The following is a 72,089-nucleotide window of genomic DNA, read 5'->3' on the forward strand; positions in this document are numbered from 1 at the left end:
GAATATATCAAGTACGTTTTAATTTTCTAATTTGCAAATACGACTCCAGACGCATACAGCTTGATTTTGTGCAGAAACCAGTTCCTATATATAGTAACAGTTAATGTAACGTTTGACCTTACCGATGAAAAAAGGAAGTATTAGTGCAATGTACATATGCTTGCATCACAAAATCGAAAAAAATCTAAATTTGCACTTGAGATATCAAGCTGAAACCGTTTTTTATTCTGGAACAGTGACTTCTACAGCATCCATCTCATAAACCATCCCTGGAAATAAGGAATATATAAATGCAATGCATTTCAATCGCTCAATTTGTTTTCAAATTATTGAGTACTAAGAGTTTATTCAATATATATACTTAACGTGAACTCCATCTATCCCCTCCCCATACAATCCCATGTTGCATTTGGATACGAGGTATTCGTGAACGAAGTTTCTATACAATAGCCCAATTACTTACCGAGTTATTGAGCGGATGAGACTTTGATCTATATTTACATATTGAGTGACCTTGACCAAATCTACAATCCCCAAATAAAGTTTTGATAGAACGTATGTATGTTTAAAAGTTGAATGACAACACAATTCAATTTTGAATTATTAAGCAGAATCCGTTTTCATATTCTATTTTAGTAACAGTGGCAATTGGAAAAAAACAACGTTTATGTAATTAATCCATCAGCTTCAAGATATGTGTTATTTGTTCAAGCATTTTTACATTATGTAAATTAAATGCAGAAACTTTTCATCTCGGAAAAAAACCCATCTGTGACACTCGGGTGTGTGTGTCTTGCATGTGATGACTGAGTAAGAAATACTGCCATTATCTTACAACCAGTTATTTTGTGGGCTGCTGTATGTTGGTAATCCGTGGGGACGAACGTCCACTTTTTCAGATGATTTATCCAGCGTTTTCTTCTCACGGCCTCTACAGCGTCTTATCCCCAGACTGCCACGGAGAAAAGTCTTGAACAGAGAGTCGTGCCTGGTGACAAGACCAAACCAAGCCAGCTTTCGTCGTATCACTGTCGCCAGGTTGCGCTATTGTTACGTATTGCAGTCGTATTGTTCCGGACGTACTCGTTTGCCCCTCTCAGTACACTTGTGTTCAAATGCCTGTATCCTGCGTTCTATGTCCGCGTGATCGGTCAAGGTATCACAGTCTAACAGCTAGATGGAGATCTAGAATAGCTTTAAGAGCGTGTTCTTGGTTGGGAAACTGAATGAACTTTTCAATCGATTTAGGATAATGAAAATCATGACTTTGCTGGGATGACTGATGGAGCTGTAAAATACGCACAGCTTAAGGATGTCATTCTTCGGTATAGGGATGACAAGAGACCACGTCCACTCCTTGGGTCACTTCTTCTCCTCTCAGATCTTTTGGCGTAAGGCCGTAAATGCTTCAGTCGCTACCTCTCCTCAGTGCTTCATTAGCTAGGAAGGAATTTTTCCTGCATTAGGGCTGCGCACTGCCAACTCCACCTCTAATTTAAGTATTGATGGACTTTCGTCGTCCGCTTCTAGTCTGGGATAGTTGTGAAGGAGACTGGAATCTGGTTGAGGAGGTTAGTTATTTAGGTCGCTGTAGTATTCAGTCAACATGTTCAGGACTGCGGCTCTCTGGGTCACGAGGTTCCCGTCTTCGTCTGCTTTAACACTGGCCTTGGGCTTACTAGTCTTCGTAAGGGTATTGAGGATGCTGTAGGCCTTCTGACTGCTGCCATCTCTTCATAAATGTTGATGCAAAGCTCCTAAATGTTCTACTCCTTGGCCTCTTTCATCTTCACCATCACCTCCTTGGTCGCTTGTTAGGTATTTCTGCTAAAGAGTCCATGCTGGTGTACTTCTCATGTCCCAGATCTCTTCTTTTGTCACATATGATAAAACGTTATATATGCTTTTATATGTAGTCTTTCTATTACAATCATTGTAATGTGGTAATGCGTTTTCAAGCGTAAAGCAATACTAATATGATAATGGCATTATATACAGTTTTATATTTACTTCAGACCACAAATAGAAATACAAATTTTATTTATTTAAACGTTTGGTTTTTAATATGTCATGTTGTAATATTATGCTTTATGGAAAGGTGATGATTGTTCGAAAAGTAAATGAATGTTCTTAAATTAGAATTGTACAAAGTAAATTAAGACAACCATCCAGTGATTACTTGGTAATACACGTTGATCATATAAACCATTAAACATTGCGATGAGCTTAAACAAAATTACTAAACGACTCTTTAAATCTCTACATGTACGACAATAACTTTCCATAAAAATCGACTTCTGGTAGCGGTCTCCATTGATTCGCCAATGGTCGCGTTTGTGATCGCGTACGCTGACCAGCTTCCTCCAGGCGTCTCGTTCTGGGCTAGTCTCTCCAGATGCCCCCAAGTATTGTCGCGCCGGGGTATGGCCTATTCATCGCCAACGTCTCTGAAGGATGTCTTCTTCCACGGGCTGCTGCTTTCTTCTTTTCCATAATTCTTCGTTGGGGATCTTGTCTGGCCAGCGGATCTTGAGGATCTTCCCAAGGTCGGTGTTGATGAAGACCTGTATTTTCTTAATGCTGGTGACGGTGGTTCTTCAGGTCCCTGCGCTTTAGAAAAGTATTGGCTTCACGATGGTATTGAAGAGCCTAATCTTTTTGGTGATGCAAATTGCACTGGTTCACCATCTATTCTTGAGCTGACGGGTGGCTGTTCGAGGCGTGTTCTGACATTTTCATCCGTTCCTAAATGGCTGTCCAGAATGCTGCAGAAAGCGCTGAAGCTGTCCACCTCCTTGAGCGCCTCGCCTTGGGCTAAGATGGGTGTGTCGTTGGATACGTTGGTCCTGACCACCTTACTTTTCCCTCTGTTGATGGTAAGGCCTAGTCTAGCTGAGTTATCCGTAACTATGTTTGTCATATCCTGCATCTGTTGTTGGGTATGGGAGATAAGAGCCAGATCGTCCGCAAAGTCGAGGTCGTCAAGCTGTTTCCAGAGTGTCCACCGGATTCCGTTCAGCTTCTGATCCGTGGAGGACTTCATGACCCAGTCTATGGCCAACAGGAACAGGAAAGGCTTTTCCTCGAGCTGGCCTGTTGAGTAGCTCATTTAAAAGTGCTAAACCCACCTCTTCTTTAGCCCTTCGTCATCTGTCATCTGTTATCACTCCTCCATTAAAAAAATATACTGACCTATCTGGCATGGGAAAATTTCCTGCTAATATCTTGTTCTGTTCAGATAGGCTGCCTCTTCCACCTCTGTTGCAAGCGTCTTGAGGTAGGTCCACTTGTCTAATACTTCGCTTGGCGGTACTATGCGCTACGTATTACTCTTCTTGCGCTTTCACTTCTGACTCGTGTTCTACTGCTGTTGACACTTGCCTTCTTTTCTCGTCTTTCTTCAACTTGCTTAAGTCTCCCTGCTGATACTAGTATCCGCTTTTTGTGAATGTACAACTGGAAGCCCAGTACTTCTTGACATGTTGAGGTCACTGCTACTTTCACGTTCTGCATCTTCTGCTCTATCGTATCTTCTTCAAGCAGCTCCTACATGACCTGGAACTTTTTGGAGAGAATGACCTTGAACTCATATTGCTTCCATGTGTCTTTCAGCGTAGGGTTGTAATGCTGGTGTTGGATGCCCACCGACCTCCTATTCTAGAGCTTCAGTTTCAACCGGGCGACAAAGCGATGGTCCGAAGCAACGTCTGCTCCTCGCTTGACACGAACGTCCTGCAGAGAGCGACGAAACTTCCTCGCGATGGTCAGTTGGTAGATCTGGTTCTCAGTTCACAGGTAGTGTGTGTCCTTCTGTGATGGAAAACACTTCCTTCGATGACGTGTGGCGCACAGGTCGGCGAATCTCTCACTGTTGTCGTTCATCTCGCTGTTTTGTAATGGGAGAGGCCATCATGATCCGAGGTCCTTGCGTCTCTCTTACAGAAAATATTGTGACTATCTATGTATGACGACGATGTACTGATGTACAAGTCTGCATAAAATGTCTGTTTGTATGTCTGTTTGTGTTGCTGCATCCTCTTGCTCATGCCCCGAGGTGTCAGTAGCTTCTGCCAAGGCAAGTTAATCTTGCTTTACTGATTCATAGGATGGTGAGGTTGAACTTCATCATCTCTGCGGCAACTTGTGCTGTCTCTCCGGTCTTGTACATGCTTTTGACATTCCATGTACCGATGGTGTTAGTGGTCCTTGTGGAGATGATGGACTACGTACTGACGGCTTCCAATTAACATTGGCTGTCACCTTCTGGCGTAATACGTCCAGCTGGAGGTCCACATTCTCCCAGATCCGTGATATATGTTGTTATTCTGTTTGTAGTTTTTCAAGCAGAAAGGTTTTGACAGGATAGGGTAGCTAGCCCTACGCCCAACCCTCCTTTTTAACGCGACCATGGGACCGTCCTTGGCGGACTTAATATCGACATACCATTTAAATATATAAACACATTTCTGCATTTTTATATATAAAATTAAGAGAATGAAATTGTATATAATTATTTGCAAATTGCACGGGAAAACAATGTTTTTAAAGGGGAGAAAGGTCGTAGAATGGATTTCAATACAGGTTATGTTGCCGGAAAGGAAATTGAACCCGCGGTCCTCGGCTCTGCATTCCAGCACTTTATCAACTGAGCTATGATTAATATGTGTTTTAAATGACAATCAATGTTTTTAGAACATGTATGACACTACCTGAAGTCAAGTCGTCATTGTAATTATTTTTTTAAAAATGCATATCCGTTATCCTTAACTTTGACACGAAAATCAATATACATGTTTCTTTTAGCCAAAGTAACCAGCATATGGGCCGTGCTCTGTGAAAATGGGGTTTAATGCATGTGCGTAAATTGTCGTCCCAGATAAGCCTGTGCAGTCCGCTCAGGCTAATCAGGAACGACACTTTCCGCTTTTATGATATTTTCTGTTCTCGTCTTAGCAAAAATCCATTTTTAGGCAGAACGTGTCGTCTCTGATTAGCCCGTGCGGGCTCCACAGGCTAATCTGGGACGACACTTACTAACATGCATTAACCCCCTTTTTCAGAGCACGGCTCAATCATTTATTCTGATGTCGATAGATATTGGCGTTCGCTGAAAATTGTGTGCAAATCATTGCAAAAAAGCAACAATATGCCCTTGACCTTTGACCCCGAATGGATATGCTTCTTCCTATTATTTCAAGTAACCATCTTACCATTTAGCATGATCGAAGGTCAAAGCATTGTTCACATTTAATGCGGATACTTACTGGTCTATGACCGACAATACTACCGACCGACGGACAGGTGCAAATAAGTATACACCCGCTCCGTCGATTAGAAAGTACCCCAACCATTCATGTTGTAGTACTATTTACGCTTACATAACGTAGACAGTTTACACCAAAATCCACACGAACATAAGGTATATAAATTTTATTGGCATAGTTAAACAATCGAATATTATGACACTTTCTTGTATATTTGGTGTACACAAAAATATAAACCATAGCTTTATAATATTATATAGTAAACATAACTATTTAATATATACAAAGTTGAAAATGGCAATTTGCGACCTCGTCATGTATATGGCTTTGGAAGTTTCCGACACATACTTATGAAAAGAACACACGCGCAATTTAAAGGCTTTAAGAAAATTAGTTCTGGCTACCATAACTTTAAATGTCGCTTTTTATGATTTTTGACTGGCGCGACTTTAAAGGTCTGTCAATACTATATAAACTGTACGCTGAAGATTCTTTAGCTATAAGAGAATATACTATATATAACTCATGTATTATTTAATTATTGATCACGTTAACATGATAATTGATCATTTATGGCGATACATTAACAAGCACTATTTTTGCAATAGATTTACGCTAGCAATACATTCATGTACAGCCTTTTCTTTTCCAAGCACCGTCTTACATGTAAATAAAACGTTTGCGGTCAGAAGTTAAGCATCACCAAACGAAACAGTGAAAACGAATTCACCTGCGATTACTCGAGCATCGAGGTCTGTCCCGTGCTACCACGAGTTATCGCAGTTTTACTGTATTTGTAAATATAAGATTGTAGCCCCCCCCCCCCCATACCCCAAAAAGATCCATAGCATCAATAGATTTGGTGCAAATTAGTATAAATAAAGTTAGGGTAGAAATCTTAATACTTACAGAATGCTCGAAGACATGAATACAAAACACAAATCAAGAAAACCCTTAATAAAGGGTTCGATAACCAATAACGGAATGCTCGATTCATCATAAACGTAAACAATTAAAAATAAATCATGACCATCAAGACCATATATATAATTAAAGCACAACATTGTTTTAAGAAAACATTTTACTATGTATACGGCCCTTGTGTAGGTAGGTACAATATATAAACAAAATATTGACTCTGTAGCCAGTAAATAGTAGAACAAACACTTTTTCAAAACTATATTACTTACAAAAAATGCTTCACCAAATATTTAAACAAGAAACCGTCGGAGACAGGTGATGCTCCCCAAAGTTTTTTTTTTCACAATATTGCACTATATATTCAGATAAAATGAAGCGTCTTGAGGGGCATAACTTTGGACAAAATAATACGATGGATGGTTTAGCAACTTAACAATTTCAAAGGGCCATAACTCTCTAAATAAATCATCTAACCAGATCCCACAAATAACATGCGCATCTCCTCAAGGTAGTTAAGCTTCCCATAAAGCTTCATTGGATTCCAGTCAGCAGTTGGGGAGAATAGTCCGGACAAGAATTGCACTATATGTACAGTTTATAGAAAATTTCAAAGGGTCATAACTCTGTGAAAAATCATCCGACCATAACCGGCTGATAATATGCACATCTCCTGTTGGTAGTGAAGCTTCCCATAAAGTTTCATTGAATTCCCGTAATAAGTTGCTGAGAAATAACTCGGACAATAATTGCACTATATGTACAATGCACAATTTCAAAAGGCCATAACTCTGTGAACAAGAAACCGTCGGAGACGGGTGATGCTCCCCAAAGTTTTTTTTGTCACAATATTGCGCCATATATTCAGATAAAAGGAAACGTCTTGAGGGCACAGTAGTTGGGGGGACAATAATTTTTGTTATAGAAAATTTCAAAGGGTCATAACTCTGTGAAAAATCATCCGACCAGAACCCGCTGATAATATGCACATCTCCTCTTGGCAGTGAAGCTTCCCATAAAGTTTCATTGAATCCCGGTCATTAGGTGCTGAGAAAAAGCCCGGACAAGAATTGCACTATATGTACAGTTAATGGAAAATTTCAAAGGGCCATAAGTCTGTGAAAAATCATCGGACCATAACTGGTTGATAATATACACATCTCCTTTTGGTAGTGAAGCTTCCCATACAGTTTAATTGAATTCCGGTCATTAGTTGCTGAGAAATAGCCCGGACAAGAATTTCACTATATGAACAGCTAATGAAAAATTTCAAAGGGTCATAACTCTGTTAAAAAAAATCATCTGACTATAACCCGCTGATAATATGCACATGTCCTCTTGGTAGTGAAGCTTCCCATAAAGTTTCATTGAATTCCGGTCATTAGTTGCTGAGAAATAGCCCGGACAAGAATTGAACTATATGTACAATTAATGGAAAATTTCAAAGGGCCATAACTCTGTGAAAAATCATCCGACCAGAACCGGCTGATAAAATGCACATCTCCTCTTGGTAGTGAAGCTTCCCATAAAGTTTAATTGAATTCCGGTCATTAATTGCTGAGAAATAGCCCGGACAAAAATTGTGCACGAACGGACAGACACACGGACAGACGAAGCGGTGACTATATGCTCCCCCCAAAAATTTTGGGGGAGCATAAAACAAGAGGGCCATGATGGCCCTGTATGGCTCCACTGTTTTTTTATGCGAAAAAACGCGCAATGCGCATGGGTTGAAATGTACTCAAGCATGTGACTTTCTCTGTCTATCCCTCGTCCCATTGGGCGCTTAAAGTTGGAAGGGTGAGCATTTTTATATATGGAAAAAGTTACTACCGTGTTAACTAAACAGACTCAAAAGCCCGGAAATTGTTCCTTTGAAGCACAGTCCCATTGCTTATAACGTAAGTACATTTATCACTCCAAAAGATATTGTCGTTCTTTCTATTTCACATATGTTTAGATGCTGAAGATCAAATATACGCATTTGATTTGAAACAGATTCACAAGACCCGTAGGAATCAAAATGCCTTAACCCTTTACCAAACGACACATTTTTGACTTTCCCAATTTGAAAAAGGTTGCAGACGACAATAAAATTGTAATGGAATATTAAGGAAACAGTCAGGTAGGGTAGAAATAATTGTGAGAAAAGGAGAAATTGCTCATCTTGAGCAATTTCTCATTTTATCATAATTGTTTATAAAGTCGTCAGCTATAAACCCGTAAAATACTGTTGGTGTTTGGTAAAGGGTTAATAATCTCTGGTTCCTTCTTAGAGCCTTTCACACATTTATAACAAATACAATAGTAGCATCTTTCTTTGAAAAGAATCATCTCAAACAAGGGCTGTTTGTGAAACATGCATGCCACCCATATGGGCTGTCAGTTGTAGTGGCAGCCATTGAGTGAATACATATTTTGGCACTGTGACCTTTACCTTTGACCTAGTGACCTGAAAATCAATAGGGGTCCATCTGTGAGTCATGATTAATGTACCTATGAAGTTTCATGATCCTAGGCGTAAGCTTTCTTTAGTTATCATCCGGAAACCATTTTTGTGTGTGAAGTCACCGTGACCTTGACCTTTGACCTAGTGACCTGAAAGTCAATAGGGGTCATCTGCGAGTCATGATAAATGTACCTATGAAGTTTCATGATCCTAGGCGTAAGTGTTCTTGATTTATAATCCGGAAACCATTTTCTAAGTTGAGTCACCGTGACCTTTGACCTAGTGACCTGAAAATCAATAGGGGTAATCTGCGAGTCATGATCCATGTACCTATGAAGTTTCATGATCCTAGGAATAAGCGTTCTTGAGTTATCATCCAGAAAACATTTTACTATTTCGGGTCACAGTGACCTTGACCTTTCACCTGAGAATCAATAGGGGTCATCTGCGAATCATGATCAATGCACTGAATGCAACTATGAAGTTTCATGATCCTAGGCATAAAACGTTCTTGAGTTATCATCCGGAAACCATTTTACTATTTCCGGTCACCGTGACCTTGACCTTTGACCTAGTGACCTGAAAATCAATAGGGTTCATCTGCGAGTCATGATCAATGTACCTCAAGTTTCATGATCATAGGCATAAGCGTTCTTGAGTTATCATCCGGAAAACATTTTACTATTTCGGGTCACCGTGACCTTGACCTTTGATCTAGTGACTTCAAAATCAGCAGGGGTCATCTGCGAGTCATGATCAATGTACCTTTGAAGTGTCATGATCCTAGGCCTAAGCGTTCTTGAGTTATCATCCAGAAACCATCTGGTGGACGGACATACGGATGACGGACGGACCGATATGTGCAAAACAATAAACACCCTCTTCTTCGAAGAGGGGCATACATATAATTAACAACCCACACATCCCTTAGACCAACAGGCCTGAGAATATTATGATAATCTAAAGATTATTTCTTATATTTATATATGTATTTAATTAAGTAATACATATGACTTCTAAGATCAATTCATAACTTATATTAAGAAAATTATAAAATGATCAGAAATTTATATAGATCGTTGAGCAATTGACAATCATATCTCCACAATTCATGAGTCAAAATTCACAAATGGAACAATGAATCATTAGTTATTAAAAAGCAGCATATAGACAGTTAAGAACATTGCACTTTATTAAAGGGGCCTTTTCACAGATTTTGGCATATTTTGAAGTTTGTCATTAAATGCTTTATATTGATAAATGTAAACATTGAATCTTTAAAGCTCCAGTAAAAAATCAAGAATAAAATTAAAACAAGAAAAAAAAGTAGCCGGTACCAGGGCTCGAACCAGTGACCCCCGGAGTCCTGGAGTAGTCTGAAGTAAAAACGCATTAGCCCTCTCGGCTATTCCGCCGAGTATACACAGAATAAGTATTTTATACCTTATATAAGCAATCTTCGTATTTTCGTAAATTTAAACGACAACAGAACTCTCCAAATTATTCAATCGTTTCGCGTTGCAACGCTTTATAATTTTTAGGTTTTCAAATCGTCAAAATATGCATATAATTGCTATATTGGACTATGGTAAATGTTCAGTAATACTGTTTCCTCACAAATATCATAACTAAATCGAAAATTTGCGAATCTGAAACAACTTTTTTCAATTTTGTCAATTTACCAAACCGTGAAAAGATCCCTTTAATTCCAACACCTTCTCTTGGATACAAAGTTTGAGTTAACAATCCAGAATCATATATTGACTTTTATGGAAATAATTATGTTCATGGAAGTTGTGTTTTAAAATCAATAAGATATTATTAAACTGGTTTAAACACTACAAAAAAGACGTTAAATAAACATGTCATCCGAAATTCTTTTATCCGGATATATGGTCACTTTCGACATATTTAAATAAATCCCGACTTTTTTCAGTTTATGAGAAAAACATTCAGAACACATGTTCTTACTTCAATTCCTTTGTAAGCAGTCACCATCTGATCTAAAATGGCACTAAATGACAGGGTTTTATCTCATGTTTACAAGATGTTGTTGTTGTTGTTGGTCACAGCCACACGGCCGCAGTAATCTCCCCTGGAAAACGTCATATGTTCAGTTTTGTGACCTTCCGGGACAGGGTCAAATTTGAGCGCTGGGGAATAATTTGAACAAATTTGGTAGAGAACTATTAGATATCACAACATACCAAATTTAGTAGCCCTAGGCTCTATAATTAAGAACAAGAAGATGTTTGAAGTTTGCACAAAATAGGCCTTATTTAAGCATATGTTCATTTTTGTGACCCTGGGGCAAGTTCAAATTTGTTCCCAGGGGCATAATTTGAAAAAACTAAGTAGAGAACTATTAGATGTCACAACCTACCAAATTTGATAGAAATAGGCCCAATGGTTATGGACAAGAAGATTTTTATAGTTTGCACAAAATGGGCCCAATATAAGCATATGTTCAATTTTGTGACCCCTGGGGAACGGTCAAATTTGATCCCAGGGGCTTAATTTTAACAAACTTGGTATGGACTATAAGATGTCACTACATACCAAATTTGGTAGCCCTATGCCATACGGTTATGGACTAGAAGATTTTTAAAGTTTGCACAAAATAGGACTTATATAAGCACATTTTCGAATTTTTGACCCCCCAGGGCGGGGTCAAATTTGACCCCAGGGGCATAATTTGAACAAACTTGGTAGAGGACTATTAGATGTCACTACATACAAAATTTGGTAGCCCTAGGCCTAATGGTTATGGACAGGAAGATTTTTAAAGTTTTCACAAAATAGGCCTTTTATAAGCAAATTTTCAATTTTTTGACCCCCCGGGGTAGGGTCAAATTTGATCCCAGGGGCTTAATTTGAACAAACTTGGTAGAGGACAATAAGATGTCACTACATACCAAATTTAGTAGCCCTTGGCCCAATGGTTATGGACAAGAAGTTTTTTTTAAATTTTCACAAAATAGGCCTTATATAAGCAAATGTTCAATTTTTTGACCCCCGGGGCAGGGTCAAATGTGACCCCAGGGGCATAATTTGAACAAACTTGGTAGAAGACTATAAGATGTCACTACATAGCAAATTTGGTAGCCCTAGGCCCAATGGTTATGGTTAAAAAGATTTTTAAAGTTTGCACAAAGTAGGCCCTATATAAGCAAATTTTCTATTTTTTAACCCCCCCCCCGGGGCAGGGTCAAATTTGACCCCAGAGGCATAATTTGAACAAACTTGGTAAAAGACTATAAGATGTCACTACATAGAAAATTTGGTAGCCCTAGGCCCAATGGTTATGGACAAGAAGATTTTTAAAGTTTGCACAAAATAGGCCTTATAAAAGCAAATTTTCTATTTTTTAACCCCCGGGGCAGGTTCAAATTTGACCCCAGGGGCATAGTTTGAACAAACTTGGTAGAAAACTATAAGATGTCACTACATAGCAAATTTGATAGCCCTAGGCCCAATGGTTATGGACAAGAAGATTTTTAAAGTTTGCACAAAATAGGCCTTATATAGCAAATTTTCAATTTTTTAATCCCCCGGGGCAGGGTCAAATTTGACCCCAGGGGCATAATTTGAACAAACTTGGTAGAGGACTATAAGATGTCACTACATACCAAATTTGGTAGCCCTACGCCATACGGTTATGGACAAGAAGATTTATAAAGTTTGCACAAAATAGGCCTTATATAAGCCAATTTTCAATTTTTTGACCCCCCGGAGCAGGGTCAAATTTGACCCCAGGGGCATAATTTGAACAAACTTGGTAGAGGACTATAAAATGTCACTACATACCAAGTTTGGTAGCCCTAGGCCCCATGGTTCTTGACAAGAAGATTTATAAAGTTTGCACAAAATAGGCCTTATATAAGCAAATTTTCAATTTTTTGACCCCCAGGGGCAAAGTCAAATTTGACCCCAGGAGCATCATTTGAACAAATTTGAAAGAGGTTCACCACAGGAACATTCCTGAGAAATTTCATCAGAATTGGACCAGTAGTTTAGGAGAAGAAGATGTTTTAAGAAAAAGTTAACGCACGCACGCACGCACGCACACACGACGGACACAGGACCATGACATAAGCCCCACTGGCCTTTGGCCAGTGGAGCTAAAAATAAGCGATTGTTTAAATCGACGGTCTTGTAATGTAGTATAATTCTGAAATAGTCGCATTTTCTCTAAAATGTTAATACATAAAGTTGTATCATAGCTTGAGGCTTAACTCATCAGGGGACATTAAAGTCCCTTATTGTAGATCAGCGTTTCCTCACTGGTTGCTGCTTGAATTTCCGGCTCTAAATCTTTTGTGGCAATCTGGAAAATCGGATGAAAAACGTGTTGTTATTAAGTGGCAGCTTGAGTTGTGCCGTATGAGAGACGAGGTATAACATGAACTGTGTTGTTTTATGTACCGAATGCAAAATAGACATTGTCATAGAAAAAGCACAGGTCCACTAGGTCATGCCATTTTTATGTTGTTGGGTTTCTAAAAAAAAAAACCTTTAAGTTTCGCTCTTCAATACGTGTTGAGTAAATATAGCGACTTAAAGTCAATACCTTCCAAGAAGAAAATCGCGGTAGAATATCGGTAGTTAAAACAAGGATCTTGAAATAAGCGCAGTTTTCTGATGGACTTGAGAATGAATGAATAATACTGCAACGTGTTCTCGTTTCGTGTTTTGCATTTGGAAATACGCTGAAAATAATAATAATAAATGAGACCACGAAAATGCGAACGTTTCTAAGCCGTCCGTATTTTACGCGTTGTTGCGCCTGGGAGACTTACCATTCCCCGGAACCCACTGTCTGATTACATGTCAATTAGCGGGGTTCTGTTTGCTATGATAAGCCTATTATGACTTCTTTATAGTTACATTAAACCTCGGGCCCTGACAAATTGCTTGTCAGTGGGTGGCTGCAACAGTATCTATCAACATTAACGATTTCGGGGATCGTAATGGCTGAAAAAACAGCACAAAAACACCGGCAATGCGAGGCAATCAGCGCGAAAACCGTCAGCGAAGCTTGTAAGAAAACGGCGCAAATGTGGAAACAATGTGTCAGGCATGGAACCCATACGCATTCCATGCGGCCATTACGCGGGCTGGCAATCTAGATTCGCCGCGATAAGGCCCGTAACTCCGTCATTTTACAAATTGGATGCGACACGAGCGTTTCAAGCATGAAGCGACCGAGTGTAATTCCGGAAATCTGTCGGCTACAATTATCAAGTATCGCTGCCAATGGGCAATAAACCCTAAATGGGGCCGTAAGTCCCTAAATTAGAGGACTATTCGGTACATAGAACTATGTGGATAGGTTTTTAACCGACGCACATTGTTTCTGTGTTTGTCTTTATTGTCAATTAAATACAAAACACATGTTTGGGTTCACTAACATCCGAATTGAAAGCTAAATTTATATCCACCATAATATTATACTGATATGTTAAAAGCGTACAACACAATTGCTAGGTGAAATACGAGCTCGAATGTGTTCATAGGTGTATAAAACTAAATATCTTTTTACAATTAACAACACAACATGTACAAGAGCAAGAGGCCAAGTATGCTTCGACAGTGTTTTTTTTTTAAAGAAAATGTAATCGCAACTTTATGCATAAGCAAACTCGAGATATATTCGTCGCTTTAAAATACTAAGACATTGTCATTAGGACGGAAGAGGTGGATTATCTTCACATTATTATAATTTCAGCCCCAATCTTTTTCCATTTAATAGCACGAGCATATTTGAAATATTTGGGATACATAACGGCCCAATAAAACAATTCAACGTAAAAAACAAGACACCAACATATCTTAATTATCATGGCGTTGTGTTGAATATATTGTCATTTAGTTTTTACGGTCCTTATGTTTGCAGATCAACATTCGATAATGATTAAGACCTCTTTTTGTTAGTCCTCGATGGCGACCACGTTGAAAAATAACACAATAAAATATCTTCTGTTTGGTTAAAAGAATACAATTTAATACACATCGACTTGCATGCCTTATAACATGAATTATTTTAATTAATTAAGTTTAAATAATTTTATGGAAACACCATAAATATTAGTTATTAGACAAGATCTAATGTACATTTTTATAACAGACACACTTATACAATACAGCGCAACCGCAGTTCAAATTTAAATTAACAACTGATCTAAAAATGTTTTAATCCACATCTATATGTTAACAGTTATTATAAAACATATAACCAGGGTTGTAGGATAATTTTAAATTAAATTATACAATTTCGCTTAATTGTACATGCTCTATAAGGCACCGAATTCAGCAGCTGAATATTTATCTCACTATATCTAGTGTAGATATATCACGTAGTGACGTCATTTTTGGCTAGAGCGTACAGTATACACTTATTTCATGGATGCGTGGTGAACAGTCAAAACTGTTTCCCAAGGTAACAGGGATGACTTTGGTACTGTTGCCCGGGGCCAATAGGCCGAGGGCAACAGTTCCAAATGTCAGCCCTGATACCGAGGGACAACATTTTTGACTGTTCACCAAGGATCTATGAAATAAGTGTTTTATTACCTGATCAAATTTCCAACATAGAAATAACAGCAAACTAAATTTTTATTTACACACAACAGTAATCGATAAAATAAATAATTTTGATTGTTTAACTGTAAAATGACGTCATTTGTTCGACGAAAAGACGTCATTATTCCAGCGGGCAACAGTTCAAACTGTTGACCGGTCAACAGTTCGAATTTCACAGGTAACAGTTTAAAACATTGCAAATTTCTTTTTCGACGAGGAAATAGCAAAAAATAATTAATTATCATTTATACTAGACATCAGGTAATAATAATATTTGTTTACAATTTAAACAATTGCATAATTAAATCATATGCCCTATCCGTTAGAGCTTTATTTGACAAAATAGAAGAAATAAAATTCTTACACAGCTTTCAAACTTTTCAGCGTAGCAACTTGTATCTCGCGCGCTAGCCAAAAAAATGACGTAACATATCACGTGGTATGCCCACACTGATATCGGGATCACAATCCATCTTAGAAGGCTACGCATCGCGATATCGCGTTATTAATTTCTCCTAACCCATTTATGCCTAACGTCTAGAAAAAAGGCCTTGGCAAACAGCGTAGACCCAGATGAGACGCCGCATCATCTCATCAGGGTCTGCGCGGTTTGCTTAAAGGAACTTCTCTAAGAAATATTCTAAATATAGAACTATATACTAGACATCCCTAGTTTTTGAAATAAATTGATCCAATTTTGAAGGATGGGAGAGTCCACTAGGCATAAATGAGTTAATCACATCTTCGCCCATACATCGCGGTACTCGACTTCGTGTCATCTTGTTGCCTTTTCGAACCAACGTATTTTGTTTGTTAAACGAACCGCATGAAACATCGCATGTGTCGCACTAAAATATGTAACTGGGGCACATTCGCCCAATTCTGGTAACCCCTGACATTATAGAACTCGGTAAAAGTGTGTATTTTGTACGACTTTTTCCAGCAGTAACTCGACCGCGGGGCGACTTATGTTACATAATCAGATTAGCTTAACGGAATACACATGGATTATCCGGTGAACAAAAAGTACAAACAAATGGGAACAAACAAATAATAATTACAATATTATGGGAAACAAAAGCGTCAATAATCACATCATTACGGTCAGCAAAAGCTACAAAGCTAAATCTTAGATTAATACCAAAACTCTTTATATTCTAGACAAGATTACAGAAGATCATTATTAACCTTTACCATAGATTTATACGTATGAACTACAAAAATGCAGAATTTTGCGCTCATTTATAATCTATCCAATCAAAACCTCATCAATCGTTTAAGAGTGCTAGTATCGTGACCGCCAGTTTTCGTTTCTTCACGAACCCGTGTACGACATGGTCGTTAGATTCCACGCAATTTTGCACAACGAGCGATTTTTGGTGAAACTAAATATATAGGGGTGGTTAGTTATCAAAGTAAAGACAAAGTAAAAATACCATTCTGACATAACTTTGTTTACATAAAGAGGAATATTATTCAATACCTGACTATTTTTGGGGGCCGTAATACCCAAAATGAAACAATTGTACTATAATATGCACACACTCATTTATTCTATCACAGTACCAATTATAACCAAGATTCTGGCTTTTGATAATGTGAAATTAACCAAACATTGATAGGCAACAAGGACTGTTTGTAAAACATGCATGCCCCCCATATGGGCTGTCAGTTGTAGTGGCAGCCATTGTGTGAATACGTTTTTTGTCACTGTGACCTTGACCTTTGACCTAATGTAAGTTATCATCCGGAAACCATTGTACTATTTCGAGTCACTGTGACCTTGACCTTTGACCTAGTGACCTTTTTTTTTTGGGGGGGGGGGGGCGGGGGGGGGGGTAGGGGGGTTGGGGGTGAGAGGGGGTATGATGTGGTGTGTGGTAATTTATTAGATGTTAAAAAAAAAAAATTTTTTTTTTGGGGGGGGGGTGGGGTATAATGTGGGGTGTGGTAATTTATAAGATGTTTAAAAAAAAAATTTGAGGGGGGTGGGGGGGGTGGGGGGGTAGGGGGGAGTGAGAGGGGGGTATAATGTGGTGTGTGGTAATTTATTAGATGTTTAAAAAATATATTTTTTTTTTTGGGGGGGGGGGGGGGGTAGGGGGGTGGGGGTGAGAGGGGGGTATAATGTGGGTGTGGTAATTTATAAGATGTTTAAAAAAAAATTGAGGGTGGGGGGTGGGGGGGGGGGGGGTAGGGGAGGTGGGGGTGAGAGGGGGTCTAATGGGGGGTGTGGTAATTTATTAGATGTTTAATTTTTTTTTATTTTTTTATTTTTTTTTTGGGGGGGGGGTGGTGGGGGGGTGGGGGGGGGGTAGGGGGGGTGGGGGTGAGACTGGGGGTATAATATGAGGTGTGGTAAGTTATAAGATGTTTAAAAAAAAATTGAGGGGGGTGGGGGGGTTTGGGGGGTGGGGGGTAGGGGGGGAGTGAGAGGGGGGTATAATGTGGTGTGTAGTAATTTATATGTTTAAAAAAAATAATTTTTATTTGGGGGGATGGGGGGGGTGGGGGGGGGGGTGAGAGGGGGTATAATGTGGGATGTGGTATTTTATAAGATGTTTAAAAAAAAAAATTGGGGGGGGTGGGGGGGTAGGGGGGGGGGTGAGAGGGGGTTATAATGTGGGGTGTGGTAATTTATTAGATGTTTAAAAAAAAAATTGGGGTGGGGGGTGGGGGGGGTGGGGGGTAGTGGGGAGTGAGAGGGGGGTATAATGTGATCATAAAAAATAACAAATGATCTCACACTGACATGAACAAATATCCTCTATTTATTAAACCTGAAAATTAAACTTATTGCATTTGTTTCCCCTGTATATAAGAAAGATATAATAGTGTATTACCTCCCCTGTCCTGCTTATATTTATATCAATCAACAAAATTAAACATTAACACAATATTTGTTATACAAAATATACAAACAAACTCATATTCTGATAATATTTTTACTGATCCACTTTATTTTACTCAAAGGATGATGTTTCATTGGACTGATAATTATAGATTTAGGATAACAGACCAGTTGCTTCAGTTATATTGTTCAGAGTTCGCTCTGTTTGCCGCGTATGCGTTCTTGAGTTATCATCCAAAAACCATTTTACTATTTCGGGTCACCGTTACCTTGACCTTTGACCTAGTGACCTCAAAATCAATAGGGGTCATCTGCGAGTCATGATCAATGTACCTATGAAGTTTCATGATCCAAGCCCAAGCGTTCTTGAGTTATCATCCGGAAACCACCTGGTGGACGGACCGACAGACCGACCGACATGAGCAAAGCAATATACCCCCTCTTCTTCGAAGGGGGGCATAATAACAATAACCGGTACTTTAAGATTTAGTAACATGTACATACATAACGTATAATACATGAATTTATTCTCTGACTTTGTAGGTTAATACTGTGTTACGCTAGTAAGTGGATCATTGTTTTCTCGTAAACGAATTATCTAAATATTTCCATTTGATAAATGTAGCACAGACTTTTATGCTTCCCCGGTAAGTTCTTTTTTCATTTTGCGCCTACTTGTGCAAGAGGCTCCACCACTCTGGGTGTACGTTTCCCTGCACCATAAAACGTATGACAAATTGCTAATCTGTCTTGTCGGACGACTTCGCCAAGGACGGTCCATAGCCCGATTGGCGCAGTGCTTGATAAGTCTACCCTGTGAAAAACGCGCTATTTTCAGAACGCCAAACAGCATTACAGAAATCTCTGACCTAAGGGAAGATGAGCCTACAGGTTGAGGTCGTATGAAGCCGGGCGGCGACAGCAAGAGTCAACTGAATGCCAGAGATTCTCTGACCTGTGCGCCACAAGTGACCGTGTAATAAGAAGAAGTATTTCCACCAAAGAAGGATACACACGGCAACTTGGGTATCAACAGACCTGTCAACGGAGAACCTGATCCACCACCAGTGCATCGTTGGAAAGAATGGTCGATGTCTTCCAGATGTACGAATTAAGCGAGGAGCAGAGGTTGCTTCGGGTTATCACCTCATTGTCGCCCGATATAAACTAAAACTGAATAAGAGTTGGGTAGAGGGGTCCAGCCAACGCTAGCATCACAGCATCGATACTCTGAAAGACAACTGGAAGCAAGAATAAAGCAAATTCACTCTTGCCAACAGGTAACTGAGTTCCAGGTCATTGAAGAAGAGACGATAGAGCAAAAGTGGCAGAAAGTGTACTAAGCAGTTAACTCAACATTCCAAAAGTACTGGACCCTACCTCAACGTCATTGACTAAGAGAAGGCCTTTGAAAGAATTGATTGGCAGTCGCTCTGGAGACTCCAGAAAAGATAAACAACATCAGCAGGAAGTTAAATGACGGGATGACCTGCAGATATGTTTACAGCAGAAACCCACAACTTTTAAGTTAGAACAGGATAGAGACAAGGCTGCATATTCTAACCTTTTCTGTTCCTGCTGGCCATAAAATGGGGAATGAAGATCTTGACGAGCATGAATCAAAACGGAATCCAATGAAGACTTTTGAAGAAGTTGGACAACCTCCACTTTGACGACGATCTGGCTCTTCTCTCTCACACCCAACAACAGATAAAGAAAAGACCAACACATCGGCATCCAGCTACACACCCATCTCAGTCCAATGCGAGGCACTAGAGCAGGTGGACAGCTTCACCTATCTCTGCAGCATTCTGGACAACCATTAGGGAACAGATGAACAAATTCAGATGTCAGAACATGTATCGGTTAAGCACGAGCAGCCTTCCATCAGCTGAAGAACATCTTGGGATCCAGCCCGATAAGCTTCAACATCAAGATCAGGCTCTTCAATACCATTCTGAAGCCAAAACATGAACTTCTCTATGGAGTAAAGACCGGGGAACCACTTACATGAACAAAAATTCAGGTCTCCATTATAACCTGCATCAAGAAGACCCTTATGATCTAATTGCCAGACAAGATTGCTAACCATGACTTAATAAGAAGAACAAAGCAGCAGGCGGTTGAAGAAGACATCCTTCAGCTATGTTGGTGATGGACAGGTCATGTCCTTGCAAGCCTTCATCCAATATCAATCTCTCATCTGAATAATCATGGGGAAGAGAAAGAGAGGGCGGCCTAGAAACAACTGGCGTTGAGACCTTGATGAAGATGCTAGGAAGATGGGCAAGTTGTTGGGATAGCTGGAGTGATTCACCCAGGAGGGAGCTGATTGGGGCCTATGTCCTAGACGAGACCACAGGCGAAGATGAGATGGTGATGAGTCTTGTACGTCTTCTGTCCATCATTTAATATTATTTTAGCATTTTAAAAAGAAAACAGGTTTTCATCTCAATTTGTTTAATTGTAAATAATAATGCAAAAGTGAAACACTACAATAGATTAAGACATCTCAAGCAGAGGTACTTCATGAGTATGAAGTTATGAACACAAGAATCCAAAATACAGGTGTTTTAATCTGGTTTTATATTCAGTTGCTATTTACAGAGGCATATACACAGAATTGGCATACTGTCCGAACATGAAAGCTGCTTAAAGTGTCATATTATGGAACATTGGTGTACTTATGGTTGCAATATGTGAGAACATTGCTATAATTATAGTGGCAAACAGAAAGGAACCTGGAATCTTCTTACCGTGGCATATTGTGGCAAAATGACTGTATTTTCTGCAGCATATAATAAATCTAGTAACATTGCAGTACTGGGTACTATAGCATTTTAATGGCAACATGGCAGTACTTACCAAAGATTTGTGTGGGAAGGACAAGGCTGTAAATTGGGAGGAATATTGTGTGAACAAGAGGTACCAAAAGAGGAATATCGTGAACATTCTACTTTACTTACATGAAGTAATATTTTGGCCGTACGTGTCCATATGTGGGATGGCATAGAATGGGAATATGGCATTATTTTAGGAAGCATACACACTGTGGGAACATGGCCGTACTTACAGTGGCATACTGCGGGAACATGGCTACTGTAGCAGGCAAGGCGAGGCCAAACGATATTGTACAGGCAAGGGCATTCAGAGGGAGGTGGAACCGAGGATTCCGTTGGAGAAATCGTGTTCTGAAAAAAAAATGTATTTGCATGTTTTAAAAATTGTATATAGTGCAGGGATGTTATTTTTTAGTATTTTGTTTAAGCATATTGTAACATGAGGATACAATGTCAATATTTGAAGAGCAAGATATAAGCACCTATTTAGTCTAAGCACTGAGATGAATGTGTATAAAGCTATTAACTTCTGATTTTCTGAGGTATTTGTTGAAATTATTTGTATAAGTAATAACTTACAACAATACTATTGTCAAGCTATATGGTCCCCTTCCAGTGAAACTCCACCATTTTCAGCAATATTTCTAGTCTATTTGTTGCCATAGCAACCATAATGCTTGAAGTAGGAACAAAATGAAATGATGTGCATAATCTCCATAATGCCATCTATCCATGTTTCAAGTTGCATGAAAAAATATTTAGAACTTAAGTTATTGCAGGATCCACCATTTTCAGCAATATTTCTAGTCTATTTGTTGTCATAGCAACCAGAATTCTTGACGTAGGAACAAAATGAAATGAAGTGCATACTCTCCATAATGTCATTTGTCCATGTATCAAGTTTCATGAAACAAGAGCTGTCACCATAGGATGACATATGCCCCCTAAAAACACTTTGATAGAAGTTATGCACATTTTTCGAAACCTAAACGCAGATTTCGAAACCTAAATGCGGACCATAAGTTCAAGGTTAAGGTCACAGGGGTAAAAATTTTTGTGCGTATGGAAAGGCCTTGTCCATATACACATGCATATCAAATATGAAGGTTATATCTCAAGGGACATAGTAGTTATGAGCATTTTTCGAAACCTAAATGCAGATTTCGAAACCTAAACGCGGACCCTAAGTTCAAGATAAAGGTCACAGGGGTAAATTGTTTTGTGCATATGGAAAGGCCTTGTCCATATACACATGCATACCAAATATGAAGGTTATATCTCAAGGGAAGTAGAAGTTATGAGCATTTTTCGAAACCTAAACGCAGATTACAAAACCTAAACGCCAACCCTAAGTTCAAGGACAAGGTCACAGGGGTAAAAATTTGTGTGCGTATGGAAAGGCCTTGTCTATATACACATGCATACCAAATATGAAGGTTACATCTCAAGGGACATAGAAGTTATGAGCAATTTTCGAAACCTAAATGCAGATTTCGAATTCTAAACCTAAGATCAAGGTCAAGGTCACAGGGGTACAATTTTTTCTGCTTATAGAAAGGCCTTGTCCATATACACATGCATAATAAATATGAAGTTTGTATCTCAAGGGACATAGAAGTTATGAGCATTTATAGAAACCTAAACGCGGACCCTTAGTTCAAGATCAAGGTCACAGGGGTAAAATTGTTTGTGCATATGGAAAGGCCTTGTCTATATACACATGCATACCAAATATGAAGGTTATATCTCAAGGGACATAGAAGTTATGAGCATTTTTTTGAAAACCTAAACGCAAAGTGTGACGGAAAGAAGGACAGACGGACGGACAGTCAGATCACTATATGCCCTCCTTCGGGGGCATAAAAATATAAATAAACTTTTAAAGTTATCGCAGGATCCAAACAAGAGCTGTCACCATAGGATGACTTATGCCCCCTATAAACGCTCGATAGAAGTTATGAGCTTTTTTCGAAACCTAAACGCAGATTTGGAAACCTAAACGCGGGTCCTTAGTTCAAGGTCAAGGTCACAGGGGTCAAAATTTGTGTGCGTATGGAAAGGCCTTGTCCATATACACATGCATACCAAATATGAAGGTTGTATCTCAAGGGACATAGAAGTTATGAGCATTTTTCAAACCTAAACACAGATTTTGAAACCTAAACCCAGACCCTAACTTCAAGGTCAAGGTCACAGGGGTCAAAATTTGTGTACGTATGGAAAGGCCTTTTCCATATACACATGCATGCTAAATATGAAGGTTATATCTCAAGGGACATAGAAGTTATGAGCATTTTTCGAAACCTAAACACAGATTTTGAAACCTTAACGCAGACCCTGACTTAAAGGTCAAGGTCACAGGGGTAAAATGTTTTGTCCATATACACATGCATACCAAATATGAAGGTTATATCTCAAGGGACATAGAAGTTATGAGCATTTTTGAAACCTTAACGAAAAGTGTGACGGAAGGACAGACGGTCCGATCACTATATATGGGGGGCATAAAAAGTGTGACAGACAGACTCACAGACAGACACACAGAGCGCAAACCATAAGTCCCCTCCTGTTTCACCGGTAGGGGAAAATAAAATAGCATTCAGGGAGGGGGGGGGGGGGGGGCTGACAGAAGGCATCCACAAACAAGAGATGCGTTTGTCAGAAACATAATGCCCCCTATTGCGCCGCTTTGAAATAATATTTCAATATATCATTTGGCAGGTTTAGAAATTATATCCCGTTTAAAGCTTATTACTTCCCTTGGATTGTATTTTGTGACTTTTGACCTTGAAGAATGACCTTGACCTTTCACCACTCAAAATGTGTAGCTTCATGAGATACACATGCATGTCAAATATTAAGTTGCTTCAATATTGCAAAAGTTATTGCAAAACTTTAACCAAGGTTAAAGTTTTGGGACAGAATGACAGACAGATAGGCCAAAAACAATATGCCCCAAATCATTTCATTCCGGGGCATAATAAAAAGATACAGATGTTGATATGAGTGCCTTTACTGGTCCTGTTGTGCTTTGTAATTACAAATTTACAGGACCAGTGGCATAGGAGTTTGTTGCAGAACTTTTTGTATTGCATTAGTACATTTTATAACATTTGTGTTGAAAATGATAAATATACACATTTACGATTGATAAACTTCATTTATCATTTTTAAATGAAAGCAAACTACATGGAATTTGAAGAGTTGTGGTTTAATTGCAATTCTGACTGAATCTTACTTAAGTCAAATATGGGCAAAAATCTATAGACACATACAAATGTACAACCTGATTCAACTAAGAGGCATCAACAGGTGTGGGGCAAAAAGATCATATCAACAATAAAATGTAAGGGAAAAAGACCATAACATGAACGTTCATGTATAAGGGCAAAAAACTTAATTATGAACTATAAAATATTTGAGAAAGGACCACATGAACTACCTTATAATAGGGAAAAGGACTGTATAAACTATCATGTATTAGGGAACAAAACATATGGATGAACTATCAAGTACAGGCCACTCTCGTTATCTCGACATCGGATATCTCCATATTCTCAATATGTCGAAGTAAGCGCAATGTCCCAACTTTTTTCCTTCATTATCTAAATAAATAAACATCGCATATCTCGATTTTCGTTATGTCGAATAATTCGATATGTCGATATAAAATTTTGTCCTGAGTCCCGATTTTACATGTATTTACTGTGGTTTATCTCGAAGTGCGAATAACTGTCCCAATGTCGGCAAAAGGTGAGAAAATTTTTCTTTCATACTTCACCGTCCCGCTTCGCCTGGCTGCTTCCGATACTGTGTGGGCGGTAGGAAATTGATCCGTTGATTGCATCAATGATCACACGTGTGTAATGTCGTTAGCCATTAACACTTGAGTAAGGCCTGTCACTTTAACTGTCACTTTAACATCAATTAACTGCAATTAATACACAGCCTGCCGAAAGGCCAACATACAATTGTTTTTACAAACAAGATTCCAAAATGCATTGAGTTATATTTGTTACATATATAAAGCCCTCGTCTTGATTGGACGTCAATTGCATCATAACTTTAAATAGCAACATTACCGGATGTTTACTCGACAGTTTAGAAAAATTATAACCGCATGTGTTCATGCAATTCTGTAATACTTAAAACGTCATTTTAAGAATTTAAATTGAAAAAATAATCGTGCCTTGTAAAAATGCTTTTATATCAGGTAGAGAGTATTATGCCACACGGTGACGGCTTTAGTTAGACCACTTAGAAGGTATTTAGATGTTAAAACAAGGTAAATTTTCGTCTCATTTTTCTTTAAACGTCTAATCGGATATCTCGAACTCTCGTTATCTCGATATTTTTTCTTGTTACCGCCGACTTCGAGATAACGAGAGTGGACTGTATAAGCGAAAAAGATTATATAAACTACCCGGTACTAAATGCAAGGAAAACATATCAAAAATTAAATCTTAGGGGAAAATATCATATGAAAATTCTACTGTAGGGAGAAGACCATATGAACCATATAAACAATCAAATGTTACTACAGTACCAATAGAAATGTAATGTTTTTCATTTACAAGAAATTCATTTTTTAATAAAATTATTAAAATCAAGTTATTTCAAAATAATATTTCTGTGCTGTTGCTTTATTGACACTTGCAGGAACCAACACTTATGGCTTGAGCTTTATCCTAAGTATATTGTGTTGGTCTCTATTAAAAACGGGCTTTATGCATGTTCATAAAGCATTGTCGCAGATTCCTCTGTGCAAACTTTACATGCTTATCTGGGACGATACTTTCTGACTAGTCTGGATTTCTGTTTGGAGGAGACTTTGTTTAACCCATGTATGCCTAGCGTCTAGAAAAAGGGCCTTGGCAAACAGCACAGACCCAGATGAGATGCCGCATGATGCAGCGTCTCATCTGGGTCTGCGCTGTTTGCTTAAAGAAATTTCTGTAAGAAATTTTCTAATTATAGAAATAAATATACTAGACATCCCTAATTTTGGAAAAAAAATTTGATCCAATTGAGAAGGATGGAGGAGTCCACTAGGCATAAATGGGTTAAACAAAAAATTCAATGAAAGCGTAAAGTGTCCTCCCTGATAAGCAGGCTGCACAGGTATGCAATAGGCGAGACTACATATCCAAAATAAGCTTGCTACTTAATTTTCTAGGAATGTCATCACAAAGGGGGGGGGGGGGGGGGGGGGAAATAATAAGCTTGCTACTTACTTTTCTAGGAATGTCATAACAATAGGGGGGATAATAAGCTTGCTACTTACTTTTCTAGGAATGTCATAACAATAGGGGGGGATAATAAGCTTGCTACTTACTTTTCTAGGAATTTTATCACAATAGGGAGGGGGAAATAAGCTTGCTACTTACTTTTCTAGGAATGTCATCACAATAGGGGGGATAATCAGGATAGGGGCTGGGAGGACAACTCTTGTTCCAGCAGTGGAGAAAACAGCCTGTGGATTATAAAACACAGTAAAGGGACTCACAGAACTACAAAGGTCCATTTTATTTTACCATTTCATAATTAGGACATGATTAGCTGGTGAGGTTGAAGTCTGTTGAAAGACAAATTAAAAGCTCTTTGTTTTCAATTTGTAAAAAATATAAATGACAAAGAGAAATTAAGATTTCATTAAAATGTGCGTGCAAAATTCACATTAATTGAAAAACAATGTTGGTATATTCATTTTAAAATGTGATTCTAGACTAATAAAATAATAAGAGGTTAAGGCCAATTATCCTCATTAAAGAAATCGGGACTGCAATTACGTATTTCTAACAAATAATTCGATTGGAAGCTAAAATAAACCTTATTGTATTATGATGAGTCTCAAGAGAACAGACATAATAGATGATATTCAATACATATACATATAAATGGGCCGTGCTCTGTGAAAGGGGGGTTAAATGCATGTGCATAAACTGTTGTCCCAGATTAGCCTGTGCAGTCCGCACAAGCTAATCAGGAACGACACTTTCCGCCTTAAGTGGATTTTTGCTAAGAAGACACTTTTTATAGACTGTGCGGACTGCACAGGCTAATCTAGGACGACACTTGATGCACATGCATTAAACCCCTTTTTCATATAGCAAGGCACAAAATTAATACTAATTTGAACTGCAATGATGATTTTAACAGGATCATACTCTCTTATAAACACAGGTACAGTTATTAAATAATGTTAATTATATTCCTATCTGTTAAATAACAACTGATTAGGTGTAAACATAAAAGTGAACAAATATATTCACCCAAAAGTGGAGGCAACAGAGACTTAAAAGATTTATGCAAAAATAAATTACACTTATACTACAAATCAAAAACATTATTTCTATAACTCATTTACAAGTTATTTTACTAATGAACAAACAAAACATGTAAAAAAATCCATTCCAAAAAAAGACATTTATGTGAATATATGAAATATTTTTTTATAATTATTGTTCGCTCTCGCAAAATAAGTATCAAACAAGAACACAAGTTATTTGAATAAGATTCAAATTACGCAGATTTTGCAGAGAAAATGATCAGAGAGTTGAATTAAGAACAAGTCATAAAGACAAAAACAAAACAATGAAGAACATTGCAAAGTTATATTTAAATATATAAGCTATATTTACACGCACCCGTTTAGCTGCGATCTTAGAGGAGCCGACGACATTATGGTCCTTGTCCATCACACTAATGCCTTCTGTCAGTTCAGTGTTTCTCATTAGCAACACGTTGCAGATATTGGCACAGGCTACAATGCACCAACACAAATGTCAGCACTGACATGAAAGTGATTAAAACTAACTTGTTTATTTATGTATCTTATGTGCATTATAGAGCAAAGAATAGATGAAAGATATTTAGAGAATAGTGCAGGTATTTACATCAGGAACATAATTAATTCAATTATAGAGCTGGTTATTTCTAGAAACAAAGAATTTAGATATGTAATACTCACTCAACCATTCCTGTCATTTGAAGAGCATTAGCATGTTTCTCATTGTAAATACCCAGTATTATTTCTAACAAATATTTTCCTGTTTGAGTATTTAATATTGAAAGACTTTATAAGGGTAAATTTCAAATGTGATTTAAGCAGGATGATAAATCAGTAAGTGATCACATTTCTGCAAATGCAATTTACATGTAAACACATATATTTACTCATATTTTCGTTGTCCAAGTATTTTAAAGGGGTTTGTTCACACTTTTGCAAAATAAAAATTAAAAAATTGTCATGGTTTTAAAAAGCAAAGAATTTATTTAAGCAATAAAATTTAAACTTCTTGCCATGACAAAATAAAAACAAGAGGGCAATTATTGCACTGAAGTAATCAACTAAATTCAATTTTAACTTATTGCAGAAACTAGACCTGATAACCTAGTCTTTGGACACACGTGACTTGGCCTCGGTAGTGTCAAAAATAACATTCTGTACAAGTTTCATCAAGATTGAGTTATCAATGTGGATTTCTCAGTAATAACAATGTGTTTTTTTTAAATTATCCAAAATTTGATCAGGTGACCTAGTTTTTGGACACACGTGACCCAGATAACAACTCGGCCCAGATATTGTTAAGATTTATATTTTAACAAAGTTTTGTCAAGATTGAGAACTAAATATGGCTTCTAGACGTAACACGATTTCTCTATTATTTGACCCGGATACCTAGATTTTGAGCACATATACCAAGAATTGTACTCAGTTTAGATATTGTCAAGATAAACATTCAGACCATGTTCATCTAGACATCTTCATAAATGTGAGAGGTCACAAGGTTTTTCTAAGATTTGACCTAGTGACCTAGTTGTGAGAGGTCACAAGGTTTTTTCAAAGATTTGACCTAGTGACCTAGTTGTTTTACGCTTTTTAGCCAGATGCAAACTCTGTCAAAACATTTCCATTGAGATTAGAGTCATAAATATGGCCTATCAAAAGATAACAAGGTCTTTCTCTGATTTGACCTGATTACATGTTTTGGGATGTACAGGGCCCAGATTGCAAATCTGCCTATATTAATTATAGTCAATATAAACATTTTGGCCCAGTTTGATCAAGATAGTCATAAAATTAAACCTCTAAAAAGATTACAATTTTTTTCTAAGATTTGACCCGATTACCTAGTTTTTGGACACAAGTAATTTTCAACATAAACATTTTGAGAAAGATTCATTAAAATTGGATGGAAAGTTGAGGTCTCTAATGAAATAACAAACTAAAAATTGACAAAACATGACAAGGAGTGTTCATTAATTAATATTCATCAATCAAAATAATGAATATAATACAGGTTTTTGAAACACTTAAAATCAATAATTTTGCCAAAAATGTTTTATCAACATAGTGTTTAAATTACTCTTTAAATAAACAAGAGGGCCATGATGGCCCTGAATCGCTCACCTGACTAACCAAATACAATTCCAACCCAGATTTCATTAAGATAAACATTCTGACCAAATTTCATAAAGATTGGATAAAAACTGTGACCTCTATTGTCTACACAAGGTTTTTCTAATATTTGACCTATTGACCTAGTTTTTGATCCGAGGTGACCCAAATACAATCCCAACCCAGATTTCACCAAGATATACATTCTGATAAACTTTTATAAAGATTGGAAGAAAACTGTGACCTCTATTGCCTACACAAGGTTTTTCTATTATTTGACCTAGTGACCTAGTTTTTGACCCCAGATGACCCAAATACAATCCCAATCCAGATTTCATCAAGATAAACATTCTGACCAAATTTCATAAAGATTGGATGAAAACTGCGACCTCTATTGTCTATACAAGGTTTTTCTATTATTTGACCTAGTGACCTAGTTTTTGACCTAGTTTTTGCCCCAGATGACCCAAATACAATCCCAACCCAGTTTATATCAAGATAAACATTCTGACCAAATTTCAGCGTTATAGATAATTTTTTACCCATGGGGGTAAATACCCCCACTTTTCAAAGCATGGGGGTAAATGGTCAAATTTTGCCTGGCTTGAAGGGTAATTTGCTAAAAGTAAAACAAGAATATAGCCGGGGTACAGACACGCTACTTTAATCATGTTAAACACAATAAACCATTAACTAAGTGTATTCCTTCATAGTAGTATGTTTCTTTTAAAGTGTTTTATGATTTTTTAACTTGTATTGTTGGCAGATTTTACATTTAACACAAACTTCGTCCTTATCGTCCCCCACCGTGAGCCATGGAAAACTGTTTTGCCAACTTTCAACAGTTGTTTTATTAACGTTTTAGTGTGTCCTTTTTGATTTGAAAACAGAGGAAATTAAATCAATCAGTATTGGCAGTACATGTTATTACTGGATACAACTTTTTCCTTATAAAATAATCAATTTTACTTTGAGAAGTGATTTGTTTTGGCTTCGAAAAAGCCATGCTGACCTCTTATGTAATTTTATAAACACAAGCGTTGACTATCTGTTATAAAATATCAATACAATGCATCTAGATGATACAGAATAAACTAACCGACTGCCTAACTATTTGTACAATCCAGAGCACAAATTAACTCTAATTTTTACGATAACCAGTCTCATATTTTGGCGAAAGACAATCGGCTGTTTATATTTTTTGTTTACGTTGTATGCAGAGAATTTACAGCATTTGCGTAAAGTCCAGATTGGCCTGCTTAAATGTACGCACGGAAATTATAAATTGAGCGTATTTTGATATTTCTTATGCGTATATTATGCTGATACGCAGCTTATCTAGAACGCTGAATTTCGTAAAGATTTGATGAAAACTGTGACCTCTACTGTCTACACAAACAAATTGTTGACGTTTTTTCTATTATTTGACCTAGTGACCTAGTTTTTGACCTCAGATGACCCAAATTCAATCCCAACCCAGATTTTATCAAGATAAACAATCTGACCAAATTTCATAAAGATTGGATGAAAACTACGACCTCTATTGTCTACACAAGGTTTTTCTATTATTTGACCTAGTTTTTGACCTAGTGACCTAGTTTTTGACCCCATATGACCCACATACAATCCCAACCCAGATTTCATCAAGATAAAGATTCTGACCAAATTTCATAAAGATTGGATAAAAAACTGCGTCCTCTATTGTCTATACAAGGTTTTTGTATAATTTGACCTAGTTTTTGACCCAGTGACCTAGTTTTTGACCACAGATGACCCAAATACAATCCCAACCCAGATTTCATCAAGATAAACATTCTGACCAAATTTCATAAAGATTGGATGAAAACTGCGACCTCTATTGTCTAAACAAAGTTTTTCTATTATTTGACCTAGTTTTTGACCTAGTGACCTAGTTTTTGACCTCAGATGACCCAAATACAATCCCAACCCAGATTTCATCAAGATAAACATTCTGACCAAATTTAATAAAGATTGGATGAAAACTGCGACCCCTATAGTCTACACAAGGTTTTTCAATTATTTGACCTAGTTTTTGACCTTGTGACCTAGTTTTTGACCCTAGATGACCCAAATACAATCCCAACTCAGATTTCATCAAGATAAACATTCTGACCAAATTTCATAAAGATTAAATGAAAACTGTGACCTCTACTGTCTACACAAGCAAATTGTTGACGGACGCACACACGCACGCACATACGGATGCCGGACATCACACGGTCACATAAGCTCACCATGTCACTTCGTGACAGGTGAGCTAAAAAGCCTGCATTTGGTAGTTACAGCACAGGCCTTTTCCGTCCTATGCCAAGGGACCGAATATCAGCCCCATTCCCAATGCAAATCTGGTTGTTTTTTTCCCAATTGAAAAAAAATTCCCAATTCCAAAAAAAATTTTTTTTATTTTTTTTTAACCATATAAGTTAACCCGATCCAGTGTAGAAAATAGAACAATATTGCATAATTAAATTATCTGTTGCCTTGAATTTGTTTTAAAAACAGTAAAATATGTTAAATTGATTATTTAAGATTTTCCTTATTTTCCCCAAAATCCGGCATTTCACGCGATTTTTTTCCCCTCAAAAAAGGCCAGGCCCTTTCCCTCAAAATCAGATACAAAACCCTGCACTTATCACACATGTTCATAATATTTTGTAAAATTTTAATAATATGTTATCAAAATAGTGGTTATTTACCAGTTAACGGCTTCTTTGAAATATAAGAAACACTGTTTATATGCGATTATTTTTACCAATTGAGCCAGTTTTGCGATTATTTTTTTTCCCAAAATGGGTTTTTTCACGATGTGAAATTCCCAAAATTCCAGTTTGGCGTTTTCCCAAAATGAAGTGGAAAAGGCCTGCAGCATGTTAGCTTATGCTTTTGGAGGTTTCAGGTTTGATCCAAAGGAAAGGTACAATTTTAAAATTATTGAAAACTACACTTCAACACCGTAATTTCGAACACCGATAATCCGAAGTCACCGTTATTTCGAAGTATTTTTCGGGTCCCGATTGTGGTTCTTCTTTATTCAATGTAAAATTTCATTGTTAATCGGAACTGCGTTAAACTGAAAAAATCGTTAATCCAAAGTGATTCTGTCGGTCCCAACACTATAATTCGCCCCTAATTATCAATCTTTAATCAGAAGTCAAAACTGCAAAACACTTAGACAACACAAGAATAAACATGATATCTAATCAACGTGTGACCGCATGCATCAACGACTTAAGGCAGTTCTGCGAGCAAAACATGGGCTGAAGCGAGTTCTTCAATGTCCTTGACAAATTGGAGAAATGTGTTACACGCGTCCAGTTTAGTGCTGCTAACACCGGTGTTCAGAGAGACGTCGCGTCGTATTTAAAAAAATGTTAATTCATTTCCGAAAATGTATTCATATGTATTTACATGTATGATGTGCTATTAATTATATTTTATATGTTCTGTAATTAGAGAAAAATAAAAAGAAGAAAAAGAATCGTTTTATTCCTCTGTTTGTTACAAGTAGAAATCTATTGCTATCCGACTAGTTTACGTTTTTAAGTAAAACAATTATTAAAAGTACCGTGTGACCAAACCATGTGAATTCCACAACGTTTTATTTTTACAGAATCAACGAAGTTGTCTGTCAAATGTTTATTTCGAATTATCGTTAATCCGAAGTTTTTTTAACGGTCCAGGCGACTTGGAAATAACGGTGTTTAAGTGTATTTGAAGGATAACTTTTAAAATAATAATTACAACTGCCTTCATAGTTTTCGCATGTTTGCATTATAAATGTATCTAAGGCCATTGTTTCTCTTGGTTTCCTAACCAGACAGTGGAAAAAATGTGGTTTTTAATAATTATGAAATGAGAAAATTGCCGTTGTTATTTCATTCAATGCCATTTGCTAACTTTCATAATAATAAATATAACTTTGGAGCCAATTTGCATTAACCAAGTAGCAACAGCCAAACTCCTCTGGCAAAATAAAACCAATGCTGTTGTAACATTTTGTTTAAGTTTGTAGGACACAATAAACAACTATAATTTGAGGAAAATTATGTATTGTTATTCAGAATGAATATTTTCATCTATTTGACGTTGCAGATATTGACACAGGCTACAATGCACCAAATATTGGGACATAACATAATCTGTTGGGGACTCAACCTGAGTCCAGTCCAAAGGACTCAGGGGCAGTTAAAGTATAAGCGAACTCTGCTTAGGATAATGTTATTAAATACAGCATACCTACTGCTGGGTATGGCACAAATCTTTGGATGAGAAGCTTGGTGGAGGCACTGAATCTGCTGGCCTTCTTGATCAGGTAACTTAGTCCCACCTGAATAGAGTCATATATGTAAACATTCATAAATCAAATACATACAGTAACAAGCAAATGCGCAGAATTGATATTTCTTACAAATTTTACAATTTTGTGATATATGGACAGACAGAATGACAGATGGACGGAATGACGTACAGACGGACGAACAAAACCAATTCTTTATCCCTCTGCCAATGGCGAGCAACAACAATGTAGCATGCAGATTTCAGGATAGAAAACTTAAGTTCGGGTACCTTGGCTTTGCATTCACACATATCACATATAATGTTTGTTAGGTGTACTGTTTTGCTCCCAATAAGAAAGAACTCAAAAGGTTAGGTCTAAATTCAATTCAACACATTTAAAAAGGAGCCAAGAAAACCTGAACAAATTTAGCAAATGAAAAATATTGTAAGTATTGACTAAAAACTGTATTTTCAACACCGTTATCAACAAAAACCTAAAACTAACATTCGTACAAAATAAAGAAATACAATTTTATTCACATAAAATTAAATAACATCACAAAACAGCATTAAATACATTTTCTTTCGTTTAAATTTTTTCGTAATGTGGTTGGAAAAAGTAAGATTTCAAGGTAAGGGAGACAAATCAAACATAACTTACTGCAATAGAGATTGCACTGGTTACTGCCCCTACATAGCCAGCTATAAATCTACTAGTTGGAGTGGGCTGAAAAACAACATTTTCAAGTATGTCATCATTCAACAGTAAACATGTCAATAGTTAAAATTAAAAACCTGATTGATTGAATTAGTTTCAGCACTTTTATTATAAAGAAATAAAAACGCATTCATTTGACTTGATGTTTTACTACATTTACCCGTACCCTTGCATTTTCAATAATACTTATAAATATGAACAGAACATGATTTTCAAACATCGCGTCAGGTGATTTATGCATGCTCAGTGGGAAAACCCCTGTTCCCATACGATTTCTTTTTCATAAAATCTTTAAATTGTAGCATATGCCAAAATGTATTTGATACTTCATAACAATGGCAAACATTTGTATTCATGGAATTCTTTAGCACTTTTATCGTAAATATTTACCATAATTCGCTTTTAAAAGTGGGAGTTGTGATAATATGGGATTATTTGGTAAGGGATAGAGATGGGAAAAGTTGTGCATATGCGGTAATTGATAAGGGTGGGGTTTATACCGATGCATTCGGCAATAGATCCAGTCAGGATTATACATATCCATGCTTGACTGGGTAAAATGGCATACACTAAGAAATGCCAGTTTATACTAAATCACATCATAACAATGAAGCAGTTAATTAGAATTTGATAAATAGGGCCTTCAAGTTTTTCCATAGCCCCTCCTCCAAACTGCGACTGATTGCTGACAAAAATTACAATCAAATCAGAATATGACCAAATTTATATATTTTTTAAATTCCAAAATCAGAAAATCAGATATTGGAGTACCAATCTTTTGGAAAAATTACTAAACTCCACTTTATCAAGATTCCTACATAGCATTGATATAGCATAGCAACATAAACATTCTGACCAGGTTTAATCAAGATAAAGTAATGAATGTGGCTTCTAGTGGAGCTAAAAGGTTTTTACAATATTAAACCTTCTTCTTGGGTGCATGTGACCCAAATTTACACTTGATAAGTTTGTAAAGTTTAATACCTCAAGAAACTATACATTTTGAATTATGCGCAGAACAAAAACCTGACAGTAGGCCAGATAGAAAGCGATTAATTGGCTCATTTATTAATGCATCGCAAAAAAGAGGTGGCGCCCGTGATTAACGGCCGTGGACAGACAAGGGTAAATCTTCATGCCCCTCTGAAATGGGGACGAAAAAGTGTCTAATTGGGTACCTTGCTGGCATTCCTGTTTGCGTAGTTAAAGCAGGCATTGTGACTCTGGTTGAGCCATTGCCAGAAAATCATCTGCGGGAACGTCAGGTTTGGCAGCAGCATTCCAACCACCTGTCAGGTAGACAGAACACTAGATAGAGAGGCATAGTCTTGAGCATGAAGTGGATATAGTGTCTACCCAGCGTTTGGTCGGTTCCCAGTTCGGTACCCACTTTTGAAGTGTTCTAAAGATCATCCCCAAACATTACAAGGCACTAGTTCTGCCCAGGAACCAGAATAAAGACTTTCTTAATAAGCCTTAGGCTCTTTATGTAATTAAACGTAAGAACATAGGTTTAAACTACAATAACATTCTTTGATCTCTGTAGAGATGAAGAAACATATAAATATTGCTAAACAACTCAATAAACAACAAAACATAGTCCATAAGCACGCTAATGGAATATATTTGACACTTAAATAGTTGAATAAGAACTAAGTCACATTAATGACCCTTGCACCGCTTTGTCCGCAATGCTCATGGAAAAATACGGCAATAGATAAGTGGATTGCTGAACATGAACAAAGTGACTTGAATATCTACTCTTTATGCTAATTACATATAAGAGGTTTTAATTTTATCACTTGTTAAACAAGTTCTTTCTACAAGCAGGTGGTATTATTATAAATATTTGTATGTTCAAGTAAAAAATCAAAACAATAATTTCAACGATAATGTTGTTTTTAGCAAAAGTATAACCCTAGATAGTATTTAAGCCACACGCTGTGAAAAGGGGGTTTAATGCATTTGTGTAGTGTCGTCCTAGATTAGAATGTTTAGTGCGGACTGCACAGGCTAATCAGGGATAACACTTTATGCACTTGCATTAAATGCCTTTTTCACAGAGCATGGCATATTTTTGTATGTCATAACAATCATAAATCTCCCTATACACAAAAAACAACAAAAAACATAGGCAGCATTCATTACAAAATGTAAGTTATCTTTATATGACAAGAAATAACTAACATTACTTTTTGTTTAGTTTTAGTTTTTGTTAATTGTTTTTATATATGTAAATAACACTTCATTATTTCAGATCCTAACTGTTTGTTCTAATTGCAAAAATATAATATTTACTGGTATTGATTTGAAATGCACATCATACAACATTGGAGTTAGCCCAGAGAAAACGGCACTTGATGCATGTACGTAAAGCGTTGTCCTTGATTATTCAGTGCAGTTGACACAGGCTAATTAAGGACGACTCCTTCCACTTTCATGGGATTTTATATTCAAACAAGCCCCTTTTTAGCAAATTTCCAATTGAAGCGGTAAGGGTCGCCCCTTATTAGCCTGTGGCAGACTTAACAGACTAATCTTGCACCAAACTTTACACAAACCCATAAAGCTGCGTTTTTACAGGGCTCATTTTTACTTACTATCGGAGTTCCAAATGGCACATAGCCTGACATTCGAAATGGCATGAAGACTTTCTTTCCAGTGTCAGGATGGATGATACTCTATTAAAACCAATGAACATTTAATTAATTAACTAAAAAAGAATGTAAACATCAACGCCGCTCCTGAAGTTACCAACACACAAAACAAAATTAATGAAAGGTAAAATGAACAACTATTTTTTAAAATTTGGGTCTGTTTGACCTTTACCACTAACAAGATGACCTAATTTAATGTACTTTGAGACAGAATCCAACTTGTTAAATACATTACAAAATCTACAAACTTAATATGCTGTTTCCAATAAAACATACCAAAATCTAAAAACTTATGCTGTTTCCAATAAAACATACCAAAATCTAAAAACTTATGCTGTTTCAAATAAAACATACCACAATCTACAAATTATGCTGTTTCGAATAAAAAATACCAAACTCTACAAACTTATGCTGTTTCCAATTAAACATACCAAAATCTACAAATTATGCTGTTTCCAATAAAACATACCATTATCTACAGACTTATGTTGTTTCCAATAAAACATACCAAAATCTACAAATTATGCTGTTTCCAATAAAACATACCAAAATCTACAAACTTATGTTGTTTCCAATAAAAAATACCAAAATCTACAAATTATGCTGTTTCCAAAAAAACATACCATAATCAACAGACTTATGTTGTTTCCAATAAAACATACCAAAATCTACAAATTATGGAGATGAGGCATTAAAACTTAAATCTAGTAAGAAAGGCCTTCTATTAAATTTGACTTTCTAAGGGACTACCAATGCATGAAAATATGTATCTAAGTGGTAAAGAGATTAGACAGTCTTCAGATGACCAAATACTGACATTACCTGCTTGATTTTCTGCGCCTCCCATAGCTGCTGATCTGTAACTCCACTAGCCAATCGTTTTTGCTTGTAATCTTCCAGCAATGCAATGGAATCTTGAAGTTTCCTCTGATACAAAAACAAAAGCATTTTGGATATTTTTTTAACCCTTTCCCCCCATAAGACCCAGTAAGAGTGCCATGGGATTTCCTGCATTAAAGAATTGTAGGTTACTAACATTTTTAATGTGAAATACGCATTTGATTCTCTTAATTTGCTCACAGTTAGCCAGAGGTCTGTACGTAAAAATGTAATTTTAGTAATTATCACTCTTTAATTAAGATAAATGATCCACAGAAAGGTGTAAATAATCTTTGAACGCTTTGAAATAATTGATTTATTGTCCTGCTTCTTTTCATAGTTTAACTTTTTGATAAGACTTTTGAATCCTGCCAATATTTTGGATGCTATCTGCTTATCAATAAACTTACATCACCATATTTATCACAACACAGATATTTTGTAAATCCTACCTTATAACCCAGCTAGGTTTGAAAGGGCATGGTGATATTTTATCTAAAGGGCATGTCATCAAGCTTAGTCATATTATCATTGTGGAATATTTTAAAATACAGCATTCAATACTTCATACTTTATATCGTTTAACATGTTTGTTTTTTCTCTTTATTAAACTTGTTGCACCATGAAAATGCTGTTCATTTAATAAAATTTCAACTAAAATTTGCTTAAAATAATGCAATCTGGTAAAAAAAGAGCATGGCAGGGGTCGGAGGCTGCTGGGTGGAAACTTATGTCACTGGTTCTCAAGCCTAAATGATGCACTGATCAACCTTGACCTTGTTCTTATTATGTTTAGACATATTTCTTATTTTATTTTAAACCTATTTATTTTAGCTCGATTGCATAGAAAGCCTCAGGCTTATTGAAACGCTCTCGAGTTTGTTTGCTTGGCCTAGTAGAACCAGTGCTTGGTGTCTTTGGGGTAAATCTAAAGAACGCTCCCACAGTAGGAATTGAACCACCCCTGCGACCTCAATTCCTATTGTGTTTATCATACTGAGTCATGAAACTTAAATAAAGTCATTTTTCTTTTCTGTTTTGTTTTTCTTTTAAAAATATGGTTGAACAAGAAGGCCTAACAGCCCTAGGTCACCCACCTGAGACATGTAAAAACTTGTGAAGATTTGGAAAAATGTGTGTTCTAACTGTGGATTTTATCTAGGTTTATTTACTCAGCATGACACAGATTGTATTATAGTATGGGGCAGTAAATAAACAAATTTAAACAAGAAAACCCTATGGTGCCATAATGGTGGGGCTAGTTTTGTGGTTTAAGAGAAGATTTCTTTTAGCTTTCAGTTCATGGAACTTTAGCTCTTGTGACCCACATATGCATTTACTGGAAATATTTGAATAACTTTTAAAGAGTGTCACCTAAGGATTATTCTTGTAAAGTTTATTTAAAATCTGACCAGCGGTTAGGGAAAAAAGTAAGTGCACACACTAATGGACAATGAACATCACGGTATCCAAACAGCCCCCTATAACATAATAAATTGATTAAAATGGGTCGACATCTGTGACAAATTTCAAATGTAAGACAGTTTTGCATAACAGAATTGAACCTTAAACATGGTTGAACAACAGACTTCAAATGAGAGCCAGTTGTGCATAGCAAAATTTAACCCACTGTCGCAATCTCAAAGAACATAACAGCAGTCAGAGTACTAGATCTAATAAAGAAAATAAAAACAGTCGAAAAACCAAACAATGTCGACCCATTTCATAATAAAATGTTAAAATATTATCGGCCATTCCCATGATCAACATGTTTGTTGTAGCTACCAGATCCATAGCTAACGATTTAGTATAAAAAGAGTCCAGCTTGAGTTCGACTTCTACTACTTACTTCCTACAGTCAATTGCTGACTATTACATGAAGGCCTATTATAGGCAGATATGGACACTGTCGAGTCCGTTTCCTGGGAAAAACCAGTACTCCCCGAGTAGGGAGCAAACCCACGAACTCCCGATCGCTAGGCGGACACCTCATCCACTACACCACCACGAGTTCAACTAAGACATCAGACTACATGTATGTAACATCCCCATTAGTGTTCAAACTGGTACCCGAAAAAACCTGAATCCGCGGGTCAAAAAAATACCCGCGGATCCGGGTCAAAGTTTCTGCGAACGACACCGGTTCGGGTGGCAAGTTACGAAGTACACGATTACATGTTGTACGTGAAGTCAAATCTTCTCCCTTTAAACAAGTTAAGTTAAATCACATCCTTTATTTTAAGCAGTGGTGTTATTACAAATAGTCATTAATGAATAGAAGTGACGCACCAAACACATTAACGTCGAGTTTAATTTGTTATTCACATCCTGAAATAGCGTCATACAAAACAACGAAACTTGTATTATAAAATATATTGATTTCAAAGCAGAAAAGGGACTTATAGCTTAAAGTGAAATTTATTTTGGCTTCTCTCCTCAAAATAAGACAAGTATTATTTTTGATTGACAGGTTGTTTTTCCTATAATAATACATGCACTTTTTATCGCTGTTCCAAGTAATACTAACATTTGCTGATTAAGTTCAACAACCTTGTGTAAACTTAATAAATAGTTATATGCAGTTCAGTATTTCATTCATAATTAAATAAATCAAAACAATAAAAAGTATACTATTCTAAACAATATACTTGACCAACAGTTCAATATTTAAGAACGCTTAAACATGCTATGACAATTAATGCACTTTTATTTGAATTAACTTATTTATAATCTGACCCGACCCGAATTTTCTCGGGTATTTAAATTTTGACCCGCCGACCCGACCCGAAGAATATTTTTGACTCGTGTGAGCCCTAATCCCCATGAGCTGTATGGTTCAGGCGTGATAAAACATCTACAATCACACGTACCTCTGAAGTAAACAATGTCCTTGGATCTGTTATATCAACCAGGTGTCTGAACCGTCCTGAAAACTGGGTCTGAAAGAGCCAGAAGCAAATATGTACAGTGTTTTTTTCCCCATTTTGGGAATGGGGCCGGGTCCCTTTGGATTGGGAAAGTTTGCGGTGTTTTGACTAAAATTGGGAAATTAAGTGTTGTTTTTTTTTACTAAAAAATGCTTCAAAATTGAGAATACAATTATTTTCAGTGTTATATTTACTAAGGTTGAACTTATATGGATTGGAGTTGAACAAAATATTGAGATTTTTTTTTAGGAAACCTTCCATTGGGAATTTTTAGCCTCAATTTGGGAAAAAAACAAACTTTTTCCATTGGGAATGGGGCCGATAACCGGACCCAATTTTGAATGAAAAACCCAACTGATGTACAGTAACACATACTTTATATAAGCAATCTTCATAGTTTCACAAAATTAAACAACAACAACAGAACTCTCCAAATTATTAAATCGTTTGGCGTTGCAACGCTTTATAATTTTCAGGTTTTTAAATCGTCAAAAGATGCATATAATGGCTATATTAGACCATGGTAAATGTTCAGTATCACTGTTTCCTCACAATTATCATAACCATAACGAAAATTTACTTGATAGGATTGCCGATCGGTCTAATTTATTATTGTTTTTTACATCCAGGACTCCGGGGGTCACTGGTTCGAGCCCTATTGCGGCTACTTTTTTTCCTTTTTTAAATTTTATTATTGACTTTTTACTGAAGCTTTTTAGATCCAATGTTGACATTTATCAATATAAAGCATTTAATGACAAACTTCAAAACATGCAAAAATCTGTGAAAAGGCCCCTTTAAAACACAAACTTACTTGGTCAAATCGTGAACCCCCGAGCTTGAATTCAGGAACCTCCATGTTTCCACTGAAATAAAGCTTGTCACTGGTTCAGTACTTAAAAGACATACTTTCACATTGAAACGTGACTTCAATGTTTACAAATATTCATTGAACGTATACTTTCCATAGACGAGTCTATGGATTTTGTGCAGTTTAACGTTTAAGGGGTGTTGCTGCAGTTTTGCTTAATAGATTTTGTCCAAAATTAATATTTTAGATATATCACCGGCCTTGTTGTGATTTTATTCACCATTATATAACATGTACGTTTTTCAATAAAACTGAAAAAATTCTTATTTCATAAATATTATTAATAACCTATGCAACATATAGATAGTATATAGGTTTTTGTGTGACGTCACAAGAGGGGTTTTCCGTTACTAAAAATAGATTGGCCGTCAACTTCTTGATCGCGGCCAATTACATTGTATCAGAGTAAAGGTCGTCGGAAGACTTAATACTTACAATACTTACAATTTCACAAAACAAAACTATTAATACCCGTATTCTTTTTTTAAATAAGAATTTAATAAATGATATTTCAAAAATAATAAAACATATAATAATTTGAATATTATTATAAGTGGTGTGGATGCGATAGTGTTATTTTTCATCCGGGATTGAAATTTAGTGTAAGGGGTGCATTGAATCAGTTATAAAACAAAGCCCTAAAATAGCTCAATACATTTCAATCTTGAAATGTATTTTTAATTTTCTTTTACATTGAATGAATTTTCGTTTCGTTAACATTGAATGAAAATATTAATAAATTTAAGCATTTAAATTGAAAAAAACACTTGCATATTTTGCAAATTGAACTGTCTTTGCATGTACACGTATATTGAAAACTCGTCTGTAGTAATAATGAGCGATACAAATCTAGCATTTTATGATTCCATTTCATCGTCCCAGTGAAAAAAAATCTGATTTTGAATAGTTGGACATGATGCCCTGATGTCAAAATACGAAATGACCCAGGTAACACCGACCGTGATTTTCAAGAATCTTTAATAAATTGATAATTTAATGTAAATAACATTTCATATAATTATACATAATTACCTCGTTGATAATAAACAGCAAACGATGAATGTTTTTGACACCCATTTTAAAAAAAAAATATAATAATATGGCAAAGGAAATTCAATGGCCGGTTTCTAAACAAAAGCATAATCGCCAAGACCGTAGCATCAGTTCAGTTCGGTTAGGAACGCGCGCTACTTTTTTCCGCCTTCATTCCTTAATTACTTTCGTTTTTAAACAATTTTTTTTCTATCGTATATAGAATTCTATTCTCCTAAGCAAGATGTAATTTTTAAAACTGAACTCCAAATATAAACGCTACAAATCGGTATAAAGTACGAACATGTCAACCGTAAATCTAGATTCTAAAACTCCAAAACGGTATGATATTTGCAAAAGTTAAAGTTATAACTCGCCGGGCTGTCGAAATCAGAAGATAAACTTAATATATATTTATATATCTGTTTACTACGTAACGTAAGCTTTCTAATGATATATAATTTGTCAAAATCGGCCGAGAAATGAAACTATAATTTAACAAAAGACGTGAGTGGGTACATCAAAATGTATAACCTCGGCGCTTCGCTGTACGCTAATTGTAAAAGATCGATAGCCACAACACGGTAAAACGCGCGGTGGTAAAACATGAAATGTGTATTTCTTGTGTTTAACTCGCTATAAATCCATTAATAACAACGGGAATATACTAAAAGTTTTTTTTGAAAGAGGAATTAATAAGCAACAAGATAACGTATAAACCAATAAAATCGGATGAATAGTTTTTGCATAAGATTGAATTTACTACAGTAAGGGTCAAATACTCGATTCATCTCCTATCAATATACACTCCGTGGATCTCCACCACAGGTGGTTGGCGTGTGGCTATGATAGCAATTAGTGAAAACATCATTTTGAATGATAAATTATCATATAATAACGAAAAATCAACTTTTTTGAAAAAAAAATCACTATCAAATACATATATATAACAAGGTATCCAACTCTAAATCACCCGAAAACGGGGTGCATCGTTTTGAACAGCCATTTCTTCATCAATTTTTCAGCGATTTTCACGATCTTTGTCTAATTCAACGCAGAAATGAATTTCCTTCCTAGAAATGTATATGTCTTGCACTATGTTTACACATACTGGGTAAACGTTTTAGAAAAAACACGATACACATCTCGTGTGACCCAGTTAACATCGATCAGACCGTATTTATGACTGAAATCTTCACGGAGTAAAGGGCATTTTACCTGCAAAGTTCACGGACCTCGATACCATAATTCAATAAAACGCATGAAAAAAAATCTTACCGTGCTTGCCGTTGCATTATGCATCAAAACTAACTGTCCAGCGCATTTTGAAACCTTTGTTTACATACATTTCAACTAACTGACCTTTTTAAACACACGAGTGATTTCATTGGTCCAATGCGAAGGTGTGTCTTTACAACTGGAGATTTCATTCATAAATACGGTCTGGTCGATGTTAACTGGGTAAATGGAATTGTGTATCGTGTTATTTCTTAAAATCAGACCCAGCATGTGTAGAATTATCACAAGATATATACATTTCCAGAAAGGAAATTCATTTCTGCGTTGAATAAGACCGGGTTCATGAAAGTCGGTGCAAAATTGATGAAGTAATGGCTGTTTAGGACGATGCAGACCCGTTGGCGGATGATTTCGAGTTGGATACCTTGTTATATATATATTTGATAGTGAAATTTGTTTCAGAAAAGTTGATTTTTCGTTATAATATGATAATTTATCATTCAAAATGATGTTTTCACTAATTAATATCATAGCCACACGCTAACCACCTGTGATCTCCGCATGTCCAATTGCCTAGTTTTGATATTTTCTGTAAACTATGGAAGCATGATGTGATCGGGGAAAAATCAAACCTGTTATGCATAAACATTTTTTTTCACGCTAGAAAAATCAATTTATTTAAAATTTTAATGTTTCTTTTGCTACAGTCAACAGAATGCCACCATCATCATCAAAGAAACCGAAGTACAGCTATTAATCCATATTAGATTTGAATGGTTTTACCAACAGATTTTTTACATTATTTTCTGGAATGATTTTTATGATTAATTGGACACCATATGTCTACAATTCTGCCTAAATGTGGTTGTTACACCAAGTGCGCAAGATTACCGGACACTTTGATAGTTTGAAAATGATGTGAGTCATGTTTGTTTTGAAATCAAATCGGACAGTTCTTCACTGAATTAATCAGATATTTTGATGTTAATAAGCACATGAACTTGTTATTTTCATAATACATTTAGATATTATGTTCTCAATTTATAAAAGAACATGTTTTTACACCAATTGACCCTAAACTGCACAAGATTACCGGACAGCATCGTACTTGTTCACAGTTTTCGGCAAGTTTTGAAGTTTGTGATTAAATGCTTTAAATTGATAAATGTAAACAACAGAACTAAAGAGCTCCAGTATAAAACAAGAATGAAATTGAAAAAGGAAAAAAAGTAAAAAAAAGTTAACCCCACCTGGAATCGAACCACTGAAAATTGTATTATGAACCAACTCGGTCATTTCTGATGATACTGATAATACAAATATTGAGTTGTGATAATAGCATCATCAGTGTTGCTATAAATATATCCTCGGTTTAATAAACTGCCGCAACGCCCCTTAATTACATTTAATCCATGTGAAAGAAATACAATTAAAGTTTGCTTAATTTTTTATTTATTGTAAATCTATAAACCATGTTGCGGTTTTCTTTTGTATTAAATACCTGACACGGTGCGTTAGGGAAAGAGGAACAGAATTAGCACCGGAGCTTTCACTGGTATTTGCTGCACACCCACAGCAAGGACGCGTACCAGCTGATAGGATGTTGGTGCATATGTAATACCAGTATTCAAGAAAGGGGACAGAAGCAATCCGGCTTACTATCGCCCGATCTCTCTGAAATTCGTATGCCCCAAGCCCATGGAACACATTATCCACAGACAGACCATGTCTCACCTCGCCAAACACAACATCCTGGCCGACCAACAACGCGGCGTTCAGTGAAGTTTTGTGTTTACGACCCCCCCACCCCCTCAAACAAATATTTCATGGGCAAAATAAAGACAATAAATGGTTACAATAAAACAGCATATTTATTTAAACTAAAATGTCTACATCAAAACAAAAAGTTAACATAGAACACAAATAAAATAATTTGATTCTACTGGGGCTCGAACCTTGGGCCTCTCACGTGTGAAGCGAGCGTGTAACCACTACACTAAGGAACCGCTTGAAAAATCACCTTCTAACTAAGATATTAATAAGTGACTGTAGTGTAACGGTTATCAATGAAGCAATTAACCGTGTAATCGCTGTCGTCTTTAAAAATTGAGGAAAATACGCGTCAGCCAAAACTCGAACAGCAAAAGTCTGCGCAATTGTTAGAAAAATCACAATATAAATATATTTTGATTATGTTTTGTTTTTATACAAAACCAGAAAGTTTCAGCGGATCGCATATTTGCCCAGTCTCTGTGATCTTTTATTATTGCCCAGTCCCTGTGCTCAGTTATTAATTAAAAGAATTAGCTTTGTATTATTGGCAATAAATGTTGTAGTAAATGAAATAGGCACAAATGCAGTACTTATTTACACTAATTTACACAAAAATAACCACTATGCAAGATATTTTGACAACAAAAATATATACATTGATCCGTAAAATAACTTCTCCTCCCATAATCGAAAAAAACGTATACCATAAGAGTCGCCGCACTTCAGTGCGACGCCAATTAATGTGGCCGTATGTAGCCAGTCGTGGAGATCAATGGTGCAATCGAAATAGATAGCTACTGTGATCAAATATGCAACAATGCGTTAAGATTAATAGTAATGATCAAATACGTGTAGCCAATTTATATTGCTGAACGTAACCTGTCGTACAGAACATTTATGCTTTTAAATATCCCACTACTGTTAAAAGTGTTTACTAAGGCGATCTTGCTTTGGGATTAACTTGGCAAGTTATAAAGTCAATGACATAAGCGATCTGCTGTAAAGAACACCGGTAATAATTAGGAGCAAAATGATATGGCCAGAAGTACCTTAATAATATTCGTTATACACTTGCACTGAAATAAATATATGTCTACAAATACATATTAATGCAATTATGGTCGATTAAGCGTTTAGATATATCGGTATTGTGAGATGTTGTCCAATCTTTCAGCTACTTTTTCAGTCATGAAATAACCCTTGCATTGGGTCATAAACGACCAAACGTTCATAATTTGTTACCTTGCTCGTTGAACAATTCACTGAAGTAAACAATATTGGACTTATGGTACCATATACAAATTGTTAATTATTTTTTTAATATTCCACGGCCATATTCATGTGTAGTGTTAAATATTATAGAATACGATGTTGACATTGAAATTGTATATACGTGCTTTAGAGAATACTAACACATCTGCAATAATACAATAAAAATATTTTGACTGTTTGAAAATTATTTCCTTTTTCCGCTGACCACAACTTAGTATTAGCATGTTTGTTAAAGTAATTCAGCTATTAGATTCTCGCAGGTACTATATTGGATTCTCGCAGGTACTAGGCGAAAGCATTGATTTTTCACCTCTGTTATTAGAAAAATGTAAAGATCTATATAAAAATATAATATAAGGGCAGTGATGTGAAAATAACCCATCATTTATTATATATTTCCCCCATACACTTTCAAATCTCTTATTATCAAAATGCTGCCACTTTGTTGTATTCAATACATTTTTACAATAGACACTTCTAATCGTAGTACTTGTTCTAAAAACTAACTATTAAACATTCTTTTTGGTTAATTCGTCTAAAACATATTACATTTAAGTGTTTGTTTTTTATTATTATGTGCAGAAAGTTATTACTAATTTAATCTAAAACAAATTAGTTAGCCCTTAAAGTCATGTAACGTCAAGTATGGGGGAAATAAGGAGAGAATGTAATCCAGCTAGAGCACGACCACAATACAATTTCACAATTTTTCAATTTTACAAAATTTATCCTTTACTTTTGGTGTTCTAAGGCCTCTTTTATAGACCTTTTATGGAAAACCAAAAAAACTCGGTCTTAAAACCGAATATGACTCGTATCCACGTATAATAACGAAAATACCAAATATGAAAAAATAAGAAATTATTGATGCTATTTCTGCATTTTTAATAATACATTTATTTCGAAATTCGAAAACACACAATACGTGTTAAGTAGATCCGGTAAAATTGTCTTAAAATTTAGCATTTCACCAGACAAGGCTTACATAACCTTAACCATGGACTTATACAAACAAATGTTTTAGATAACTATTCAATGATAATAAAAAATATTGTATGTTCTGGTATACCATAAGGCCTTTTCGGTTCACTTATGTGGCCTTTTTGGTGCGGCCTTTTTGGGAAGGCCTTCTTTCTAGGTCTCCAGTCAAGTTCGGGACATGAATTTACAGCTACACAACTGAAATGTCAAGTAAAACACTTATATGTTCAGTCGATCTAAGCATAATTCATATTTTAAGTGTTATTTTATTCATATAATCATTTTAATAAAAATGTGTATGAAAAGCAATAACTAATAAATTATCTGATCATAATCCTGTTGTATCAGTCATGTGCAAGGATATTAGTCATATACGGTATTTAGTCAGACCCGTCCCGCTAGGTGGAGACTGCAAAATGAAAATGGCAAAAGTAAATAGCGATGATGCAGTAATTCGAAGGAATCGTCCTGGAACAAAGTCAGAGGTACATGCATTTTCACATCACATACAATCGGTGTCACATTAGTCTTGTTTGTGTAAGGATTATTTCAATACATTTTGCAATATGACACATGTTTTCGCGATAGATTCTGTTTGACAGATTAGATGTCAATATTATTTTGTAACTTACTCAAGTTGTAACTGCATTAGTTATTCTTTATTGGGGATAAATTATTGCTAAATGCAATTCAACTATACTCAAACCCGGTTAACTCGCGGGTCGAGTTGAGTTGCGGTATTGGAAATTGTCCTTTAATGCCGATAAATGTAAGGTCATGCAGGGAATAATCTACATGTGCGTTCCGCGTCTATGACGCACAAATATCAAAATAGACGCATTGTTTTGAAATATGTGCGTCCACTCGGACGCATTGCTGAACTGTATCCGTTAACGCATACGCGAATCACGATAAGTACGAACCATCTTGTGTACGAGTCAAACGTGTAGCAATGATTGCAGAGTTTAACCGAATGAGGCCTGAAGACTCCAGCAAGTCTTTTGATTGGCTCTAGTCGAGCCGCTGATGTATAATATGAACCAATTAAAATCGACCTTTTAAATATAATGTGTTATGATATTTTCTCGAGTCCCTGGATGAAAATCTGCTTTAACTTTGTGTAACTTAGTCATAAATAATACAGAAAAAATGCCTGCGAAATAGTTGAAGCTTAATCCAAAACAAACAAATCTAAACTTTAATAATGGTAGGTCAACGGCTCGCAATTCAGACGTAAACAATAATATTATCAAGCTCGCAATTCGGATGTTAACAATATTATTATCATCGATTTGAATCAAGTTGAAATGTTATAACAGGTTACATTCATGTAACAGATAATGTTATAGCCTATGTGAAGGCAAACAAGATAGTGATAACTCTGAATTTTTTTGTTGTTGGTTTCAACAAGTTTTTGAGATTATTACAAGTTTAATGCAAGTATAGTTTTTGAGCTAGTGTGATTTAGACATATTTTCTTCACTACTTGGTATCTTTCAAAATTTGGGACCCATTCGTTTTCAAGGTGGACTCATTAATTTTGGCCTGGGACTCATTGGTCTAAAATCTGCGAGTTAAGGGACCCATAGATAGTAAATTCTAGATTATTCCCTGGTCATGCACATAGGAAGTAATGAATAAGTGTTCAGATACTCTATGAGAAAGAAGGATGGAAATTTTGTTTATGTTGAATCTGTGACAAATAAGAAAGATTTGGGAATAACTTTTGATAATAAGCTCAATTTTGATCAACACATTTCTAAATTCTAATATCACATGTAAAGCACAAAGAATACTAAGAATGATGCACCAAACATTCGAATATCTTGACAAGGACATGTTTAATCATTTATACAAATCGCTTGTTCAACCCACATTGGAAAATGAATCTAGTGTAGGGTCTCCACATTTGAAAAAACATATTAAGAAAATTAAAGATATTCAACAAAAATCTACCAAAATTGTGCCAAACTTGTTTCCCCTTCCTAACACTAAGAGATTGAAGGAACTTGGTCTAGTCACCTTGGAGTATAGACGTGATAGAGCTGATATGATCCAAGTGTTCAAATCCATGCACAATATTGACAGTCTGAAATGGGACAAACTGTTCTCTCTTTCACAAAATGATTTGCGTGGTCATTCCTGGAAACTCCAAACACCAAAGAATAAAAAGAGCATCAAATTAAATTCATTCTCAATTAGAGCTATTTCATTTTGGAACAGTCTGAGTGAAGAAACTATTTCTTCAAATAATGTGAACCTTTTTAAAACTCGACTGAACAAGGAAAATCGGAACGTTAAACAATTTGTACCATCATGTTATGGGCACAATGAAATTAATTAGTTATATATCAATTCTGAGAAACCTACAAGAAGACCTTCATAAGACGGGCCAAGATAGCTTAAATGCTAAAATTATTGCCCTACGATCCAGGTATCCAGGTATTTCATTAGCGTCCTCTGGATTTTGTTTAAAAACAAACCAGCGTGACCTTCTTGTTAAATTTGACAGAAAACATCTCTTGCTACAGATTGGAATCAATTTTTGGTAATTAAATGTCGTAAAACTCAGACTTTAACAACATTTGAATTTGTATAGTTCAGTTAATTGTCATAACGAAAAGATACAACATTACTTGAAAATAAGTGTGCTATAATTTATTTTATTTGATGTCTTAAATTCCTTATATTTAAATTGTTATATACTGAAATGATTGTTACTTTCAATGGTATGTCAGAGCTTTGATTATTCATGTTTAATTTAAAATTGGTGCTGTTTAACCTATTTGCCACGAATCTCCTGGGAGAAAAAATGAACAACAATGGCGGACAGTGGTGTTGGATTTGTTTCTACGGCAGTTTATACATTGAAGGATTTTCGTCATAAAAAGGCAGTTGTCCAATAAAGTTTGATAAATATGATTGTCCTTTAAATCATTTATCTGATATATGAAGATGGTTTCATGGCGCAAGTGAATAGTCCTCAAGTACCGCGAGTCAACCAGGTTGCAGTTTAACTTAACAACTCGCCCCCAAGCCAACTCCTCTCAGGAACATTCGCCCCAAAATATGGTCAACTCACACCAACTTTTTTGGACTACTCGCGCCAAACATAGGACAACTTTTCTTTTATGTAATGAATTACTTTATCATATAAAGAAGAGATTGTATTGAAAATATATTTAATATGGTATGTTCTTGTTGAGGTGTGGGTCCTTTTAAGTTTTTGAGTTATGGAGATAGAGATCGCGTGAAATCCCTTGATACAATGTTCCCACAAGATGCAGTTATAAAAGTTTTGACACAGTCACATCGTTTTGCAGATAAAAAAGCGACAAAACAGTCAAATATTGTAATGATTATCATAACTCGATACGTTCTTATCAAATGTTTCCTCCTTTATGTTTTGTTCATATACAATGCTATCCGGTAATCTTGCGCAGTTAAGGGTCAATCGGTTTAAAAACATGTTCTTTTATAAATTGACAGGATAATATCTAAATTTATTATTAAAATAAGAAGTTCATGTGCTTATTAACACAAAAATATCTGATTAATTCAGTGAAGAACTGTCCGATTTGATTTCAAAGCAAACATGACTCACCTCATTTTCAAACTATCACAGTGTCCGGTAATCTTGCGCACTTGGTGTAGTGAACCTCATTTTGGCAAAATTGTAGTCATATGGTGTCCAATTAGTGACAAAAATAATCCAGAAAATTATTTAAATAATCAGTTTGTAAAACCATTCTTTATGTAATTGTTTTGGTTATAAGCTGTACTTCGGTTTCTTTGATGATGGTGGTGGCATTCTGTTGACTGTAGCAAAATAATCAATAAAAATATAAAATGATTGATTTCTAGCGTGAAAAAAATGTTTATGCATAACAGGTTTAATTTTACCCTGTTCATGCTTCCATAGTTTGCAGAAAATATCAAAACTAAGCCTTTGCGCATGCGGAGATCATACCAAATGTGGTTTGAAAGAATGACGGGGAATGATGACAATGTCGTCTGATGCGATATATTTTCAATGGCCAATAAATACCATAACTGATCGGATATTGTGCAATGGAATGTGAAATTACACGTTGGATTTATGAATTCTTAATTTTACGTATGAAAATGCTAAAGACTGCAGGATATTTGTGAATCATTTCAAATTTATCATAAGTAGGTCAGTGTTTACGATACATGTACATGTACAATTTATAGGGATGACGCAACCGGTTTTTGCATGGAATACATACCTTTTAAATCTGTTAATGCTTAAAAAAAGTAAAATTCCATATTTCATCACTAAAGAAAACCATTCGTCGTCTGCGAAATTCCAAACTGCTGAGTGCTCAAGATTATCTGAAGCGCAAGATTACCGGATTTAACTGTAGTGTTTCTAAGTTACACAAAATTGTTTTATTTATGAGTATTTTCTACACATTGTTCTTTGCACCATTTTGGGAATGGGGCCTGGTCCCTTTGGATTGGGAAAAATCACAGGGTTTTCACTTAAATTGGGCAATAAGTGTTGTTGTTGTTTGTTGTTTCGCAAACAAATGCTTCAAAATTGAGAATAAAAGTGCTTGCAGTTTTATATTAACCTAGGTACAGCGTATAACTCTAGATGGATGAGAGATGAACTAAATGTTGAGATCTAAAAAAAAATAATATATATTTTTATGCCCCCGGATCGATAGATCGGGTGTATATTGTTTTTGTCCTGTCTGTCATTCTGTCCAAAACTTTAACCTTGCTTAAAGTTTGATTACTTTTGCAATATTGAACATACCAACTTGATATTTACCATGCATGTGTATCTCATGGAGCTGCTCATTTTGAGTGGTGAAAAGTCAAGGTTTAGGTCATCCTTCAAGGTCAAAGTTCAAATATCATCGTATTTTTCTTACCTAAAACTTTAACCTTCGTTAAAGTTTTATCATAACTTTTTTAATATTGAACACAGCAACTTCATATTTGGCATGCATGTGTACTCTTGGAGCTGCACATTTTGAGTGGTGAAAGGTCAAGGTCATCCTTCAAGGTAAAAGGTAAAAAAAAAAAAAATCATTTCTCCAATCAATCTCTTTCTTACTTCTCGTGGAGCTGCACATTTTGAGTGGTGAAAGGTCAAGGTCAACCTTCAAGGTCAAAGGTCAAAATATCAAAAACATAAATTTTCATAACTTTTTTAATATTGAACACAGCAACTTCATAATTGGCATGCATGTGTATCTCGTGGAGCTGCACATTTTGAGTGGTGAAAGGTCAATGTCAAGGTCATCCTTAAGGGTCAAAGGTAAAAAAAGCGGCGCATTAGGGGGGCATTGTGTTTCTGACAAACACATCTCTTGTTTAACCTTAAACTGGGAAATTTTAGGTCCCATTTGAGAAAAATATACCCTTTTAAATTGGAGATGGGTCCAATTTTCTAAATTGGAGAAAAAATTAAGGATCACAATATGAACATATGCTGTTGACAAGTATGTAAAACCGGTGTGTAAAACCAGTTTGGATTGTTTGTAAAAGCATTTTTTAAATCAATTTAGTTCTACTGGTCTTACTCTTGTTATGAATGATTTTTAGCATAGTTATTGTTATTTGCCATTTAATATTTGCAAAAATGTATTAAATTTCAAAACAAAATCAGACGTTTGGGGCTGATCTTTTAAGAAGGGCAGCAGGTAGCTATTGGCACTACCTTGCGGAATGCATTTGTTGTTCAATTGTTCACTACAAAATTCAATAATTCTTTCAGATTAGCCCTTACTCATGTGTTCACCAGATTAGACATAATGTTTTTAGTCTTATTGCTTATGTATAAATTATACCTCGTGGGACAATAATCCGTATAAACATAATATACTGCATTTACCCAACTTGTTAAATTAAAGTACAAAAAATCCTTATTGCAGCAAGATACTTTTCCCACAAAATATTTCAAGATTATTTCGGGGAAAAATTCTTAGTCTTAATGATTATTTCAGAAATTTGGTACTTTAAGGAAAGTGAGGCTATATTCTGATGAGGAAGATAAATGCTGCTTTCAGAATGTTGAAACTTCAAGGGTAGTGAAATAAGATAATTGAACATTTTGCTTAAATTGCCATAACTTCTTTATTTATGATCACATTTGATTCATACTTTAACAAAACAACACTAACCTGACATACCACAATGCACTCCACCCAAACCATCCCCCATGCCCCACCCCAGAATCCCCCCCCTCCCCCCAAAAAGATTTTTTTTCCCCTTATTTTTGAAAGATCATCTATTAAATGACCACACACACACATTATACCCTCCACCCCCCTCTCCATGATGGCTTACATATACTGTCAAGCACTCGAATAGTAGAGCCCGCTGTCCTCTGACAACTCTTGTTTGTTAACTTGCAGATTATGCACTTTTAGACAAAAATGGACACAATTTTCATTCCCTTTGGTAATTTTCATACAGCAAATGGGAATGTAGTTTTTCTTCAATTGGGAAAGTACCTTTTACGGGTACTTTATAAAGAAGGGAAAAAATTGCTAGATAAAGATAAAACTACTTTCAGAACTGGTGTAACTGGCCAGATGAGAGTTTTGAGGAGATGGACAGTACGCTGGCAGTACAGCAGTACCTACAGCAGCTTATTGCAAGGGACGCCTCATGTGTGGATGAGATACTTACACCACCGGAGGGGCAAGATGAGGGAGTCTGGAAATACGAACATCTTCGGTAAGAAAGTCTGAGAAGAGGGTTTTCTTGTTTGAAATAGTTATTGTGTATTGACCTTTTTATGAGAAACTTATACCAATAAACACTATGCTGTTGGCAAGAAATCTGAATTAGTTTCTATTTTTATAATATAATTAGTCTTAATGGGTGAATGAGTGTCGGAATCGCAAACGTTTCTTTACTTTGAAGGATCTGATAAATATTAAGGGATTTGAGGCTTATACTGAACCAAATTAGGGAGGGATGGGGGATCTTGCAACAACAAACCTAGTGTCTCAGGTCCTATATTTCTCCCTCCACAGCCAGTTCTGTATGGAGCTGAACGGTCTGGCAGTGAAGCTACAGAAGGAGTGTGATCCAGACACCTGCACGCAGATGACAGCAACTGAGCAATGGATCTTCCTGTGTGCTGCACACAAGACGCCCAAGGAGGTGTGTCAGATGTTTGGCTTTATTTTTAGCTCAGTTGTGTACAAACTTGTGCTGAAAGTTAGCAATTTTGTCCATCATATTGCGATAGGCTGTGTCTGGTATCTTCAACTTGTATCTGGTCTATGTGGATCTGGGTGAAGTGGGTTTGAAAACTTGTTCACTTGGTCATGTCTTTAGCAATTGTTTTATTTTGTATTTATTGTACATGGTACCAGTGGTTGCAATTAGCCTAAGTGAGATTGCAAAAAAATGAACAACCTTTTCTCATAAGACTTCTTTGGGATATTGTTATAAACACAAGATAATTTGATCACAGATAGCCAACTGGATATTGTCAGCCAACTGGATATTGTCAGTAATGCATTAAGTGAGATATACTGATATTGGCTTGATAGTTGGTGTGGATTAATGAGATGGTGATGCACTGCTTACTTATTTTCACTGTCAAATAAACGATACACAGCTTAACCCTAACCTACTAAGTGGTTGTTCACATAATTCTTGATGTACTTGGTGTTTCACACAGGGCAATAGAAGTTCCCAATGTGGTTTTTGGAACAAGATGTCTTCTTAGCTCTTTTTATCCCCTGCAATCTAACAATCTAGTCTTTTGGGGTTGATGGCCATATGGGGGAATCCTGATATATACACAATACAAATGTATGTTTCATTCACTCGTAAGTTACTGTTGTTTCAGTGTCCGGCTATAGATTACACCCGACACACACTAGATGGAGCTGCATGTCTCCTCAACAGTAACAAGTACTTTCCAAGCAGGTATGTGGCAACACAAGATGCTCTAAGACCCCTTAGAAAAAGAACGGGTATATTTATGGTCTGTTGTATGTGAGATGAAAACAAGTTCACTGAAATGTTCCTTTAGTGACCTGCTAATTTCATTATCAATAAATATGTTTTAATTTGTTGTTATTGACACAAAACCAAAGTTTGAGAAGGTTTGGAGTCACTCTGTTAGTAGGTAATTTTGTTGGTAATTTTGGCAGCAAAAAATGTTGTTGAGTGAATTTCCTCCATCTTTCTCAAGCTATGTATTTTAAATTTGTCGTGACCATAAAATTATACATATATCAGACACAATTTTCAAGCACGTTTATGAGTGCTTAAACTGAGACCTGGGTATTGATTCAACATAATAGATAAAGATTGATGAGAAACCTTTTCTTAAATTTCACAAGCAATGAAGAGAAACTTCAAATATGTCATCATTTTGAATAGTAGATCGCCAAATACAATTTTCACAATCAATGTTCTTATCTGAGTTGTGTATCCTTGAATTAACTAAATCCTGAGTGTGGCTTCAATATACAATTTTATTAGTTTTTGTACCCAACTAATATTACATTTTTGAAGCAATTGAAATGAAACTTTTAGTATGTTTTACAATTGAGTAATTTTAGTTGGACTGTGGTTCAGAACATAATCATGCACACTTATTCCTGAGTACTGTAACTTTCAGCATATGATGCCATTTGATGCCATGTCTGTGATAAAGCGGTGGCGTGCATTAGTCACTTATGTGGAAAATCATTTAGTTGTTTTTCTTGTTTATAAACGATTTATTTATGAAAAGCAAACCAGGGCTAGTTAGTTTTGTTGTATTTCGTTAATTGCTTTTAGTTTTGCTGTGTTTTAGTATTTTATTCTGGGCCTTGAACATGACATACTTAAGTAACGAAGTAAAAATGATGTATTGGGATTTTTTAGGTTTAGTCTGTATAATTGTAATACAACTTTACTATATTTTCCCAGGGTTAGTATCAAGGAGTCCTCAGTTGCCAAGCTGGGCTCAGTGTGTCGCAGAGTGTATCGTATCTTCTCTCACGCCTACTTTCACCACCGGGCTCTATTTGATGAATATGAGGTATGTGGATTGTTATCGTATGGATAAGCTTCTTAAATATTTAATACAGCATTATTTTACCAATGTTGAATATCAAGAATTTCTATAAGATATATTATTGGGTTTTCACTGTCCAATGTCAAGACATATATTAACCCATTTATGCCTAGCGTCCTGAAAAAAGGACATAGCAAACAGCATAGACCTAGATGAGACGCGGCATAATGCGGCGTCTCATCTGGGTCTGCGCTGTTTGCTTAAAGGAATTTCGTTATAAAATATTCTAAATATAGAAATAAGTATACTTGACATCCCTAATTTTGGAAATAAATTATCCAATTTAGAAGGATGGGAGAGTCCACTAGGCATTAATGGGTTAAGTGAATGCATTAACAGAGTTGTATAAGTGACAAGACTAGGTTTTCACTGTCCAATTTATTAAATGAATGCATTTTAAGTTTTTTTTGAAAGCAATACATTTGGGTTTTTAAATACATTAAGTGAATTCTTTAAAATGTTAAGTTATAGGGGTTTCTCTGTGCATGTCAAATATGTTAAGTTTATACACTAAAATATTTTAACATGTAAAATATTTAGTTTTTAACACGAAATGTAAAATTAAGTGAATGCATTAAGAATTAGTATTAGTTTTAAGATTGATGTTTGTGGTTGGAGAATTTGCCTGAAGGTGAGAATTTGTCCAATGAATACATAAATGGCGATTCAAGTTTTCTTTTGTACAAAATTTGGACATTCGATTTACATTTAAGATTGAAACAGTTTTATCCCTCTGACAGACATTGTGAATGTGTCCTACTCTATTTGCAGAATGAAACAAGCTTATGCAAGCGGTTCACCGTGTTTGTGACCAAATATGAACTCATGTCCAAGGACAATCTAATAGTGCCCATACTGGAGGGTCAACAGAGCCTACAGACCGAGAGCGAGGCTTGACCAGTGGTCAAACAGTCTGGACAGTGACCAAAGGTCAGCTAGAGTAAACCCTGGGTTTAATCGAATACATATAGTGAACAGTGGAAGCATGTCCGGATGATGAACAATGATCATTTAGGCCAAGTGAGTGGTCAGTTAAGTCAGGCCGGTGACCAGCGGTCAAACATGTATTATATTAGAGGAATATATTTATTTAAACGTCAGTGTTTTGTAGAATTGTGCTGTGAATACTTAAGATGAATGATCTAGATATATGTTTCAAGTAAGTTTGATAATGGGTTTGCATAAAGCCAATGGGAGCTTGGTATTGCGTCCGCTGATGAAATTATTTGTCACATTTTAATTTTGTAGTGACTAACCAATTAGCAAGTGCCGCTAGATGTCGATGCTCATGACATAGCCATCCCATATATGTGTGTCTGTCCATACCTCTGTAAACCATTTTTTGTCACTTATTCAAGTGCTAGAGACACTGGTTTTTATGCCCCCGGTAGGGTGGCATATAGCAGTTGAACTGTCCGTCAGTATGTCAGTTTGTGTGTATGTCAGTCTGTCTGTCTCTCAGCCCCCAAAAAAACACTTTAAAGTTGGCCATAACTTTTGCATTATTGAAGATAGAAACTTGATATTTGGCATGCATATCTATCTCATGAAGCTGCACATTTTGAGTGATGGAAGTTCAAGGTCAAGGTCATCCTTCAAGGTCAAAGGTATTTTTTTAAATAATTTTTCAAAGCGGCGTTCTCATGAAGCTGCACATTTTGAGTATTGGAAGTTCAAGGTCAAGGTCATCCTTCAAGGTCAAAGTTCAATTTTTTTTCAAAGCGGCGTACTCATGAAGCTGCACATTTAGAGTTGTGGAAGTTCAAGGTCATCCTTCAAGGTCAAAGGTGTTAATTTTTTTTAATTTCAAAGCATTGTGTTTCTGACGAACACATCTCTTGTTATTTTATATATATTTTTATTGAATATTCAATATCTTAAAAAAATCAATTGAGACTCTAACAGAGCTCTCAGATTATCATCTAAGCCACTGATTCTGTAGAGTGCATCTGTTTTGCATTTGTAAACAGTTAAGCGCCTTATGGCTGAAGTGATACGCGCTGTTGTAAAATGACGTTAGACAACATGAAGTAACTATAGTAATATTACCTGGTCTATAAACAACATCAGATTTAAACCATGTTAAATTCTATGCAATATATCATGTCCCGGTCAAGTGTACCCATGCTGATTAATTACCTTTTAATTCTTAAAAAACACTTTCATAGTTTATATTTCTTCTCCATGTGCCAAAATAGTTAAAATCTGTATTTTAAAATTTGAATATAAAATTTGCCCAATAAGAGAGCTATGCAATTTGTCACATATTCTAGGACAGCTCATGTATTTAATTTGTGCTATGGAAATAGATCCTAGGAACCAGATAAAAAATTATTGGAATCAGACGTATTTATTGACAATTAATAGTTTCTTTTTCTAAATCGTTTCATTTTGGTGATGATTGTAATTCTGCTGTGTCTTTGTTTAAACAATCTATAGCGAGTACTGTCTTGAACAAGTTTATGTGTGTTTTTTTCTTTGTTTATCAGTAACAGTCAAATGATTTGTACTTTCAAGATGTACAAATATAACACTATTGACGTTTATTGTGATCTTACGGTGTATGTATATGTATAGTTCAAAGTAAACAATAAATTCAGTGTACAAGAGGTCTTTGATTTGTTTTTTAAAGGAATGGTTACTTAATATATTCATAGATACCATGATATATCACAGTTTACTGAATTACTTTTATGATTATTGTTGTTTCTGTTTCAATAGAAATTCTAATTCTCAAATTGCAGCTGTGTTTTTGCACGTTTTACTTGAAATAAAAACCATAGCTCCACCTTCTCAAAAAAGTACGGTCCAGTTGGCTCTTCCACCTTTTCCTCATTATTTTATAACATGTTTCTCATAAGCATCATCAACATAATCTTCATTACTTTTAGCTTGACTTTTCAAAGAAAAATGAGAGCTATGCTACTCGCCCTCTTTTTGAATGAAAAAAGGTCAAGCTCAACCTTCAAGGTCAAAGTTCGCAGTATTGAAGATAGCAACTCGATATTTGGCATGCATGCGTTTCTCATAGAGCTGCTCATTTTGAGTGGTGAAAGGTCAAATGCAAGGCCATCCTTCAAAGGTCTAATTTTGCAATATTGAAGATAGCAACTTGATATTTGGCACGCATGTGTATCTCATGGAGCTGCACATTTTGAGTGGTGAAAGGCAAAGGTCATCCTTCAAGGTCAAAGATCAAGTTTTGCAATATTTGAAGATAGCAACTCGATATTTGGCATTCATACGTATCTCATGGAGCTGCACATTTTGAGTGGGGAAAGGTCAATGTCATCCTTCAAGGTCAAAGGTAAAATTTTGCAATAATGAAGATAGCAGCTCCATATTTTGCATGCAAACGTATCTCATGGAGCTGCTCATTTTGAGTGGTGAAAAGTCAAGGTCATCCTTCAAGGTCAAAGGTCAAATATATGTCTTCAAAACGGCGCAGTAGGGTGCATTGTGTTTCCCGAACACAGCTCTTGTTTTTTCTGATTTTTGAAATATCATCTAATAAATGACCACGCACCCACATCATTCGCCCTCTCCACCCCACACATACACAAAAATATTTTTGTTTTTTGAAACATGGTAAAAAAAACCCACACATTTTTATTGTTTTATTTTTGAAGACCGTCCAACCATCCCACCCAAGCTATTGCTATCAAACTTGAAATATAATCTTATTAGTTTGTTTTATGTCTTTAACAAATGTTCAATAGATTGTGGAAAATATACCTGAACTCAGAATCGTCTATTATGTCCCACTTCTTTAAAACATTAGCGATCATTATGTTTCAATTATGGTCCTCTTCCATATGACTATATTACCTTGACCTTATTGAATATGAAGAATTTCCCCATGATAGCTTACGTTATACTGTCAAGCTCTTGAAAAGTCGAGCGTGCTGTCTTTAGACAGCTCTTGTTTTCCTTTTACTCTTCATTCTTTTGCTTATTATAATCATCATCATTATGTTTATGATCATTGTACCATCGTCGTCGTCGTTGTTGTCGTCGTCGTCGTCGCCACCATCATCATTCATCATCATTATCATCATCGTCATCATCATCATCATCATCATAATCATCATCATCATCATCATCATCATCATCATCATCACCATCATCATCATCATCATTACATTCAACATCATAAACAAATATTTTATCACAATCAAGGTAAAACAACCATCATTTATCATATTAAACATACATTTAAAACCAAACACAAGAAGCAACAGCGACACCCTTTCCTTATTTTATTGAATTGTCGTCATTTTCATACTAGGAAAAAGAATATGACTTATAATTCATTTTAACAAAAGCAAAGTGAAACTCTTTATTAATTTACAAGGATTCTTTGTGCCAAACAGTGAGACACAAAGCACATCAACTCATGTAATGGAATAGACAAACACAAACACTCAATAAAACTGGGGTCACCGCCCTTCAATGGTCAATCCTATTGAAGGTTTAACAGATTTTAAGGAGCCCCAAACCTCAAACTTGGTACAAAGTTATTCCCAAAACATGGAATTGTTTATCAAAATTACGCAATGCGAAACAAGAAGTATGCATTTTAGTCATGAATTAAAAAGAAAGTGTAACATAATATTTTAAACTAAGCTTTGTCCTTGAAAATAATCTGGAACTAAAAATATTAAGCTTTTGGTATCTTAGTTTTTTGTTCCAACTTACTTAGTTACTTTACCTTTGAAAACATTTTGGTACTTCATTTTCTAACTCCAAAGATTTAAATAAAAAGCATTGTGTACACTGAGCGAGTTAACATAGCAGTATATGTTGAAATATAATACGAAACACGTTTAGATTTCTGAAGCCAATTAAACGCGTTGTACTATATGATGAATTCAAATACAATAAACGGTTTTATTTCTATGGGCAACACCTATAAGCATATGTAAATTCTAACACAAAACGAAATTTGACTTAAATAAACAATTAACACTGACTACAACATGATGAAGTCAAATAGGACATACAATGTGATTTCTATGGCCAAATTGAAACATAGTAACATATAATAGAATCAAACAAAATACACGGTTGTATTTCTATAGGCTACACTTTTTAGTATATATTTAATTCTAGCACAATACGTGGTTTGATTTCAAAAGACAACTAACACAGATGAGAATATGATGAATTATAACACCATAGACAGTATGATTTCTAAAGCAAAGTATAACTTGGTACTCGATAATGAATTCTAACTAAACACGTTGTTTGATTTCTATATCCAATTCACACACAGTAGTATATGGTGAATTCCAAAACAACATCGGGTTGGTTTCTGTAGCCAATACCGGAACACAAATTAGTATATGATAAATTCTAACACATGTGTTTTGATTTATATAGCCAATTAACACATAGTTGTGTATGATGAAGTCTGACACGAAACCCGGTTTGTTTGTTTCAACCAAATTTATATGGTTAAAATGAAATATTATAACAACTTAAGCTGTCTCTATGATACATTTTTACAAGGCACTCGGTTTTAATACTACATGTACTGAGTAATTCTAGAGAATAATCGGATTGTGTACTGTTAGTTCGAGAAGCCAACGCATACAAGCGTACTTTACAAAACAAGTGCCGATTTGTTTATGAACATAATCAAAGCTTGGATAATCTGAAGTCGCATTGAAATTGGGTTGAATATCTCCCAAGCTATATTACAAAGGAAATAGTTATATGCCTTGTTATCAACGATGTCATCATCATGATAATCGCCATCAACAATTCCTCCAGTGGGGTATGTTTATGATAGAAACGAGATGTACAACCGAATTCGAGCATACTTTTCACTTTCTGAGTACATTAAGACATCGTGTTGAATAGGTCGCCAAATTCGGATGGATACATTTCATAGTATTAGATATTTAAATACTTCAATGATATAGATACATGTAAGTCGGCTTATGTATACACATATATTGTAAGCGTGTCTAGCTGTATGAGCGATTATGGAGACTGCAACAAACTTTCAAACTGTTCCACTTGTCAGTAAAACTCTTTATATTCCGACCACGGAGAGCCTCCCGCGGAAGACTCACGTATACAAAGCGTTTTCAGCTGAGCTGTGTGGGCGATGGTAGAGACTGTGACAACGACTCTGGATGATTTACTCTCAAATATCCCCACTTATCACTGAAACTAAGACTCTTGATATTAAGACAACGGAGAGCCTCCCATAGACCGGGACTATATTTTGTAACACTTACACTAAGCGTTTCCAGCTGTGTAAGCGATGATATAGACTCCGACAACAACTCAACATTATTCACTCTCAAACGTCCACTCAGACTGAGTCTTTTGATATTCAGACCACATAGAGCCCCCCAGAGACCGGGTCTCTCTTCTGAAACACATATACTAAGTGTTCCTAACTGTCTAAGCGATGATAGGGACTGCGACATCGACTCAACATGATTCACTACCAAACCTCGACTCCCACCATTAATCAGACTTAGGCTCTTGATATGCAGACCACGGAGAGCCTGCCAAAGAGCGGGACTGTCTTTATCCACACTAATACTAAGTATTTCCAGCTGTGTTAGCGATGATAGAGACTGTGGCATTGACTCTACACTATTCACTATCAAATTTCCATTTTGCCAACCACTCAGACTCAGGCTCTTGATATTCAGACCAGTCAGTGCCTTCCACAGACCAGGACTGTCATTATGCACACTAATACTAAGCGTTTCCAGCTGTTTGAGCGATGACAGAGACTGCGGCCACTCTACTTGATTCGCTCTAGTTATCCATAAAACATCCAGATTCAGATTCAAGTTCTTGATATCCAGACCATGGAGAACTTTCAACAGACTTGAACTATGTTCCAAATTCGTACTTACACTAAGAGTTTCCAGTTGTGCGAACGATGATAGAGACTGCGACATTGACTCTACGTGCTTCAAACCCATCCTTCTAACTTTCAACGTCAGACTCTTGATATTCAGACCACGGAGAGCAGTCCAAAGACTTGGAATGTCATCATTCACATCAATGCTCAGCGTCTCCAGATGTTTTAGCGATAATCGATACTGAGACGGCAACTCTACACGATTTATACTCAAACGTCCATCTCGGATCAGACTCAAACTCGTTATATTCAACCCACAGAGAGCCTCTAACAGACCGGGGCTGTCTCCCTTCACGCTTATACTAAGCGTTTTAAGATGTGCGAGCGATGATAGAGTCTTCAACGAAGACTCTACTTGATTCAATTTCAAACCACCATACGGAATATCAAGACGCAGACTCGTGATATTCAGACCACGTAGAGCCTTCCACAGACCGGAACTGTAGTCAGACACACAAATTCTAAGCGTTTTCAGGCGTTTGAGCGATGGTAGAGACTGCGAGAGCGACTCTGCATGATAAAATCTAAATCTATTACACCAATCATTCAAACTCAGACTATTGATAATTAGAACGCAGGGAGCCTCCCACAGACCGGAACAGTCTGTATACCCAATCATCATCTTAAGCGTTTTCAGTTGTGTTAGCGATGATAGACACCGCGACAACGACCCTACATGATGATTCACTCTCATTCGTAGATACAGAGTATTGATATTCAGACCTCGGAGAGCCTCCCACATACCGGGGCAGTCTTCATCCGCAATAATACTGAGCGTTTCAAGGTGTGTGAGTGATGATAGAGACTCCGACAACGACTCTTCATGAAAAACTCGCTGTATCAGAGTCAGACTCTTTATATTCAGACAACGGATTGCCTTCAATATGCTGGGGATGTGAGAGTCCATCTCAATTCTAAGCGTTTCCAGATGATTGAGAGATGATAGAAACTGCAAAAAAAAATCTTTATGATTCACATCAAATTTATATCCCAGACTCAGACTCTTGATATTTAGACCATTGAGCGCCTCCCACAGACCAGGACTGTCATTCCTTAAGCCCAACATGCAAAATTCAGAGTCTGAACTCGCTATGCTTAATTCATTTGTACATTTATCTGATCCATCTACACACGATATTATGTGACACTTTAACGTACACTTTACGCAATGATCGAGAGTCAGCATCGTTCTGAACAGACTGTGTAGACAGGTAGAAGAACACGTGACGCTTTCGAGGTCAATTTGTTCTAGGGAGGGAAGTACTAGAGGGATGTCTGAAATCTTGGCTGGATCTTTACTATTCAGAATAATCCAGACCGAAAATTCCGATGGGACAGAGCTTTCTGCATCTGAAAATTAACACACAATATTAAAAATATTAAAGAGACGCAGTTTCGCAAAATGACAATTTTCCACAAACAAATCATGGTACAAAACGAACGCACGCACGATATTCAAACAAATAAAGTAACAACCCTGACTTGGAAACGTAAAAAATATAATTTTGTTTATTAACAACAATAAATCGAAAAATATAAAGCGTTTGTGACGTCGTTTTTCTCAAGCAAAATTGTGTGTCACATTCATATGAGTTTAATAACGAAATATATTTTAAGGTCTGCGAGGTGTAGTGGTCGCGAATCAGCTTTTGCTAGTATGGGTCCCGAAATCGATGTTCAGAGCAGACACATGAAAAAATCATGTTATTTAAAACAGTTCGAAATATTTTATCTTTTAGCAAATTAATGTATTCATATTTCTCCAAAAACTTGAATACCAATACCTTTAATCGAAGTCAAATTGATTGTCAGTGGCACACCTTAAATGAATTTTAACGAATTTTAACCAATCTGTATTAAATTATTAATGTGTTTTGAAACATAAACGTCCATAGTTGTATTGCTCGTATGTTAAACATGTATTTATTTATTGATCAACGAAAGGCTGGAACGTTTTTAATAGTACATGTATATTCGATTGTTTTGTTTTATTTACAAGCTGACATATTACCCACAGTTTTCATATGCAATTGATAATAACTATGCATTTATCAATGTCACTTTTTGAAATGATGCGCGCTATCTCTTATAACAGTATCCAGATTGAGTTTGCATGAGTATGAGTACATACATATGATTGAAAAAGAAGAGTCTTGCTCAAATAACTGATGAGAGCTTTTGTTGTTAAAGAACTATCGGTAACTATTCAGTAACTAACTGTTCAATCACTGACATAGGCACTACCGCACAGCTGTAGTGGGCAGCTTCACAAGCTGTCTTGGGCAACACAAGGAATGATACAATATACATGTACGCCCTATATGTTCACTTGTTTTCCAAGCACAAGCATCAATGATAACGTTCATCAATTTAGCGTTCTATTCTCAATAGCGATCTATCAATCTAGCGTAGACATTAACGTTATCAATAGCGGTTATCTGAAAGCCAAACATTCATACCCTCAGTAAAATATTACAAATTCAAATGAAATATTCATACACACGTCTAAACAAATATTTACATCAACATCACAAAATAGCTTTAACAAATAATCAAGGGAATCCTGCAGCTATTGCATTACTTAAATGAAATACGGATGAATTTACCTTAGAAATAAACGATGTAATTATACCAAAACTAAATTATTTGAACAAAAATAATTTCTCTGAAGTAGGCAAATAAAACAAAAATAAATTGCTGAACAATGCCATCTGTGCCCAAAGCGTTGTGAAACATAGATATACAAAAATCTTACTTTACTGACGAAAATCTAAAAACCAACTGCGCTCTGAAAAGGCGGCAAATTTTGCATTTGCATATGATTATTATTTCTAGGGACAGTTTTACCAACCAAAATGAAGGAATCGCCATTAAATAGATAAATGCAAAGTTCACTTTCTAAATATGGAAAGCACGCATCACTCTCGTAACCCCTAATCTTTGGCATGAACCAGGCCGATTTAGAATGACAGTTGACATGATATATGGCTATCAAAATGATATACCCAAATAATTAGAACTTGTACAAACATACGCAGTCTGAAACAAAGAGTTAACATGTTTTTGGAAAGAAGAGTTATTTGGTGATAAAATTATTTCCATCTCCCATTGTGGCCACATGAGGTTTGGGTTCCCCATTAAGAATTACAATTCTCCCACGGCAGTTTTTTCCCAGACGGGAAAATTTTACATATATTTTACAAAAAATGTAATTAAAATATTATGCTTTGTTTTACTGTTTCAATGTTTACAAACACACATGCTTAAGTCATATTTGTAAGAAAAATGTACTTAAATAAGAAAATAAAGTGTTTGTAGATTTTCTTTACCCGTGGGATTTTGACGGGAATCCCCCGGAAGTTTGCCAGAGGCCCCCGTCTAACTTCCAAATCCCGTCTAACTCCCAACTACAAAGAACCCATATTGGAGTTTACTCCCAACTACAAAGAAGCCATATTGGAGTTTGACGGGGGCTACCATATAATTAAGTACAAATTCCCCATATAACTTAAGAACAAATTAAACACCTTTTTGAGTAATATATATATTAAGATATTATAGTTTATAAATCTCTTGTTACATTGTTATTAATGTATTCCTCATTGTAGACATTTTATGTGCATAGTTTAATAATAATGGAAAGAATAATTATATTCTAACAAGTATTTAGAACATAAAAATTAATATGCAGCGGGGACATTCCAGATACGACGGCGCGCTCGAAAGTGCCCTTTTGACACACTTGTGCACGCTGAAAGTGCCCTTTTGACAAAATAGATGGAACACTGTGACATGATGTGGGAGTGTTTATACAACAATCAATTAAGCCACGCTTGCAATGCAAATCACAAGACGTTGTACGTGCTGCATGATTTGCCCGCCCTTTTTATTGAGACAAAGAATCAACAGGAAATAAATAAGCAATGTTTTATTTGAAGCTAGAATTTGTTTATGTTGCGTTAACATTTACATTTGGAAGTGTTTTTTGTATTACAAACGAATTAACATTAACATTCTGCAGTGGGTTTCGGATTACGAATTTATTTATGCTCATTGGATAGTTCAACAAATCATTAACAGGTTCGTAATGAAATTAAATATAATTTGTTAAAACGCTGTATTTAATGGCAAGCGGCTCGACGCATGATCCCAATAAACTAGGCTTTTTATGAGAACCTAGGTTCTCAGAATGAGAACCTAGGTTCTCGCGTGAAGATTGCACATGGCTTCCAGAACCCAAGTTTTTATTCGATATCCTAGGTTTGATTAGAACCTAGGTTCTCATGAGAAATTAGGTTTTTCATGAGTACCTAGGTTCTCATTTAAAAACCAAGGTTCTGGTAAGAACCTAGGTTATCAGAATGAGAACTTAGGTTCTCATGAAAAACGTAGTTTCTTGGGATTATGCATCAAACCGTTGCCATAATCCGTGGTTTTCATTTGGGAACCAAAGTTCTCATGAGAACCTAGGTTCAACCTCATGAGAACCTAAGTTCCCAGAATAACGCGTCGAGCGGCGTATGGCAAGCGGTTCGACGCATAATCACAGTTCTTATTCTGAGAACCTAGATTCTCACTATGGCAAGCGGTTCGACGCATAATCCCAATAAAGTAGGTTTTTCATGAGAACTTAGATTCAAATGAGAACATAAGTTATCATTTCAGAACTCCGGGTTTCAGCGCGGTTCGACGCATAATCCCAAGAAACTAGGTTTTTCGTGAGAACCTAAATTTGGGAACCATGGTTCTCATCAGAACCTAGGTTCTGAGAACCTAGGTTCTCATGAAAAACGTAGTTTCTTGGAATTATGCGTCGAACCGCTTGCCATAGTATTAGTCGAATAAATCTTTTGACAGTATGATGCATGAACTGCACAACTCCACGAGGATTACAGCCGGTTGCCATGATCATTCAACTGATGAAGATTTCTCTGGCAATTACATGTACCTCACTAGTCGTCTGCATGATTTAACTACATGTATTGCATGCCTACGAGAACAGTCGCATGCGCTCTCATTGGCCAATATTGATTGCCTTAAACAATGCCACTCCGCCTTTAGGTGGGTTTTAGTAGGGTAAAGCGATACATGTAATTGACAGAGGATCGTACATCGGCTTTCAACATTTTCGGCGAAGTCATCATCGCTTATATCATCAAAATGGCTAATTGCAGTACCTCCAAAAATTCACTGATTGGAAAAGTTCAGGCGCCATTTCAAAATTCAAAAGCCCCATCGTGGGACTGTAGCAAGCACTTTGACCAATACACGTAATATTTTTAATTTAAGTATGAACGTACTTTTCGATTGGTAAAATGTATTATTGCTTGATTTATTACTATTGCATTAGTATTGATAAAACTGTAAGGGACTTGTTGACAGTTTTTTTAAATTAAAATCTTCCGACCTTTTTTCGTAGATTCAAACATAAATGAACAATATACATCAGTGAGCGAAATAACACTAATGAAGAAGATTCATACTTAAAAACACATGTTCGTTTACAAATAATCCTCGTTTCAAATTGAGAAAATTATAAAGCCTTACACACGCGAAATGATTAAATAATTTTTAGAGCTGTTTTGTTACCGTTTGATTTTGTAACAATATGTGTATTATTTATATAAAGTATACAGTTACTGAAGCCTTATGCTAGCATTGATGACTAAGTGCCTCTGGCGCTAGTCTTTTACCCCAAGGGTCAGTGATGCAAGCCCAGGTGAGGGTAACTTTTTTTCTTACTTAAATTTTATTCTTGTTTTATACTGGAGCTTGTTAGTTTCAATGTTTGTGCATATCAATTAAATGCATGTAATGACAAACATCAAAACATGTAAAAATCTGTGTAGTCCCTTTAACACAACTTAAAATACCAAACATGAAGATATCAGGTATATTGATTACAGATTTCAATTCATTCTATTTAGACACAGTGCTTTTTTCACTTTAGGGGAAAACGATGGCATGGTCATTTAGATAATTATATTACTACATAAGCAAAATATTACTATGATTCAACTTGCTTATATGAAGTTGTTGTTCTTTTTATAACATGCCTCAAAACTAAGTCTTTTTTTTTCAAAATGAAGTAAACTTTTTAGCTCACCTGATTGCTCAGGTGAGCTTTTGTGACCGGTCTTTGTCCGTCGTATGTCCGTCCGTCCGTTAACATTTGCTCGTAAACACTCTAGAGGCCACATTTATTGTCCCATCTTCATGAAACTTGGTCAGAAGCTTTGTCCCAATGAAATCTCGGCTGTGTTCGAAACTGGGTTGTGCCGGGTTAAAAACTAGGTCACTAGGTAAACAAAAAGAAAAACATTGTAAACACTCTAGAAGTCACATTTCATGACCAATCTTCATGTTACTTTGTCAAAATGTTTGTCTTAATGGTATCTTGGTTGAGTTCAAAAGTGGTTCCGATCCGTTGAAAAACATGGCCGCCAGTGGGCGGGGCAGTTTTCCTTATTTGGCTGTAGAGAAACCTTGTAAACACTCTAGAAGTCACAATTTTTGCCCAATCATCATGAAAGTTGGTCAAAAATTGGTTCAATTGATGTCTCGGACGAGTTCGAAAATGGTCGAGATCGGTGAAAAAACATGGCCGCCAGTGGGCGGGGCATTTTTCTCTATATGTATTTAGTTGCAGTTTTCTCTATTTGGCTATAGAGAAACCTTGTAAACACTCTAGAAGTCACAATTTTTGCCCAATCATCATGAAAGTTGGTCAAAACATTTGTTTTATTGATATCTCGGACAAATTTGAAACTGGTCGGGATCGGTGAAAAAACATGGCCGCCAGTGGGCGGGGCATTTTTTCTATATGTATATAGTGAAAACATGTGAACACAGTAGAAGTCACATTTTTGGCCCAATTTTCACGAAATTTGCTCAGAACATTTGTTTCCTTGATACGAGAGTTGAGTTAAAAATGGTTTTTGTCAGTTGAATAACATGGCTGCTGGGAGGGGGGCAGTTTTCTCATTATGCCCCCCCCCCCCCTTTCGAGGAAGAGGGGGTATATTGTTTTGCTCATGTCGGTCCGTCTGTCCACCAGATGGTTTGTGGATGATAACTCGAGAGCGCTTATGCCAAGGATCATGAAACTTTATAGATATATTGATCATGACTCGCAGTTGTCTCCTATTTATTTTCAGGTCACTAGGTGAAAGGTCAATGTCACGATGACCCGAAATAGTGAAAAGGTTTCCGGATGATAACTCAAGAACGCTTATGCCTAGGATCACTAAACTTCATAGATACATTGACCATGACTCGCAGATGACCTCTATTGATTTTCAGGTCACTAGGTCAAAGATCAAGGTCACGGTGACCCAAAGCAGTAAAATGGTTTCCGGATGATAACTCAAGAACGCGTATGCCTAGGATCATGAAACTTCATAGATACATTGATCATGACTCGCAGATAACCTCTATTGATTATCAGGTCACTAGGTCAAAGGTCAAGGTCACGATGACCCGAAATTGTAAAATGGTTTCCGGATGATAGCTCAAGAACGTTTAGGCCTAGGATCATGAAACTTCATATGTTCATTGATCATGACTCATAGATGACCCCTATTGATTTTCAGTTCACTAGGTCAAAGGTCAAGGTCACGGTGACCCGAAATAGTAAAATGGTTTCCAGATGATAACTCAAGAAAGCTTACACCTAGGATCATGAAACTTCATAGGTACATTGATCATGACTCGAAAATGACCCCTATTGATTTTCAGGTCACTAGGTCAAAGGTCAAGGTCACAGTGACCTGAAATAGTAAAATGGTTTCTGGATGATAACTCAAGAACGCTTATGCCTAGGATCATGAAACTTCATAGGTACAATGATCATGAATCGCAGATGACCCCTATTGATTATCAGGTCACTAGGTCAAAGGTCAAGGTCACAGTGCAAAAAACGTATTCACACAATGGCTGTCAAGGTCACAGTGACTCAACTTAGAAAATTGGTTTCCGGATGATAACTCAAGAATGCTTACGCCTAGGATCATGAAACTTCATAGGTACATTGATCATGATTCGCAGATGAAATAATGATGAAACTTGACCGGGATATTTGTCTGGACAATATCTAGGTCAAGTTTGACATTTGGTAAAGATTGAATGAACCGACTCCTCTCAGGTGAGCGAACTAGGGCCATCTTTGCCCTCTTGTT

The 72,089-nt window shown here is 36.1% G+C and overlaps 2 protein-coding genes across 2 annotated transcripts; one reads left to right on the plus strand and one right to left on the minus strand.

Moving 5' to 3' along the window:
• Positions 1 to 5,415: 5,415 nt before the first annotated feature.
• On the minus strand, positions 5,416 to 41,797 carry LOC127841409 (sideroflexin-5-like). The gene is made up of 11 exons (XM_052370223.1): positions 41,600 to 41,797; positions 40,729 to 40,797; positions 37,802 to 37,906; positions 36,923 to 37,003; positions 35,501 to 35,611; positions 34,266 to 34,331; positions 33,563 to 33,653; positions 27,552 to 27,667; positions 26,292 to 26,377; positions 21,138 to 21,255; positions 5,416 to 12,958 (listed from the first exon to the last, which is right to left on the minus strand). Exons 1-11 carry the CDS (start codon positions 41,642 to 41,644, stop codon positions 12,881 to 12,883), a joined length of 966 nt encoding a protein of 321 aa, XP_052226183.1. The 5' UTR covers positions 41,645 to 41,797; the 3' UTR covers positions 5,416 to 12,880.
• Positions 41,798 to 48,320: 6,523 nt separating this feature from the next.
• Positions 48,321 to 58,461, plus strand: LOC127842474 (MOB-like protein phocein). The gene is made up of 6 exons (XM_052372003.1): positions 48,321 to 48,438; positions 54,507 to 54,670; positions 54,973 to 55,102; positions 55,800 to 55,879; positions 56,873 to 56,984; positions 57,792 to 58,461. Exons 1-6 carry the CDS (start codon positions 48,370 to 48,372, stop codon positions 57,915 to 57,917), a joined length of 681 nt encoding a protein of 226 aa, XP_052227963.1. The 5' UTR covers positions 48,321 to 48,369; the 3' UTR covers positions 57,918 to 58,461.
• The last annotated feature ends 13,628 nt before the right edge of the window (positions 58,462 to 72,089 follow it).

This window comes from Dreissena polymorpha, chromosome 8 (assembly GCF_020536995.1).
Source record: "Dreissena polymorpha isolate Duluth1 chromosome 8, UMN_Dpol_1.0, whole genome shotgun sequence".
Lineage (NCBI taxonomy): Eukaryota > Metazoa > Mollusca > Bivalvia > Myida > Dreissenidae > Dreissena > Dreissena polymorpha.

Excerpts from the sequence above, each read along its gene's own strand:
- LOC127841409 (XM_052370223.1), bottom strand. The coding sequence starts at position 41,644 with ATGGAGGTTCCTGAATTCAAGCTCGGGGGTTCACGATTTGACCAA. Across the intron at positions 37,907-40,728 it reads GGACATTGTTTACTTCAGAG|AGGAAACTTCAAGATTCCAT; the intron begins GTACGTGTGATT and ends TTTTTGTATCAG. Across the intron at positions 27,668-33,562 it reads TGTGCCATACCCAGCAGTAG|CCTGTGCCAATATCTGCAAC; the intron begins GTATGCTGTATT and ends GGTGCATTGTAG.
- LOC127842474 (XM_052372003.1), top strand. The coding sequence starts at position 48,370 with ATGAAAATGGCAAAAGTAAATAGCGATGATGCAGTAATTCGAAGGAAT. Across the intron at positions 55,880-56,872 it reads AACAAGTACTTTCCAAGCAG|GGTTAGTATCAAGGAGTCCT; the intron begins GTATGTGGCAAC and ends ATATTTTCCCAG. Across the intron at positions 56,985-57,791 it reads CTCTATTTGATGAATATGAG|AATGAAACAAGCTTATGCAA; the intron begins GTATGTGGATTG and ends CTCTATTTGCAG.